The sequence below is a fragment of the Melospiza georgiana genome, chromosome 3 (genome assembly GCF_028018845.1).
Source record: "Melospiza georgiana isolate bMelGeo1 chromosome 3, bMelGeo1.pri, whole genome shotgun sequence".
NCBI classification, from domain to species: domain Eukaryota; kingdom Metazoa; phylum Chordata; class Aves; order Passeriformes; family Passerellidae; genus Melospiza; species Melospiza georgiana.
Genome location: NC_080432.1, coordinates 64922652 through 64983599, shown reverse-complemented (window position 1 = coordinate 64983599; position 60948 = coordinate 64922652). Strand labels below are relative to the sequence as shown.

Below are 60948 nucleotides of genomic sequence, written 5' to 3'. Positions count from 1 at the left end.
ACAGGAAATACAGAAAAAAAAATTGGTGTATCTGATTTGGAAGAAGGGAAATTTTTAATATGTTCCAGAATGTGACCAGAAAGAAAAAGGCCATGGTGGTCAGTAACCCAGCTCCTAAATCACTCTAGGCATCCTCAGACAGTCCCATGCTAGTACTTGTTCTTCAAGGCTCTTGATGCTAACAAGGACTTAAAAAACTCCTGAGGGCTTGGGGGTTTTGGCACTCTTCTGACCCTTCTGAAGTTTTTGGAAATTTACAGAAGAACAACAAGCAATGACATATTGAACACCAGGGGAAATGTTGACAAGGTTGTGATTAAGTTATTTTATTATTATACAAATAACTGATGAAGTGGGATTCCAAGTGTACCGTTGGTAACAACTGTTCCTAGCACATGAAAGTACATTCTTTTTCTTAGTAGTTCTATATACTGTATGTTTTTCTAAATATTTTTTTTTTACCTGAGATTACAATTTTCAATTGGAAAGAATAATTCCAGATGGATATTGACATATACAGTGAAAAATTAGACATGTATCAACCAAAGAACATGGCATATTATGTAAACAAGAAGTTAGCACAGTGATTTTTAATTCACTTGCAATGCTTGCAAATATCAAATAACTAATTTAATATTGCATAAATCTGATAGCTTTGACTGGACATTTCTTAAAGACAACATAAAACTTATTTCCATAGGGAAAAATAATATTAATGCTTTAATATAGCACATGTATTGACATATGTAGTTTTGTTCTTGATCAGCATATTTAAAAAACCACACATCTAGCTGTAGCCCACTTTGTTTCAGACAACTCAGATTCAATCAAATCCAAGACACCTAAAACTTGCTATTCCATTTATTTAGCAGGTTTACTTTTGTGGTTGAGAATTACAAGGCTATGATAATTCAGCTGTGCTGAATCATATTTGGACTAATTAAGTAACAATTGGTGGTAAAGCAGTTGGTAAGATTTTTCCACAATTTTCTAAATATTTCTGAAATTACCCAGATTCTGTTATCAGGATCTCATTTTTTTATGTTTGAAAAACAGATGGAAAATTGTTGATTGTTGTTATAGCTATTTGTAGATATTTTATACAGGAAACTACCTCCTCCTTTCTTTCTGATTCTGAAATCTGTTTTCTTTCCTTTATCTCACTTCAGCACAAGGAAATCACTTCTAAATTTAATATGTTTATTGAACCTTAAGAAGAAGCTGTTGCACACAAAACCATCTGATGCCTATAAAAAGTTTAAGACCTAACCTAACCCAATACACTTACTGCATAGAATAATTTTAATATGCAGAGTTCTTTTTCACTGTTATTCTAGCAGCTTTAGTCAGAGCAAGAAAAAGTTAGATATGACACAAACATCAGAAAATTCTATGGGCCCAATTCTGCAGTCACACACAAGCAAAACACATTGAAATCAAATCATGATTGGGCCTAGGAAAGGCTTTTCTCTAAGATTCTGTTTTGACACTTTGAAGCCGCTTATGCAAAATTGTTAAAAAGCCCTTTTCCTCCTTCAAAATGTGATCATACTATATTGGTAAAAGCCTTCTACACGGTAAGCCAAAACATAATGAGGCATTGCAGTCAGCACAAAGAGTACCATGCTACTCTTTCACTTTTAAAAGGAGATTCTGAGCCAGCAGGTGATAGTAGCTGAGCCTCTGCAAAGTAAGCTGGTATCCATGGATATGTTGTCACCACAGCCTAACCAGGAGCCTCTGCCCCTGGGGGCTGAGTTGCAGGTTGCATCTCAGTGGCACTTCTTGGGAAGATGCTTGAATGCTTTCTGGTACCCAGAGAGTATCCATTATTATTGTTCAATTCTCAAGCCATAAGAACATGTAAAAAATTTGCAATAATTTTTCCTAGAAGGGAAGTGGCCTTATTAACTCAGAGAGCATGTGTTCAGAAAAGCTGTGAATAGAAGTGTGTTTATAAATAACCATCTCCTCACACACACGCACTCCTCTGGAGGCAGAACTACCATAGGTGGCAGGTCATGAAAATATATTGCTCTTGGAGATCTTAGTGCCTTTGACCTTGACTTGGAAACAAATATCATTCTCATAGTGTGCAAGTTTTTAGATGAGGAGTTTATGTCAAGTGGCTATTCTGCCTCAGTAATCATGAGAGTGGTTCTCTTCTGCAGCACTGCATAGAGGACAGGAGATGATTTTCTGCTGTGGTTTGAAACCATTGTTACAAAACTGCAGGTGGACAGAGCAGTAAATGAGTGCAAGTTGACATCACTGAGTTTTTAAGATACCTAGCCTTCTACATGAGATTTCAAAAATTTCAGCAACACACAAGATCACTGTAATCACAGTAAATGTGTACATTGCAATAAGAAAGATTGTCTTTTCAAAGTGCTCTGGCACCATGCACCGGGTAATGTTAAACTTTTTATCAAGTGCTCCCACATCACACATGTAGATTGCGTTCACTTTGAAACCAAAGAGCTGAATCTGAAGCCAAAAAGCCACAACTTCAAGGACAATCCTTAAGAAAACAGAGAAGATATAAAAACCAGTGTATGATGACTTTTGGAGAATATCTTCCTGTTTGATGCTCTTACAAGCAGCATAAAGGTGAAAAAAGGCTCCAGGTACCAGTACAATCACCAGCTGTAATGCCCAGAATACCTAAAATGCAGCAGAAATGTACCTGTCAGATCATTTACAACTGCTTTGGAGCAGCTAAAACACATGCATATTGGAACATTTTGCAAGTCTGTTTTTAATATATATGGAATGTAGAAAAGCTTAGATGACAATAAAGGTAAAAAGCAGTTATGTTTTGGTTTGAAAAGTTTAGTTGGGTTTCTGAAACATTAGTATTATTTTGAAGGACAGGAAACACAGCTCCATATTTAGTTACAGCTAACTGGATAGTAAGAGGAAAATATTAATGAAAAAAGCTAGTGATAATTAGCCTAGTCAGTTAGTACTTATATGGAAAAATCATGCTTTAATTTTTGCAGTTAATTTGCTTTACATTGGATTTTTACCATGAAAAAAAAATAACAGAAAAAGATAATTACCTGAGGAGTTATAGGTCTGAACTGGTTGTAACAGAAAAGATTAACCTCTCTCTTGTCTGGGTCACAGCTGAAATGCAAGGCCTCATTTCCATAAACAGCAAAGCCCAAAACACCAAGGAAAAACATTCGAATTGAGCCAAAAAAAAGAGTGTGGAATTGTCCAATTACTGTTGGCGGCCTGAGCTGCAAATCAGAGGGTTCATTGAACATAAAAAACAAAAATGAACAGTGTTATTGTTGGAGGTCTAGTTGCTCTTTTTCATTATCCAGAATATTTATTTTATTCTACTTGTTTTAAAGGAGACAGTTTGCCTATGAAGGGTGCAGTAGCTCTCTAACAAAATAATGTTCTTACAACACTTTATTGTTCCTTCTAACTTTATATAAACGTTAATTTGTCTAGCACTTGCCAGTTCATTTGTTTCACTGCCTTTATCAGTATTCCGCTGCTGCAGAAGGCGCCAGACGGAGCTGAGCGCTTCGACCCAAAGGCTATTCGTTTTGCTGTTGTACTGATTCATTCACATGATGTCAGGTGATGGCAAAGCACGGACCGCCGTGCCACCATCAAACCTAACCATGCTTAGAACCACCCTTATTCCCGCAAATTAAAGTCCACTTTCCCCAAAGGGGCGACTGTCAGCCCGCTCCGGTCGCCTGCCCCGCCGAGCCCGGGCCGTGCGCGCTTTGGGGCCGGATCCCCGGCTCCGGTGGGGCCAGGGGCGCGCCCCGCGTACTCACACATCCCTCCGAGAAGCTCCGGATGTAGTTGGGGGACATGGCTGGGGAAGGTGCCCTGTGTGGGCGGCGGCGGCCGGAGCCGGAGCCCGCCCTGCCCCTGGCCCCGACCCCGGCCCCGGCTCTCTCCGCCCTTTGTCCCCGGGCGGGCCCCCGCGCTCGGGCCGGCAGCGGGCGCAGCAAAAGCGGGGCCGGCCGGCGCCCGCCGATAATCCCCGGGCAGCACCGTCAGCAGCGCCGGCCGCCGCCGCCGCCCGCCGCGCACCTGCCCCTGCCCCTGTCCCTGCCCCTGCCCCTGTCCCTGCCCGTGCCCGTGCCCCTGCTCCTGCCCCTGCCCCTGTCCCTGTCCCTGTCCCTGTCCCTGCCCCTGCCCCTGTCCCTGTCCCTGTCCCTGCCCGTGCCCCTGCTCCTGCCGCTGCCCCTGCCCCTGTCCCAGTCTCTGCTCCTGCCCCTGCCCCTGTCGCTGCCCCTGCCCCCTGCCCTTATCCCTGCCCCTGTCCCTGTCCCTGCCCCTGCCGCTGCCCCCGCCGCTGCCCCTGTCGCTGCCGCTGCCCCTATCCCTGTCTCTGCTCCTGCCCCTGCCCCTGCCCCCGCCCCTGCCCCTGCCGCTGCTCCTGCCCCTGCCCCTATCCCTGCCCCTGCTCCTGCCCCGCCGGCTTTTCACCGCCGCGCCGGGGTACCCGCTGTAGCGAGTACGGCCCCGGAGCCGCTCCCTGCCCCGGCCTCCATCCTCGTCCCGGCTGCCGCCGGCGGGAAGAGCCGGGACCCTGTTAGCCGGAGCATCTAGAGCTTATCAACTTTATGACTAAATCCAATAGAAAAGGATGCTGCAGGACTTGGAAGCTGCCGATCCAGGATTCTGAATTCAAAGAACCAGAAATTGAATGAAAACAAATAGTATTGCCCACTTCAAAGTTGCTACAAATAACTTAATGGCAATAATTGCTACTAATAGTTTGCCAGCGTACTCAGTATGTGGAGTTGGAGCAGCTCCAGAAGAGCTGTGCATGCGAGTCCGTGCATGAGCCAGGCACTCCTGCTGGTTATCTGCCGCTAGGAAGTACTTCAACTCAGTAGTTTGAACCCAGTGGGAGTTCTGTGGGAAGATGGAGAGTGGAAGGATGGAGATGGGAAACCAGTAAAGGGGAAATGCTAATTTGTCATTCACTCAGTGGTATGCAGTAGTTTATTTGGCGTGTGTGGGAAGGTGAAATCAGGTCACCAAATCCAGTGAGGGGCAGTTATTTTTTTGCCTCTAAACTCAAAAGAGAGCTTCCCTTGTAACTGGCTGCAGCATGACTTCAAGCTGATGGATCAAAAAGCATTGTTCCCTCTGTCATGTATGCTCATAGGCATGGAAACATAGGCAGAAGAGGGGAAGTGATGGAAATTGGTGTTTATTTTATTTATGGATTGAGCTCTTGCATCTCTAAGAGGTATCTCAATGACCCTATTAATGATATGGGGGAAATAACTGTTGTAAGACATCAGAACACCTTTTGTAAAGGGAACCTGCCCTGCATCTACTGAAAGAAAGTGAAAAGTGCTCCAATAAGTGCATGTTATTTACTGCAGCTGCTAGTTCAGGCAGTTAATTAAATGTCTGTCTCACGGAGTACTGTAGAGGTGCTGTATCGGTAGCACCCAGACTGGGTTTCCAAACGTTTTTAATGCAATCTGCTGCTCTGCTGCATAGAGAGAACGCTGAGGTTTGTGTATATCAAATGAACTAAAAGCAATAATGTCTCTCAGTGGTGTGTGATCTGCAGTAAAGTACTGTGGTTCTCAGCGTGGTGATTGATCTTGACCAAAATGCAGTGATTTTGGTTACAGTGAATAGTTTTTCAATACATATGGAACTTAATTATTGTCCAAATGCAATTTTAGTGCTCCCACAATACTATGAAATGACTAAATTAGTTCAGCATGTTTAATGTCAATAATATTTCAGTAATTTAATTATTTTAAAATGTGAAATGCCTATTGAAAATTTGCTGTTGAATGTACCTCAAAAAGTAGTTATGTTTGTATTTAGGAGGATCTCTTAAAATAGAAATGTTTAAAAACACCATTGAAAAACTCAACAACTAGTTTCTAAATGGAGATAGATCTTTCAAAGCTTTTTGTCATGCTTGGTAGAGTAGAGATTATTTGCACATTAATTGATGAATGTGAACCCATAAAGTTTGGTCAGCATTTGATTCCTCTATAAATAGAAACAATATTTCAGAACAACTTTTAGATAAAAATCTGCAGGATACAAATGTTACTTTGTATCTTTTTTATTTTTAGGTGAGAATCATATGATTACTTACCTGACTGGATTGTCTAATACAAGACAATCAACAATCAACCTCAGTAACAATATAGAAACTTGAATCTCTGTCATGTGATAAAGATGCTGAAAGAAGACTTAGCTGGCAATGCTCTGATTTTTTTATAGGAACACATAAGGAATACAGCTGCACTGAAATATAAAAATCAAATTAATTCTGGAGAGGTTGTCAGATAAACCCAATACAAACCCCATGGGTGTCTGCAGTAAAACCCCACTGAGTGTGATGAATGGGCCCACCATAAAATTGTCACTTTCTTTGAAGTGGCTCCAGTGTCATGTGAGCTCAAGCACAGGAATCCCATTATCTTCGCACTAGGAGGAACTAATAGCAATGTTTTTCTTTTGTCATGTGTGTTCAATAATGTGCTTCTGAACACCACATTAGGAAGATAACTTAGGATGGAAGTAGAGTAAGCTGGCATTGTGCAGTCCTTTTGAGTGCAGAGGGAACTCAAGCCATTCCTTGATACTTCCTTGACAGAAAATCATTATTTGTTTTGAATGTGTAGGAGCAGCTGTCTGTTAGTTCTCTATCATGGACAATGGGATGGAAGATGTTGATATCACATTTGTTTCTGAGTGAGTCTGAAGCCTGGATCTTGACTCCAGTTGGGACCTCAGTCGTGTGCTCTTTAACCTTTTAATGAGTTGAAATACTACTGAATGAATACAGTAAAATAAATGGAATGCAAATGCATGCATAAAGCTACAGTTGTGCTCAGAGGGATGACCTGTATGTTTAACATTAAGCACCCAATTCATTAATTTATTAATGTGGTTAAAAGTAATGGCACCTGTTACCCTCATGCCATAAATAAAACCAGCACCATTAAAATGGTAAAAAAAATTGAATTGATATCAATAAGATAAGGTTTTGTTTCCCAAAAGAGAACTTGCATGAATATTGGAGAAAGCCACTCCTGCTTGCTTTCCAGCTTTGTCTAGTACTGGAAGAACATGAACTTCCATTTTGGTTTGCAGAGTTCCCTCCATCAAAATAAGAAATCTTCTATTGAAATAACAAGAAAAAAACCTGTGAGTTACTTTAGGTTATTGTACTTTTGACTGCCTGGAAGAAGTCACTCTCTGCTACAATGCATGCCCACTTTCCAGCTGTATCTACTGGTGTAATGAATGATATTACAAAATTTATTGAAGGTTTGGTTCCTAATGCTAGGTGTTTAAATTCAGGTAGTATTTGTTCCTTGGTTGTTGCTTTGTTTCTTTTTAAAACTTGACTGACCATCAGGCCTTCAAACATGATCACTTCTAGGGCTCCATTTGGATCTGGTTTTTATTTAATGTGCAAGTACACATACTTATTTAAAGGCTACTTACTGCAGGTAGTTTTGGTGGCAGATATGCTTGGCTCTTCATGGGACTACACATGTTGTGATGTGCAAACCTGGAATTAGCCCTGGAATTATCAAGTGCCTTGAGCTGCATAAACGTGTGAAAAGAGTGTTTTTTCCTGTCAGACCCACTTCTCGGTAGAGGGCGTTTGTGAGGTGTGTGGAGCTCCTCATTCCTACATGAACTGATTATGAATTCCTACACTTGGGAATTACTGATGAAGTTTTCCCTCTCACATTTCCAAGTTGTTGTGGTTTCTCCCCCGTGGTGTTGCACTCCATCTGTGGTGATGCGATTCTGATTGTGCCTGTGCAGTTTCTTTCCCACTGGGGTGATTCACCTGTGGCACTGTCTCCCTCACTCTTGTGCCAAGTACTGTGTCAGAGCTCCACAATTAAATTGTCTCTTGGCTGTAATCTGAAAGGACATCTAGGCATGGGTGGACTCTTGTTTGAAAAGAGAATGATGAACAGTTTGTATGTGGAGATCTGAATTCTGACTGGTTTATGTCAGGGTCTGTGGATCTTCCCCACACACGCCTTTTTATCTCTGCAGGAAATTATATTCATACTGGTTGAATATGATAGCTGGTTGAATTATATTCATACTGCAGTAGAAGCATTATCTGACTGTCTTCCCTGAACTGGAGCCACTCACTTTCTTCAAAGCTTATTTCCTTGCTGTTAGAGTTCTAAAAAACATGGAGTAGATAGAATCAAGTACTGATAAAAATCAGGAATATGTCTCCACTGAAAATGTTTCTGATTCTTCAAACTTAGGAATTCTATCCTGTGGACTAAAGGACAGATAAAATTAACTAGGATAGAAGAAATTCTCCCGGAAGGCAGCAGTAGGAGTGGTAGTGTTGTGAAACAAAAGCAAGGAGTCTCACCTCTCTCCATGCAAACTGCACCAAGTTTATAACAATAGAAGTTTCTAAAGGGTTCTTTTGTTGATATTCATGCAAAAAGACTCAACTTCCTCTTGTCCCAAGAAAATCAGTGTTAAAGAAAAGTTGAATTTAAACTATTCTCCCAATGGGAATCATATTGTCTGTTGATATATAAACCCATTTTCAAACAAATTAGCAAAAGGACCATACTCCCAGTGTTAAACTCTCAGAGTTAAAGACTTATGTTGGATCCAGCCAATGGGAACCAAAAAGAGGGATTTGGAGTGTTAACAGAAACATGACTATAGTTGATCTTAGAAAATTTCACATGTGTTCAACAAAATAGAGGGTCACAGTGATTTATATATATATGTAAGCCATCAGTAAGGCTGCCTCAGAGGGAGCACAGCTGAATTTAAAACTGTGTGGAAAGAACTTGATCAGTAACAAGAATCACCTCCAGAGGAGCTCCGTGATGTTTCTGATGAGCTGCTTGGTGGTAAAGGTGAAGCATCTAGCCTGATCCTTTCTGAGGCCTAGCACTGGTTGGGTTCAAACAAATTACTTATTTATATGAATCAGTAATTTACGCAACTTTAACACATTTATATATTCAGGGACGTGAGAAGAGTCACAATGATCAATGAATAGATACAGAGAAGTGTAACTTTAAAGAAACATTCCTTAATTCTTTAATTCTTTTTTTAATATAATCTTAGTAAAACTTTATTTAAGAAGAAATCACTGATTTAATTCCTATACTAGACAGCATGCCATGGACAGGCCATGCACATCTGACATGCTTTGCTTCTGATATATCAGTGCTCAGATTCTCCATAAACCTGTCATAAACTCATAGAGCTTCAAGAGAACTGCTGTAGTAATATGAACAAGCTAGTTCTCTACAAGCTCATGAATCCTCTCTTTTGAGAAAAAGAAATAAAGGAATTGGTCTGCAGAGCATGTTACTGGACAATGCTCGTATTCTTCTACCTAAAAATTTTATCTTGGAAAATTCAGTCCAATGGGTCTGCCTGTCTTCCAGCATATTTACTTGACTACCTACATTCATGGCTTCTGCTGGAAACAGATGGAGCTGTTTGGAAAGCCTATACATGTGCAGACACTCGGAAGTGAAAGACATTACCTCACTGAGAATCAAGAAGCATTAGAGACAAATTCTACTCTTCAAAGAGGGAAACAAAATTCACTCTCCATTTGCAGAGTAAGTAATAGATAAAAATACTTCACCTATCCCCCTTTCCATAGTCAAGACCACTGTGAAATGCAGCTTCACAAATCAAACCTTAAAACTTTAAACACAGCTGATACCTTTGAGTAAGATCTATGCACACCCCACAGCTGGACATCAGGAATAAAATCTCTTCATTCTCACGCCCCTTGCTCCCTGCCACCCTGCGTTTCAAAGCACCGTGGTTTCACCTGAGTAAGACGCTGGAAGACGAGTTTCCGGAGGCCATCCGCCTTCTGTCCGACGTGTCGGGCAGCTCTCCGGTTTGCCGGGCAGAGCCTGGCGGGGGCTGCTTCGCGGTGGGCAGCGGCGGGGAGAGCGGCTTCCCTCTCCGCTCCCGCTCACCGCGTCGTGCCCGTCGCGCTCAGGGGCTGGCACCCGCGGGACGGCGGCGGCTCCGGGATCCGCCCCTGCCTCCCCCGCAAGATCCCCCTCGGCGGCGCGGGGCTGGGGCTGGGGCGAGGGCGGGGCGGGGCGGCCCCTCGCCCTACCAGGTATAAGCCGGGGCTGCCGAGCGAGTGGGGAGCGTGTTCGATCTGCGCCTCGGCCCCGGCAGCACCGGCGGCGCCGGACAGCGCTGGCGGCTCGGCGGGGGCGGCGCGGCGGCCGGAGCGCGCATTGGCAGCGGCGGCGCACCGAGGGCGCGGGCAGGGGGCGGCTGTCCCGACGGCGTCCTCTGCCCCCAGGCTCAGGATCTCCTGCCCACCGGGAGAGGCTCGTCCGAAGAGCCGAGGGACAGCGCACGGGAGTTTTTATTTCCCTCCCCGGCCACTGCTCCGGCGGACATTCCTCTGCATTTCTTTAGGGAGAAAACTCGCCAGAGAAGGGGTAGGAGGAAAGGCAGTAGAGGAGGGGGAGAGAGTTGATTGCCTTGCAGAGAGGTGAAGCTTTGCTGTGGCTCCCGCTGCACTTTGCACTGGAGACCTTCAGTCCGCGCGAAGCTGTAGGATGGAGCCAGAGCCCCCGCCCGAGCTCACAGCAGTGCCCCTCGGGGAGAATGGGAGTGTGCGCCTGGTGCCCGACACAGCCCTGCTGTCCCCGGGGAGAGGCACGGCCGTGTTCATCATCCGCTGCGTGATCCCTTCGCTTTACCTGCTCATCATCACTGTCGGCTTGCTGGGCAACATCACCCTCATGAAGATCTTCATTTCCAACAGCGCCATGCGAAGTGTGCCCAACATCTTCATCTCCAGCCTCGCTGCTGGTGATCTGCTCCTGCTAGTGACCTGTGTGCCCGTGGATGCCTCCCGGTATTTCTCTGAAGAGTGGCTCTTTGGAGAAGTGGGCTGCAAGCTCATCCCCGTCATCCAGCTGACCTCTGTTGGTGTCTCTGTCTTCACCCTCACTGCCCTCAGTGCTGACAGGTAGGAAAGCTGGGCTGCCACTTCAGCTCTGTGCAACTTGGGCTAAGGCCGATGAAAGGTAAAGCACCTCTCTAGATAAGGCATCCCTGGTTTGCAATCCCCTCATTCCAACCTGTGAGGTGCTTCTTCTTCTCTAGGTGGTACTAATTGAAGTTAAAGAATATCTGGAAATGGCTGTGCCTGGCCCCCAGCTGCAAGAATTGAGTTTAGCCCTGTCTTCTGCATCTCTAGGATGGTCCTGTAGCAGTCCATATATTGCAATTTTATTCATTAGAGTAAAGTTTTAGATGCCAGATGTTACCCTTGCCAAGTCAGTGTTGTGTCTATGGGCAGTGAGTGATTTAAACCAAGTTAGGCACAAATGTATTTTTAATCAATTTGTTTCTTTCTGCTGAGAAGCTGTACTCATGTGTGCCTGTATGTGTGTCTGTGCCTTAGTAGAAGAGCAGGTTACCAGAGGTGACTGCCAGAAGTAGCTTAGCTTCTTGGAATTCAGGGATCCCAAATTGCTCTGTTTTAAATGTCAATCTTAAACCTTTGTTGAAACTACTCTTATTGTCATTTGAACTTTTAGAAAAGAAGGAAAATAAATTAAAAAGGAAATACCCATAAACAAATTAGAAAGTGACACTTTTATCTCCAGTACTTGTCAAATTGGGAAAAAACAAACAGCTGGATCCCCAGTTTTTCCTCCCAATTACTGTGAATGGGTACTTAAGGAATTTATAGCAACTGAGTGGCTGTAGAACTATGCTTCAGGCTCTGAAAGACAAAATCTTGCAGTGTAATTGCAAACTTAAATTATATGAAATGATCTTTATTTTTTATCTGAGCAATTTTTTGGGGCCAGAAATGAAAATGTTTAATTCCTTCTCCATAAATATTTATCAATTTTCTTTTGTGGGGTTTTCAACTGAGCCACTGCATTATATTGGTGCATGATGTGAAGAGTTGAGTTTAGAAATACATCTTCACAATTAGAGTAATGTTTAGGATGTTAATGTTTAAAACTTTTAATCCTTTATTTTTTGTTGATTTTTTTTTTTTAGCTAATTTAGTCCATTGTTTGATTTCACTTGAGGATAGTTTTCAGTGAACATTCATTTCAGCTATGTTTGAATCAGGTCCTAACATATTTGTCTATAAAAACTGTAACTTGTGAAAATGGATTATGGTTTTGAAGAAGAGATTGCAAAACATATCTTAAAGTGAACACCTGTAGGTCTGTGATTATCTCAGTTAAATAGTATTTCAAAAATTTGTCCTTACACACCCAAGGCAACCCTGCAGTTCTCTTTTTGCTCTATTTCCACTCCTTAATATCTTGTGGTGTACATCTTGTTTGAAAAGGGAAGAAGTTAGTGGAGATAATTTCTCTAGAGAAATGTAACATGAGGGAATGCTAGTGATTTAATGTTTAAGGATTCATTACTTTGCTTTTTATATAGCTTTGGAACATTCACTGTTTGATTTTTTCCAGATAATTTTATATCCCTTTTTATATCAGGAAAGAGTCAAGAATTTATAATACTGACTCTGTTTATGCTTAATGCATCTAGAATTGCACATACTAAAAAACAGTCACTGTTCGAGTGCTGAGACCAAATAAGCTCATAATAAATACATTTCTCCAGCATTTTGGACCCCACAGTATATGTCAATGTAAGAAATGGTTATACTAGGAATTTACAACATTTCTTTAACTTTTGGAGTTTTATTTTAGGTCACTGAGAACAAAAAACTTTTATTTTCCAGTCAGAAGATCTTCCACTGACTTCAGAGACCAGTGTCCTAGGGCCCAGGAAACTGCTGAGTGAAGCTGGCTGAGCTTTCAGCTGTGTCTGGGTTGGAGTCAAATCTACACTTTGTACAACACTTGGTACAACACTTATGTTGGACTAGAGGGGAGGCACTGGTGTGGAGGGGTTTCTGTGACACCAATCTATAGCCAGATTCTAATGTGTGTAGTCACTAGATCAGTTGTGGGTGATTATGCTGGCAGATCAGAAGTGTTGGCAGCATCCTGCACACAAGAGGTGCTGAGGAGGTGAGGCCTGGCTGTGGGCAGTGTTTTCTCCAGATATGTGAATCTAGGGTAGGATGTTAGCAGTTTGTAAGCAGTGATGCCACCAAGAAGGCTCCATTACAATCCAGTATTTGGTCTGGTGCACAGTGTCTTCTTAGTGGCCTCTTTCACAGATAATGTTCAAAATACATTTTAATTAAAGCCCTTCGTGCTTTTTGCTCCTTGTAACCATGAGACTGTGTAGAATGCCAGAGACTGACTACACTACAGAACAGATTTAGGAATACTTAGGATTCTTTGGAGCATGCTTGTGTAAATTAGGATGAGGGAGGTTGTTTTGGTTTCCACAGTCAAATTAATACTTATTGTTTATGTGGAAATTTGGCATAATGATTTCCTTGTGTGTGATACATTTAACAGAAATAGCTACAGAAGCTACAAACTCTGAATGATTGTTGCCAACAAACTGAAGGAAGAAAAATTACATACGACTACTGTTAGTTTAGTAAAAGTAGTAGTATATAGTTGCATATGTATATATTTTGTAAAGTTGCTTGATTTCATACAAATTGGTTTTGTTACGGAAGTCCTTCTCAGCAGCAGTAATGCTTTCAGTGTGACAAACACGCCCCTTTTATTTGGAAGCTTCATTATCTTGTATTGAGGTTATTTGAGTTTTAATTTGGGGTTTTTTATGTGTGTGTACAAATGTAGTATGTGATTTTTAACACTTTCCAGACTTCCATGCAAGATGGGATTTAGCAGCATATCTGCCTGAGGTTGCCCATCCCCATCACAGGAATAGCAGCTGGTTCTTCCCAGCCCTGAGCTCCTGGAGGTGTGGCTGCCAGCTGTGGGGAGAGGTGCCCTGCTGCAGCCCCACACTGTTGGGGCAGAGAGGGATGCAGGTCAGTGGTGCAGGTGGGGATGGTGGCAGCAGAGATGATGCAGTGGTGGCACTGGTGGTACAGGGTTTTGGTGTCAGAGCAGGATGCAGTCTCCCTCTCCTACGGGATGGAGAAGGCAGCACAGGAGATGTGCTGCTGAGCCAGCTGTCCCTTCTCACTGCCATGCAGGATATGTAGGGACAGCAATGCTGTCCTCATGGCCTCTGAGTTTTCTCTATTGTGCAGAAACCAGACCACCTCCACAGACCTTAATATTTCTCTAGTTCATAAAACCAAAGGAAAAAGAGAGGGTGGGCAACAGAAAGAGGAAACTTAATAGACTGGATGACAAATGAGGAAGAGGGCTAAAAGACAAAAATGTACCAAAAAAAGGAGGGGAGATAAGGGGAGTGTAGGATAGAACACTCCCAATAGCATTCAGCACGCCCTAAAAGTGCTCAGAGCTGGTGCACAGTAATCAGGGATGCGCTTCCTAAAGGTGTGGTGGGACAAGAATTGACAAATGGGGCCTTGATGAACTTGTTTCTCCAGGGCCCATGGACTGCAGTTTTGGCAAGGGCTAATGGGTGTTGATGAGAACGTCTCAGGACTTGGTGTGGTCTTTGAGAAGGAGGATAAAAGTAAAGAAGTGAGAAATGTTTGCCAGAGGGACTGCAGTGTGGCACACATAAAGAAAATATGTGCCAGCATCTCCTCACTGCCAAAAGGACAGAAGCCAGGGATGAGCCTGACTTGAACCATCCAATGAACTTGCTTACTGCTGCACAAAATGTTTTTCAAATTTGTGTCCATGATGGACCCTACATTTAGCTCAGAAGGCAAACCAGGCCCCTAGGGATCCTTATCTTATTCTCAGGGAGAGGGCTCTTGCTGCTTTGTGCATGGGAAGGAATCTAGGTAGGGTAAGAACATAAGCAGGGCAGTATGGAAAGGTGTTTCCAGGATGCTTTTCTGAGTTAGAGGTCTGGATGACATTTTAACCTTGGTGTGGACAGCTCTGGGTGCAGTGAATTAAGACTGGGTGCTACAATGTGCACCTCTGGCATTAGTGCTTTATTGTGTGGTACCCACAAAATGCCAAGGCATCTGCACTGAATAGCCTTTGGAGGAATAAACAGCAGCCCCTGCAACCAGCTTTAATTTGTCCCACACAGTCTTTTCTTTTCTCTTTAGCTGTCATTTATGCCTCATTTTTAAGTGACCTGTAAAAATAGGATTAAATTTAATTCTGTTTCTTTTCCTACAAAGAATTTTATTTCTAATGAAAAATTTAAATATATTAGATCTAATGCAGTTCTGCTGCACTCTAATGGAGACAGCAAAGCTGAACTCACCCTACTACAATTGGAATAGCATTGTATTTTCTTTCTTCCTAAGTAATGCGACATAGACGCCTTTGATGAGACAAATAAGTGATTAACATGTAACAGTTTGAAAATTTAAATTCATACTTAAGTAGCTGAATATAGTGCCTGAGATGCTTAAAATGTATTCTATAGATTTTCATAGCTAAACTATTTGTTCCGTTCCATCTATTTTTTTCTTTATATTTGTTTTGTTTTAGATTTGGGAGACTGCACTCTGTATCTAAAAAAATAAAAAATGTTTTTTGCAAATTTGCACTCTGTGCTGACTTCTGATGACATCTGATAGCAAAATCTGGTTTGGTTCAGTTTGCTAGTCTATAATCTCATTTTCTTTGGGAACTTTGGAAATATTCTGAAGTGTGAAAAGCTGCCCTACTACCTTCTGCCACACACCTTCTTTGGTTTTTTCATTAGTAATATCACTTTAATGAAAACTTCTTTTTACTTTTCTCAGACTTTATTTTTAGTTTTTTCTTTTATTATGGCAGATGCTGATTCAGGCTGAAATACAGTGATTGAAAAATATAAAACCCTCATTTCTTATTACATGTAGTGAAGCAGGTGAAGCAGGACAGTGGACGTGATTTCCTTTTGAGCTCTAATTGCTGATAGTCAGGAACTAAGGACTCCTTATGAATAAAATAGTATTGAATGACATATTGAAAATTACTTATAATTAATCAAATAAAAAAAATAAAGGTAAAATGGAAGATTATACATGGAAAAACTATGCCTTAGCACTATACAGTAGATGGGAAAACAAAAATATATGGACCAAGTAGAACTATGATATTCTATAAATATTTATTTTAGATATGCGTAACACTTGAGGTAAATGTATTGAATGAATGAATGAGCGAAGTACATTAAAATAAATGATGGTCCAGATGTTTCTCTCACTGTAGGCTATAGCAGTATGGTTATAATTATGCAATAACAGGCAATGCAAAAGAAATTTAAGAGAGGTTTGGCAAGCTTTGTCTGTCACCTTTTTTAAACTTTCCTTTTAGTTCATGTATGCAAATTGACTCTCAAAATAAAGCTTCCCAGAAAACCTTTGTGAAATGAGACAATGAGGCCTATCCCCACCCAATAATTTTCCAATTAATTTATATCTATCTTATGCAGATAAAATGGGGTACAATATAAAATATTCCAGAAAAAAAGAGAGATAGCAGAACCTCCGCCTCCCCAACATGTTTAGATCTAACATGTTTAGATTTAGAGATTGCAGAAAGAATTTTATGTCTGGAGTAGATTAAGGAGTTAACTATTATAGGGTAATATTGTCCACACCAGGCAATTCAAATCAGCTGTTGGAGAAGTTCCTCTTGTGACTGTCTTTGCTCAGCTAAAAATGACTTCTCAGCAAATAACATTTTCCTGCCAAGTTAGGCACTACTGTTTCTCAGACTTCATATGGACACATGCATCTGTTAAACTCCTGCCTTTGTGCATATCCTCCTGTGTGTACTCTCCAGCCCATAGAGAAACAGCTCAGGTTGAGGATGGGGAAGTGAGAAATGGCTGTGGTGTTTATCCCGATCAGTGATCAATGCAGTGCCTGTGTTGAGCTGGCAGAAGCCACTTTGTTTTAACTATTGCAAATGCTGGTATTTGGATTGCCTTTTGTAGGCTGCAACCTAAACAGGGAGAAACAGCTCCAAAACCATCCCTCCTGTTTCCTGCTTCTTTGAGCTATTCAGTAAAAGCCTGTGTCTGTGAGACACAAAATAGGTGCTAAGCAGCAGATCCAGCCCAATTCTTAACAAGCATGTATATCACCATCCATTTCTGTTATTTGTTTGCTCTTCAGCATAATGTGGTACACTATTCCCTTATCTATTATGCTGCAATGGGTTAATGCAATTGGAATGCTGTAATTCTCAAGTCAGCATTTAGCAGATCCTCAGAAATGATGTCAAAGATCAAGTATGCTCTACCAAAGCTTTGTCTAGGGAAAAGATTTCACATGATAAGTTTGTTAGAGAATAAATAATACATCTCTGCAGTGTGATGGAACTCTTCAGTATCTTAAATTATCAAGAAATAATTTAATTGAATCTTCATTTTAAATTGTTTAATTACAGAAAAACTTGTGCATTTATGATATGAATTCTGCTGCAGAACCAGACTATATATTTCCAGTGCTAAATTATTTTATGGGTTTTTATCTGTATTAATGAAACAAGGTATATGTAGTCACAATTCTAGGTCTAAACATGCAACTTCTAAACCATGCTGAGATTCAGTGTAATTTGACAGTGTAATTACAAATAGCAAGTAAGTTCTTCGTTAAATTTGTAGAAATAAGAGGAAACCTACTTTGGTGTCCATTGAAGAGAAGCATATTTTGGACCTAAGTTGACACAACTTTTCAGGTGTCAGAGAAGATAACCACAAGATAAACAACCCACAAAATCTTTTCATAATTGCATCTGCTGCATGTAGATTTGTGTATTTCCAAGTTTGCATGAGCATATATCAAAATGAAATTGTGATGTGTGTATGAACATGAGAGAAGGAGTTATTCTGATATGATGTAATTATATCTCATATAACTTTATCTTTTCCTTCACACGATTATTCCAAATGTTGTTTCATTTTTTCCAGCTGCTTTTCATAGTGTTTTTTAAGAATAGTTTCATACTTGTGTTTTGGCTCCAAGTTTGTTTGATTAAATGTATTTTAAGGATTGCTACATTAACTTTTCCCTCTATAATGTTTTTATATTCCTTTCCTTTTTACCATGTTGTGTACTTCTGTATTTTCCATCTACACTGATTACAGGGCAGCCCAAGATCAGAAGTTGCAAATAAACTTGCACTGGAAATGTGTTTAAAAGGGAGAGAGTAGAGCTTTTAGATTATACTACTGGAGCAAGTAGATGAATTTGCTAACTTTTGAATTTAGAAATTAGAGATTTAGGGTCTATATTCTCAAATGGGAAAATCTAAGTCTGTTCTAGGTATATTAATAAAGATTTGGTTATTTAATTCTTCCTGGCTTGTAACATTTCTAAAAATCATCTGACCATGTTATGTTCTCCACAACAGTGTGTTATCTGCTGTGGCCTAGATTATAACCGAATTAATCAATGAAATGGGAGAAATTGTTTTGTAACAACAAAAAATTTATAAAGGTAAAATGGCACTAAGCATATTTTACATGTGGCATTTCTTCTTGCAGACACTCTAGTTTCTGTAGTTGATATTTTTCTTGACCTTCTGATCCAGCAATGATGATTTTATGAGATCTTATTCAAGTATATATAGATATTTTTGCTGAGAGGCATGTAGGAAGCATGTAGTAAATATGCAGACAAGCATGCAACTCTCTCTTATCAGTCTGAAGGTTGGGGTATCGATGGGATTTGGATCAAACTCATTTGGAGAAATGGATTCCTCTTTTCTCCAAGTTCTTTGACCCTTCAGGATTGAGACTAAACACTGAAAGAATTAAACAAGGTTAGTTGTGGTTTTATAAGCTTTTTTAACAGGAGAAAAGAGAACTAGGGGACAAAGCCAAAAAGTACATAAGCTTGTCCAGGCTGCGCATTGCAAGGCCTAATATCTAGCCTGGATACTGACTTTCCCCTCATCCCATCCACCCCTCCTGAGCAGAATCCAAATCCAGAATTCCAAATTAGTGTTGGAATGAGATAAAGAGTCAAGAAAGATGATAGAGGCCAAGAAACTATACATGCTAAACTTCCTTATACTTCCCCCTGGGAAATAGTATATAGAGTTGTTTGTGTGATGCAGCAGGCTAAGAATAAAGTTCTCTCCTCACAGGTGAAATGTTAATTTTGAGTCTAGCAGCCTGGGCAATGGCTCCCAGACACCCTGGTTGCATGAACGGCCCCATTTTGTTCCTGGAGAGGCACATGCCAGAGCTGCCTTTGCAGTGGCAGTTTTGTGAAGGGTGATGACTTTGGTGTGCCCCAGCCATTATTTAAACATAACTTTGAGATCAGGCCCCTCAACTTGGCTGTGCTTAGTTTCAGGATTGTAAATGAAGCTTAGGTGCAAACAGAGTAGGTGCAATCCAGGGAGCTCCTGGCATGAACAGCAGGGGAAATACAACTGCTTGCTTATTTTAAAAGTCAAGAATGGGCACAGTGGGTTGGGATGGGCCAGCCATTGTGTAAGGCTGCTGGATGATGTTTTCAGGCGTCTGAAAGTGTGTGGTTTTTTTTTTTTTTTTTAATGCATATACTTATGTCTGTGTATATCTATCTATATATGCACAAACCCATATTCAGCAGTGCCAGGGCATGGGACTGAGGACTGGTAGTCAGACACTTGTCATACTGGTTTTCTAGAGGTCCATGATGTGGTTTTGACCTGGGTCAATCAGTATTCTCTAAACAATTTCTAGGCACGATTCAGGATTGAACACAAGCCCAGTGGCCATTACCAACAGAAGTGTAAACTTCCTAATTTGTTTGGATGTGGTGGTCTTGTACTGGGCAATTAGAGAGATTAATTAAATAGTCATGGATGTTTGGCCTCCAGACCTAAAAATAGACTGTGGCACTGTTTAGTTTGCTCATATAGATGTAGCATCTTTATTAGATTTGGTTCTCCTCTGTCCTCTCCTCCTTTTCACTGTAGAAACTTAGAGAAACTGCAACTCTAATGAAGACCTATTAGTAAGTCTTAAGATATGTTAAAACGTGTTCATCAGTGACTTGATATTATCAAACTTAAATATAAATTTACTGGAAATGCTGACATATATGAACTTTTCTGAATAATAGCTGGTGAAACAACTTACTAATATTATTTTCAGGAGCAGAATTGAACAAATTAATTATGGTACTTTTAACTCGTGATTTTAACTAGTGTAGGTATCAATGACTGGCTTTAGAGAAGTAGAAGTAAAGTCCAGAATGCTGGCATTGCAAGATTTGCACAAGATTGTAGGAAGCCTAGTTAGCTAATATGAGGCAAATCGCAAGTAGCAGAAGTAGAAAGAAAAGAAAAAATGAAATGGAAAGAGAACACTTATCCTCTGAAACACTGGGTGGACAGGGCAGGTAATACACTTCATGCAGAAAAGAACCCTTCCACCATCCTGGGAAACTTCTGGTTTGACTCTTTTCAGGGTGGAGAAACCATCAACAAGAGTTGAACCATTATTGATAGTTTTTGGCTCAACGGAGTGTATTTTTACAGAGTGGAAAACTTTTTCCACTTAGGAAAATCTTAAGATTTTTCCCCTGAGAAACACAGAACACATGTCATTGACATTGATTTTAAGTGTGTTTGCACATGGTCTTCTAGTCTGCATTTCAAATACTGTTTATTGTATTCACTATCAGACCTCAGAGATGCTCATTCCTGAGTAAATGAAATTCTTTGCTCTCAAGAGATAAGCACAGAATAATATTGACATTACCTGGGAAAAAAAAGAGAAATGTACTTTACATTGCAAGAATTTACAAGAATTAAATAGAGCAATGCACATCTCAATTCCCGTGATAAAATGATACCACAATGTTTTCAGCTAGATAAATTGTTGTGCTCTTAATGATTCAGCTGGAGTTGGGCCAGTAGAACTGCCCATACAAGGAAAAGGGCTTTGGAACATCCAAAATTTCATTTTACTGTAGAGTGGACTGCAACTGGACATGATATGAGTATTTTTAACAAATACTGATTGCACAACCAGGTTTCCTTTTTGGATATATTTATAAGCTGTTATGTTGTTAAAATTTTTGTGTTTGAAAGCACCATGCAGGGACACAATAAAAGACTAACATATGAATGGTTTTGATAAATTACTCTAGTTTGCAGGAAATGCAGTACAATGACACAACAACATCACTTTAAAAAAGCTTATTTATAATGAGGCAAATATACCAACCCCTCCAGCTCCAGGATTAAAATGAAAATTGAAGTAATGTGAAACTTCCCTGCCTGGCCTCTGACACTTCATTATATTTATTTTCATTGTGATGTCATGTAGGAAATTAGGTGATAATTTAGGGTCCTATTTGTGGTAGGTACTATATAAACAGCAAGAAGAAGAAAGTCCTTGACCTGAGGGGCTTTTAAAAAAGTACAAGAGACCATGCAGAATCAAAAGGTCAAGGAGATATTGAGGCTAATCGAGTTAGAATGGTAGGCTATTTTCCAGTGGCTGCCTAGGTATTGACTAGTTATTTTGGGGTTTTCTTTTTAGGTTTTTTTAAGGTCATCACAAAAAAGTACTACAGAAGAAGAGTTAGGAAAGCAAAGGAAGGACAGAATAGGTCTATTAAAGGAGCACCTTCTGTTAAACCAGCTGTGTGGGAGGTAAACAGCATTGTGGATGCAGCAGAAACAGGAGTAGAGCTTTCCATTCCAATTTGGAGCTGAGAAATACCTTTAGAAAGTCTTTGAAAACGAAGGTCAGGAAAAGTAGATAAAATAGATTGGAGTTTAGAAGGTAGCAAAATGTTATATCTCTGGAGAAAGAGGATATTCATTCGTTAATTTATTTTGGGATTGTGTAGAAGGGAGGAGATTGGGGTTTTTTGTATAGTTTTTTTTTGCCATTTTAAAGCAATCTGCTGAAGGAGAGTGGGCAAGTTTGTGCTTGTATCTCTTGGCAGAAACCACTGCTCCAAAGGCAGGAAGAGTTTCCTGAGTTGGGGTCCCTTTGTCAGCAGTAATAATGATAGAGGATATAGGGAGACAGAATTTACTTGATGGCTTTTAATTAAAACCAAATGCATATTTATAATTATTTCCTGGACTTCATGGCAGCCTATAATTTGCTCTTTTTCATCAGTGAAGTAAAAGAAAAGATGAATTTACTTACTAATTTGACTAATTTGCACTGTTAGTCTAATTTACTGACATTGTTTTTATTGATAGACAAGATGGTCTTTGCAATTTGAATGGTTGCTGGTATATTTTTGCTTTACACTGGTTTTATACAAAGGAATAGGTTGGGTTTTCACTTTAGGAACACTTCTCATTCCACTCAGTTTACATTTCATTTATCTGTAACCTGTTTCTTTTCACTCTATAGCTTTTTAGAGATATAAACAAGATGACAAGATGTTTTTGTAAAACACAGTGCATTTTTCTTGACGCTGAGTACTGTGAAGGGCTGAGACCTAGGAAGAGTGCCACCTTGTAGCCACTAAAGTAGCAAGTTGAGTGAAAGGAGGGATTTGTTTAGTGCAAAACTCATCTGTTTTGTGAAAAAGGGCGCTCTGCTTCAATACCTTTCCACTTGAAGTAAGTTATGGCTCGGGGAAAAGCATAGTATTTGCTGAAACAGCAATATATGCCAAGGTACAAATATATGTCACATCTTCTGCTAATGTAAAGACTTCTGAAAAATTCTTCCATTTAGAGATTAACTAGGCCCATTTGCTGCTAAAAGAATTATTTGTGATGTGGTCATTTATTTGGGTCATAGGACTGTGGTCAAAATATTTTGAAGCAATGAAATGGAAAAGGAGAGGAAAAAAAAATCTGTACAACAAAATATTATTTTTATCCAATGTCCTCCCCCTACCCCAAAATCCCCAACTGGCTCTTCCCTAAGAACACAAACTTTTTAAAAAATGAGCAGATGTAAGGACTTGACATCATCTCAGAAACAGAGGATCTGTCTTTATGTAATGAAATAAAGGCAGACAGCAATAGGAAGCAATTATTGAATAATAAGGTCACCGTTTGTGCTGGGGAATATTCATGCTTTGTGCAGAAGATTCTGTCCTTCCTATGGCAATATAAAGGCTTTCTTTACACCTTGGTGTCCAGGGAGTTTCTCACTGCGTGTTAGCAGAAATGGTAACTACAAATTAATGGAGACAGTTTGCTGAATTTTGTTTTCTACTCCATGATAGGGGTGAAAATACAGTAAAAATTCTCTCTGAATTTAGAGAGGATATGAACATTAATAGCCATTATTTTTAATTATTTAATGATCATATGATTTATCACAAACCTGAGAAGGAGAACTCCAAGGCACAATTTGACTGACATATTCTGTGAAGGAAAAGTTTCCTTGGGTACTGTGCAGTCCTTTACTCTAGATATTTTCAGGGCATAGCCAGTTGCAAACAGCAGCTTAAGGTGTTGAAGAGCTATGAACTACCTGTCAGGACCTGCAAATTGGCCCTGAGGGGTGTTTGGGATCACAGCTCCATTTATCAGCATTCCCTTCAGCAACCAAGTCATATTTGGGTATAAACTAATCCTTGGTAAGTATTTAGTCACTTGCTCATCCCCATACGTATTTATACATCTATAGGCATGTGCATCTATCTACATACATGGATATGGAATTTTATCACAAAGTAGAGGCATCTAAGTTACTGTTCTCCTTAATCTAAGCTCATTGTGTAGCTAGCAGAGAAAAAACCCAAGCACCCTAGAGGGTGATTTAATATACCTAAAATCTGAAACACTCTTTAAAAGTGATTCATACTTCTTCACAGACTACAAACACTCGAGGATGAGCAAAGTTATGTACCTGGAGTATGAACCTCTACTGACTCTCCTTATCCTGTTAAACTTTTTCTTGAATATTAAAGAAGAATAATTTTTTCCATTTCTCAAAACTTTTGCTCTTTCAGAAGAAATCACAGCCATCCCAAATCAAATTGATAGTAGAAACAGGAAAATTAATGCAGTTAAGAAAAATCCCCTGAACTTCCATATTGCCACAGCATAGACAAAATGAAATGTTTTGTTTAACCTTTGTTTAAGATTTAGTTTTTAATAAAAACATTGAAGCATAATTTACTTACATTTAAAAAAAATTAAATAAATTTAAAATTTAAGTAGAGCTTTAAGGTATCCTTGAAATATTTTTCTCAAATTCTATTTGTCCTTATAACAATTACATTTTCTTGTGGAAAGTTTGACTTCGTATCACCTCCTGGAATGATTTTTTAAAATAAAAGAATTCCTGACCAAAGTCTACTTCTACTAATTTATTTTATTTTGCTCTAGAGCGATATTTCCATTCTCTGCAATTATTCCTTTTTCCATTGCAGAGGCTATGAAATTATCAGTTCCACAAAGGTTTATATGCAATCATACGTTATGAGACAGTTTTCCAAAATGCAGTGTAGAGCAGCAGCTTCCAGCTATTGATGTGGAAATGTTTACTTTATGTAGGAGTTTATACTTTCTGCACAGGCTATTGGGAGTCATAAATGCCTGACTTTATGGAGATGCATATATTCCTCTGAGGGGGGCTGGGAGTATCCTAGAGTGGGAAAGTTGTGGTGGCAGCCAGAGAGCCCTGGGCTTCAGGAGCCAAGGAAAGAAGGAAGGAAACACAAAGTGTGCATGTGCCGGTACATGTGGAATATTGAAGTAGGATGACTTGTGGATATTTGGATATTTGAAGAAGGAAAGGGTAGAGCCATGGCTGATTCTTCGCTTCCACCACACTGGCACAGAATGGGCACCTACAGACACAGGTTGTATCCAGGCCTCCTTCTGCCTCCTCTGATGAGTGTATACAAAAAAAAAAAGGTGGAGATTTAGAGAATGCGAGTCAAAGAAAGATTAAAAGCCCCTTGACATTTCAAATTAGGAAAAAATATGACATTGTTTTAATCAAAGATATGAAGCAAGCTTGTGGTTTGCATATTGAATTTGAATACCTTTTAATTTGTATCTGCATTTTGGTCAATTTCAGGTACAAAGCAATTGTAAATCCCATGGACATCCAGACCTCCAGTGCAGTGCTGTGGACTTGTCTCAAAGCCACTGCCATCTGGGTAATCTCCATGCTCCTGGCAGTTCCTGAAGCAGTGTTCTCCGAACTGGCTCACATCAATGACACCGATAATGCCACCTTCACAGCATGCATACCATACCCCATGACAGACGACATGCACCCAAAAATCCATTCTGTGCTGCTTTTCCTTGTGTATTTCCTTGTCCCTCTTGTAATTATCAGTATCTACTACTATCATATTGCAAAGAGTTTAATAAAAAGTGCTCACAACATCCCTGGGGAACACAGTGAGCATTCCAAAAGACAGGTAAGCAATTTGCTTTTTACGTCCTGGTAAAAGACTTGTGTGCTGTATACACTTATGAATGAAAATGAAGGAATTATAACATCCAAGCTGTTGGATTTTGCAGAGCATTAGTTCAGTTTCCACATGAAATAAGGCAAGGATCTCAAGATTTTCCTTGTTTTCACGACTACTCAATATTAAGCCCAATATGTAAATGAATATGAACAAGGAAAATTATAAATTCAGTGCCATGAATGCTCATTCCTAACAGCAAATGAGATTGGTATATATGTTTGTATGTGCTGTTACTGTAACCATTACTTGTATTCTTACTGAGGAATGATGTTTTTGTAGTTAATGATGGTGGCTTCACCTGCCTCCATAGGCAGTCATTTTAGGAAAGTAATCTTACATTAATGTTTTGAGAATTGTCCCTTTTTGTGCTTGGAAATGAGAAAACTGACATAGGCAGGGAAAACTTTACTTAGGGGATCTAAGATTCTTTTCAGATTAAGGAGTGCTGGAGACCTGAACAGAGAGCATTAACTGATTTTTTTTTACTTGGATACAATACTGAACTCGCACTTTTCTAATATCTTTTCTGTTAGAGATGCTATAAAACTCCTGGTATAGATTCTGTATATCTTTGAGACAAACCATTTTAAAATGCTAGGCAAAGCCAATCTTCCCCGTGAGGCACAGGGAGCAACAAGATAGTAACATTAGCAGGAATACACATATGTACAAACAGCAGCTTTTGCAGTGAAAGTGCCTCAGCTGCTTTGCAAAAGCATTAGTACTGATAGAGAAAAATAATTATGCCAATTTAAACAGTTTTGAATTGTTTTCTCTGCCAGTAATTTAGAAAACTACTTTCATACTCTCAGAAATTTCTTTGCATGCACACATTCTTTTCAAAAGACTACATTCCTTTACGTCCTTTTTGAGCAACATTTCATTTCTACTCTAGTCTGTTTCTTGTCAAAAGTGCATATATATTAGCACTTCATGTATTATTTTATTTTCCCGTGAAATATAGAGAGCCTTTTGGCTGAACCCTCTGGATGGAAACAATATTTAATTTATACCACATTTCTGAATTCACGTGTATTTTCAAAGTAAGAACACATTTTTTCATTCTACTTAGTTTTTTTTTTTTTTTTTTCTCTTTGTTAATCTATGAGGCTCTGAAGAATAGAAAATTCTGGTGGACTTACATATCTCCCAAAAAGAGGAAATAAATTCAGGCCATTGCTATCAGCTCATGTTTCTTTAAACCAAGTGTGATATTCACACTACACTTCTGCACCTTTTAGTCTGCTCTAGCAATCTGTCTGAGTGCAAATGCTACCAAATTTGAATGTTAGAGTTTTCCCAGCTATTTTGATTTCCTCAGTTTTTTGTTTTGATAGACCCAAGAAAACAATTTAAAGATTAATTTCACAGGTTTTGAAAAAATGTTAGAATAAATTCACTTGTTTGTTTTTTTCCTTTTTTTTTTTTTCCCCCCAGAAAATTGAGCAGAGTAGAAAACTTTCCTTCCTCTGCAAAACTTTCATACCTGATATACACAACAAATCTTTTAGGAGGAATATGGGGAAACTTTCTGCTTCTTTCTGGAGCCTTTTACCTGGCCAGTTTATCTCCCTCTCTCAGTTTGGAACTTCTGTGTAGGCTCTTATTGTGCCATCTTTTCAGCCATTCTCAGTATCTACAATGTAATCTGTTATGCCTTAGCACTGCAATTAAGGTACATTTTGTGATGTTATTGCAATTAATGGAATCTTTCACCTTACCCTGGAATTAAGATGCTTTAGATGGCATAATACAATTTTGGTGGTTTCCCCAGGAGAGAGGTGCAAGCTGAGACCCTCAGTGAAAAACAAAGGGATATAAGTATCACTGTGTAGCTAACACCCTAGTCATGTCGAACTAAGGATACCTCTAGATTTTGAAGCCAGAACCTATTTCTGAATAGCTTCCTAACTAAAACTTAAGTTTCAAGCCAAGCACTGAGATCTCATAAGAAAAGGTTACGTTTCACAACACCCTGTGGTGCATGCTTACAGACTAAAAGCCAGTGCTTCCTGGGATCATGAGTCACCCTTGCTGTGTGTATCATATAGAAAGAGCAACCTTCTGTAACTGCAAAAAGCTAAGTTGACTGAGAGTTAACTGAAAGAGGAAAAGGAAATGAGATAGCAAAAGTAATTCAGCCCCTGAAGGAAGAATTTTTGCAGGCCTTACTCATGACAATTGCTGAAGCTAATATAGCAAAATGCTACATATTTTAATGAAACCTGTTATGTGGGATAGCTCTGTGTGTTGTTGTTCATTTGGGTTCTCTTCATCTTTTTAGATGGAAACTCGGAAGCGTCTGGCAAAAATTGTTTTAGTTTTTGTTGGCTTCTTTGCTATCTGCTGGTTTCCCAACCACGTGCTATACATGTACAGATCCTTTAATTACAATAAGATTGATCCATCGATGGGACATATGGTTGTTACCTTAGTGGCCCGAGTGCTAAGCTTCTGCAACTCTTGTGTCAACCCATTTGCACTGTATTTCCTCAGTGAGAGTTTTAGAAGACATTTCAACAACCAGCTCTGCTGCAGGAAGAAAGCTCAGAAAGAGAGATCTGCCAGCTACTTGTGCAACTCTTCTGCCATTCAAATGACTTCCCTGAAAAGCAATACCAGGAACACAGTGACTACCATGACACAACTGAATGGGCACAACTTGAAACAAGAAATGTCATTATGATCTAATGAGTGTGATTTTTGACTGTGAAACAAATCTGAATTTTTCCTTTGCAGCTTGTAAGTAACTTTTGGCTCTTGTTCTCAGACAGTCCTCAGAAGAGAGGCTCTGTTAAATTCTGGCCAATATGAGGTTATTTCACACCATCTGACTCTTAGAAGTGAAGAGTATGTTTTATTGAGAAAACAAAACTGACTGACATAATATTGTACTTTAAAAGAGATGCTGATATATGTTTTACATAAAAGAAAGCAGTGTATCTGATCAAACATTGCTTTAAAAAGTATTGATTTTCTGATATCAAAATATGTATTTTTATCTGAATATTGATCCAGGCTCATGTATTGCTTTAACAGAGTTTGCATGACTTTAGCTCTGTTGTGTGTGTGCTAGCTTTGCTGATTACGACTGTTAGGCATTTTGGATTCCATTAAACTTTTATTTTTAATTTATTTTTTCTTTAATCAGCTCACATTGCGACACAGGTAGTCAAATTGACACAATGACTGAAGCTTATTGCCACTACTTGTACAAGCCTGTTCATATAAAAGTTTGAAGAAGGGTGTCAAAGCTGAATCCCGCCTTATACAGTGGGATAGAAACTGACAAATAATCATTCCCAAGCCAGGTGAGAGGTTAGCATTCATGTCTGAGCTCCAGAGAGAAGGTGCTCACAGTGTCTTTCTCAGAAGGGGCAGTAATTTGCAGACGAAGGCACCTTGTGGAAGTAATTTTTTTATGGTCAGTTCGTGAGCCAAATGTAATTTTAAGTGTGTTTTTCTTTACAGTTGGGTGGAACTGCTCCAGCACAGATCTGTCTCTGTCACAACACTGTATCCTGTTCTTCTGCAGTGACTTCTCTAAGGTGAATACTAGAGAGCACACTAGAAATTTAGACTGGACTTTGGAATTAGTTGATAGTCTTATAATTTCAAAAGCTGAAGTGCTAATGCAGTGTATCCATTCATTTTTCCCTTTGTCCTTAATAATACACTTGCACTTATTTAGTTCTGTTTGTGACTCTGTGAACCATCTGAAGTTCAAAATTTCTTTTGGAATTCCTCTTTTTTCAAGACTAGCTATATCCCTACCCAAATTTTTAAAGCAATGAGAACTTATATTGATGTAAACTGTAAGTGTTCTAGCTAATTATCTAGGAAAAAAATTTCCCCAGCTGTAACCACTCAACAGGGAAAGTAACACATTGAAGTTCTTAACGTCAACCAGCATGGTCTAGCTGGTGAGACCTATAGGAGGATGTAGTGCACTTAAAGTTGTGTGCTGCATTCAAATGAGAAAACTTACTAAGTTCAGTTTAGACTGGCTCCCTATGGCCTACCCGAGCTGGTTGCAGTTGCCCTGTGGCTTCAGTGGCTCCTTAGAAGTCTTTATACAAAGAAGATTACTAACATGAATTCTAAATCTATGTGGAATGGTTTAGAAAGTTGTTGTTTTGTCATAGTTTAGGAATGGAATTCCCCAATTTAGTGTTCCCACTGAAACACTCCAAACCACAATTCCCTCTCCCCTGCAGTGGGGCCTAGAGGAGAAATTGGAGGCACAAAAGGTACATATCAAGGGTTAAGATGATAACAATTTACTAGAAACAGCAATGAAATAAGCAACCAACAGTAGCAACAATAATATTAATAACAGAGTGTTATTAAAATTAATAACAAGGAGTGAAGGATTCATATGCAATCACTTACCACAGGGAACCTGGCACTTCCTGGACCACTCACTTCACCATTGGCCTGACTGGAAGGAGCCCATCCCTCCCCTGCCCCCTGCTTTGGCATGAGGTGGTATAGAGTAACCCCGAGGTCCTGGTCATGTCCCTCCTGGCAACTGCAGAAATGAAAGCTTTTCTGGCTGGAACCAGGACACATCCATAACTGCCTAATACTGCCTCATCCTTCTTTTTCTACATTTTACCTCTTCTCTTTCTTCTTGCCTTCTGAGAACATGCCCACCTGTTCTCAGAAGTACTTTTTAATTTTATATCACTAGTTCTTCCTGGATGCCAGACAAAGTTTTGGATCCTGCTCTTCTGATCAGTCTCAAGTCCTTTTCACTCACAAATATTTTACACCTGCAAAGCACTAATGCTTAAAGTCTTCCTTTGTCAATTCTTGGTGTTTATCATTGACTGTGATCAAGTTTTCTGTTTATTTCTGCTGGGGATTTTGTGGTTCCCTGCTCCTCATTTTGTTTGATAATCTTTCTACACTGCATAGCCTTTCACAGAACTTCTAAATCCATTGTTGTTTTTATTTCCAAAGTGAATTTTTCTGATGTGAACATTACCAGATGATACAGGTGCTCTACTGGAAAAATAGTAATTAATTTGTAGTAGATTTGATGTTTCTGTTTGATTCATGCTCTCCCCCCCCAATGTCTTAAATTGCTGAGTGTGGTATGGACAGCATGAACCAGCTTTCTGGCACAATGGAAAGCTACAGTCTGTTCCTTTTTGTTGAGAGGGGAAGGTGTTCAGAGGTAGACTATAACTCCTTGTTGTCAGGAAATCAGCATGGTTTTGCTTCATTATATCCCAGACTTAATATGCAAATTCTGTTTCAAGTAAGTAAACTAAATTTTATATAGCTCCTTTCAAACTCTTGTAGCGTGGCATGGGGGGGATGAGTTAATCTGTCTGGAGATTTACTAGGAGTGTTGCTAACCCACTGTGCACATTTTGGAAGTGTCTGTTATTGTTTTTTTGTACATGTTGTATATCAGCTGCATGTATAAATCTGTTTTCAGACAACTCTGCTTGCTAACAATTAAAATGATAGTAGAATGCATTTTATGAAGTATTTTCTTCTAACTGTAGTCAAAGGAACAAAGAAAATCTGCAAATAAGATCATGTCAGCTTTTCATATACCACATTGAGATCTATGCCAAAATAGTTGTTAAAATGCCATCTGATTTTTTTTTCCTGTTATAAAAATATTCTTATTTCGGGAACATCAGTTCTTTTCTATCTTCCTCTCCTGAGTCTTGAGATGGCTTCTTTCAAAAATATTTTTGCAACGATTGAGAAAACTACCATTCTTTCTTAGTCTTTGAAAAATGAGAGAATAGAGGTAATTACCGTTTCATTGGAGTAAGACATTTATTTTTTGTAGACTAGAGCTAGTACAATGTAAGTCTGATAGCATCTTCTCACTTCACCCTGTCAATACTAGAAGTATAACATACACTGCTGAATCCTGAAATGTCAGTATGGTTAAATTCTCAACCAGCCTGAGAGATCTCATTTAGCATTACACTGCGATGTGATAATTATCTTCAACAAAGGCGCTTCACTTTGAATACAGGGACAGATTTTTGCAACATACCTGCCCCATAGATATTTTTCTTAACTCAGTCAAGACAGACTCACAGAAGCTATGGCCCAGGAATTAGCAGGGCTGATTGAGAGGTATTAAACCATGCTCAGAGGTGGAAAAAGATTAGACCAGGCTACTAGAGATTAGTCTGGGGGTAGTAGGCTTGTGACAAGGGCAAAACCATTACCCTAGCTGAGGTGCATCTCCACCAATGCATGCAGTATGAGCAGCAAGCACAATAAGCTGGAGCCATTGTACAACAGGAAAGTATTTGCTGTCATGGAAATATAGTGGGATGACTCTCACGACTGGAGCACTGCGATGGATAACTATAAGCCCTTTAGAAGGGAAAGCAGGAGAGGTGGTGGGATGTGCCTGTGGGTAAGGATCAGGAGGAAGGAAGCAGGGTGGACAGCAGGGTGGTGGAGTCTGGTTTATTCCACCCATCCAGGATGAACAGACAGAGGAGGCATTCTACAAGCAGCTGGCTGAAGTCTCATGATTGCTGACCCTTGTATTCATGGGTGACTTCAACTTGCCAGATGTCTTCTGGAAACACAACACAGCAAGGAGAAAACAATCTAGGAAGTTCCTGGAGTGTATGGAAGACAAGTTCCTAACGCAACTGGGAAATAAACCTACCAGAGAAGGTGTCCTGCTAGACCTGTTTTTTGTGAACACAGAAGGACTGGTGGGTGATTTTGTAGTCAGTAGTAATCTTGGACACAGTGGCCAGGAAATCGTAGAGTTTCAGTAATGGGTCAAATAAGGAGAGGTACCAGCAGGACTTCCACCTTGGAAGAGAGGTTGGAAGAGCAGACTTTGGCCTGCTTAGAACATTGATTGACAGAGTCCCTTTAGTGGTCAGTTCAGTAGTCAGTTCAGAAGAGTAAAGGAGTTTAGAAAGGCTGGATGTGATTTAGAAAGGAATTGTTAAATATTTAGGACTAGGCTGCCCCCAACTGTAGAAAGACAAGTCATCAGGGAAAAATACCAGTCTGATTAAACAGAGAACTTGGGCTGGAATTTTGGGGAAAAAAAGAGAATCTATAATCTCTCAAAGGAGGGTCAGGCAATTTGTGGAGACTATAAGGATATTACAAGGTTATATAGGGAGAAGATTAGAAAAGCCAGACTAGAATTTGTATTTTATGAGACGTGAAAGTCTGGAGGTACACTCAAAGCAAAGGGTAGATGATCTCAATGTAAGCAATATGATCTAAAACCACTGCCAATTCTAAAATTATGAAGTACTTTTACTTTTGAGCATCCCAATGTCTGCAACTAAATGGTGCTGAGGCCCCATCAGCTTTACCTGTCTGAGAGCAGATTTAATTAACCTCTGTAATGGTGCACACATTTCAGAAAAGCACAGCATAGCTTTGGGTGGGCTTGTGAGTCTACAGCAGCTTTTTCAATCTGATTCTGTGGCTGTGAAGAATGGAACTGTTAGCAGCAGAGGAGGTATCTACCTGTAGAAGAGAATGCCAGCAATGGCAAATTTTATAGCTTTCACTGTGCACCAGCCTCTGTTAAATATTTTTCCTATGTCTACACACAGTTTGATTGCTTTTCCTCTGATGGCAAAAGCTGATGTGTTCCACAAATTTCATTATTGCCACTTTCGTACAGATACAGATCAAATAAAACACATGGACTATAGTAGATTTCCATACAGTGAAGGAATGATTGTGTTCTGACAGTGTTCTAAACCATGTTTGTTCCCCTGATATGAGCATCATTATAACCTCTTGATCCAGGTATAGTCCTACCAGAGGGGATGTTACTGAATCTGCTGGTAACCAATGCCAGTGAGATAGCTCGGGATATCGAGATTGGAGGTAGTTTGGGCCACAGTGGTGGAGGTTGCTCTCTTTAGGAACATGGGTGAAATAAGGAGTAAGGTTAGACTCCTGAACTTTACGAAAGAAAAATTTCAGCTTTTCAAGGCAATAGTCAGCAGGATGCCTGGAACACTGCCCTCAGGGACAATGGGCTAGGTGCAACAGAGCTGGTATATTTTTAAGGATGTCTTCTACAGAGTGCAATTAGTTAGCAATCCCCAGGAGTAAGAAATAGGGCAAGGGAGGCAAGGGATAAGCATGGCTGAGTTGGGAAGTGCTTGTCAAACTACAGGGAAAGAAGCACATAGATAGATGGTATAAATAACAACAGGTAACCTTTGAAGAGTGCAGAGATGAAGTTTTCTTGTGTAGGGAGGGGATGAGAAAGGCCAAGGTGAAGCTGTAACTGAACTTGACAAGGAACACAAAAATGACAGGAAGATCTGCTACAGGTATATTAACCAGAAAAAAGAAGTCAAAGAAGGTGTACTGCCCCTGATAAACTGGTAGCAACAGATGAGGAGGCTGAGGTACCCAACAACTTCTTTGCCTGAGTCTTCCATGGCGCCTCTCTTCCTGCACATCTCAAGAGAGCAAGATGAGGACTGGGGGAGTGAAGCAAAGATCACTGTAGGTAAAGATCAGTTCATGACCACCTGAGGAGCTTGAATGTAAGTCAATGGGATCTGAAGAGACACATCCCAGAGTCCTGAGAGAATTGACTGATGTAGTCACTTTCCTACGTTTGTTTGAAAAGATGTTTCCTTTTCAAAGATCTTGATTCCTAAGATGTTTGAAAAAATATGGCAGTTATGTAAAGTCCCAGGAGTAAAAGGGAAAAAGCCTGCAAGAAAGATGGAGAGACACTATTTACCAGGTCATATGGTGACAAAGGAGAATGGGATCAAACTGAAAGAAAGCTGTGAGACACCAGAAAAGGTTTCCCAGAGAGGTTGTGGGTATCCTATCCCTGGAATTGTTCAAGAACAAGTTGAATAGAGCTCTGAACAACCTGGTTTAGTGAAAGGTGTCCCTGTCCATGGCAGGATGATTGGAACTAGATGATCTTTAAGGTCCCTTCCATGATTTTATGATATTTGGTTGCTCTAGTAGTCTGGCTCAGCTGCAGATCAGAGCACAGACAAAGAAGAAAAGGCTAAAATCAGTGGTGTGTCTATTTTGAGTGAGACATTATTGATATCATTACTTCTAGGACCACAAACTCTTCCACTCCACGGGACTTCTCTTTATGCACTGCACAGTGAAGGACATAAACATAGTAGGGATCACTGAAAATCCAGTATTTACTTATTTTGGAGATCTTTGCTTTGCCACTTGAAAATTGACCTTTTACTGTGGTTTTTTTGAATGCTTTGTGTGCTGTTTACAGAGAAGAGCAGTTTTATGGGTTTAGCCTTTATTGAAAAAAAGCATCTGCATCACCCTGGCAGTTCATATCACAAAAAGTCAGGCTGCATTTTCCAGTGTACTGACCAGTACTAGCAACAGGCTCAAAAATACATTTCAATTAAACATCAAAGCTTCAAATCAGCTTATACCTGGAAAGGATTTAGCAGCAGCTGACCAGAAAATCAGCTAATTAAGATGTATTTTGGAATAATATTATTAAAACCTGAGCAGATGCAAACTCCCAGTTTGAGTCTTTTGCCCGCAAGTGCAATAGAGAACAGAGACTACGTGCAGAGAGGAGGAAATGATCCTTTTACACAGAATGCATGAGAAAACCAGCATGATGATGATCACACCCTGTGAGACTCCCAAATAGGCAAGCACGTGCTAGAAATTTAACCAATTTCTGAACTGGTCTTCAAAGATGTTTTATGATTATTTTTATAATGAGAGTAGCAGCCTAAATTGGGCTAAAAAAAAAAATGGACCGCAGTTTTTGGTAGTTTTTAATAGTACATAATCAAGCACTGAATTGAAGACATTTGGATAATGGAACGAGGTCCAGAGAAGAGCAGCAGAGCTGGTGAAGGGCCTGGAGCACAAATCTTATGAGAAGATTTGTGTTCCAGGCCCGAATCTGGAGCTGAAGGAACTGAAGGTCCTTTAGCCTGGAGAAAAGGACTCTCAAGGAGGACCTTATCATTCTCCACAGGTATCTGAAAGGAGGTTGCAGCCAGGTGAGTGTTGGTCTCTTCTCCCTGGTAATGTGTGACAGGATGAGAAGAAATGGCCTCAAGTTAGGTGTCCCAGGGAGGGTTTACATTGGATATTAGGAAAAAAAATTACAGAAGGGTTTGTAAAGGGTTTGAAACAGACTTCTCAGAGAACTGTGGAGTCACCAGACCTGGAAATGTTCTGAAAACACGTGGCTACAGTAGTTCAGGACATGGTTTGGGGGTGAACATGGTGGCGCTGCTGGGTTGACGGATGGACTTGGTGATCTTAGAGGTGTTTTCTAACCTTAACAATTCTATGGGTGTAGGAATGCTGCAGATCAATTATTGTTTACATGGTGGGTTGTAGAGTCTTTCCTTCTCTTTAGGAACACTCATCAGCTTTCTGTGGCAGTGCTTGGATTGTAGATGCAAGTCTGATCTGAGAAGTTATGTGGTGATGTACAGTATCAGCATTCAGTGACATTCAGCTGCCAACAAGCAGAGCTGTTGGCAATTCCCATAACATATTAGATCTGCAATCAGATGTGTAACTGGAGAAAATAGATCCAATAAATATGTTTTTAAGTTTCTTATATCTAAGAGAATGACAGGAACTCAGAGGAGCTTTCCATTATGGAGAAGAAGGCAAGACTTTGAGCTCATAACACAACACTTAGTACTTGTTACCTTACTGCCATTTAGCTAACCTGCCAAACCGTGTCATCATATTGATCATCCAGAGAATTGTTCTTAAAATATAAATTACTATCCCACAGAAACCATTTTGAAAACAAAAAAATTTTTTTGAGAAAAAGGCTTGAGCTTAACAAACTAACCTAAGACAACGTCAAATTATTTTATAGGAAATGCTAATCAGGTAGGTAAATAATTACCATTTAACTCTTAACATTTCCTGATTGTTCACACCATGGGAAACATATGGACAATTTAATATGCTACAGTTTATGCTCTAGCAGTTAAGAGAACTATTCTAGTCATGTAATTAATTAAAAATCTCAGATAAAATCCCTTAAAGGCATCAGAAATTCCCTCAAAGAAAAATGGTGGAGGTCTAGTTCTCTGTATTATTTTGTTATTGTTGGGGATTTTAAAATAAATTTTATTTTAATGGAATCACATATAGCTTAGAGATATTTGTTAAAACCTCATTTTAAGTCTCGAATAACTGGAAATTATGAGTTTAGAAACATTATTTTGGGCTCACATTGGTGTGAGTACAAAATAGGAAACCTTGTTTTGTATTTTCTGGGAAGGTTTTTTGTACAAAGGAATGAAGGTGATACTGGTCTTCCTGGAAGATTTGCTTACTTTCCTCTTTATCTTTTCAACAGAAACTCTCAGGCCCTGAAATATAACATCAATTTATGCATGTTTATTCTTAGCAGTGTAAAGCCATAGTAAATATATAGTAAAATAAACAAATAGTAAAAGTAAAATATTCTTATATAACTTTAATTTTTTTCTCAAATACATGCAAAGCAGCCATGCAATTCTAATGTATGTTAATAGGAAATGCATATAAATATAGAGAAAACAATAAGGTAGTTCTTCAAAGTTCTTGTGGATTATAAATCAGACCATATGGGACTGAGTATCCATTGCACTTCCTCAGCAGTTACCTCAATTTCAGTATAATTTGGTTCTAATTAAATTTTACTTTTGGAGAAAGGCAGCTAAAAATTAAATCTTAAGAGCTTTATGTTTCAAGCTGAGAACATGTTGGCAAGTGTTCATTATAATAAGCCTGTTAAAAATCCATTTATTCATCTCATTTAGCTTCTATAATTCTCAGAGAAACACAAAACCAACAAAGAACAACTAGAAACCAAACTGTCCTGTGTGATGCTTTCCACTAGGATTGTCTTAAAAATGGAAATTGCTCCCAAGAAAAGAAATTATGCAAAAGATATTGACAATTTTTCCTTGAAAATATCACATTTTATGTGAAAAAACAAATTATAAACCATCTAAGAAAAATTACAGTATTTCTTATATCTAAGCAAAAAAACCAGAGAAAAATCAGATATTTTACTTAATGGCAGAGATTTTCTGGTTTTGAGGAGAAGAACATTTCCATTTGGCTCAGTTGGTCAGAGCATGGTGCTAACTATATAATGGTTGTGGGTTTGATCCCCATATTCACCTAAGAGCTGGACTTATGATCTTTGTGAGTCCAACTTAGACTATTCTGTGATTCTCTAAACCCAAACTGCCCAGTTCAAGCTCCCTGGCATAAATCTTAAATCTAGGGAACTCTTTGACAGTCCCCATGCAGAAGTGATATGTGTAAAAGTGATATATGTTAAAGTGTGTATATCCAAAAGTGATATGTGTCAAGTCATGTATACTGTGAATGTTTACTAGAGAATTGCCTTTATCTTTAGCAACATTATGTATGGCTTTTTTTTAATGTGAAAGATATTGATACGAACAAGAACAGCACAGTAATTTGACTAAAAGGCAGAAACCAAACGTGCTTATTCCATCAGTCTGTCAGGTGAAAATAAAGATATTTTCTGACACTGTCTAATAGCAGACACTGAACAAGTGAAGCCATGGCACATCAGAACACTTCAGTGTTTTCCCACAGTTTGCATGGTGGCAGAACTAAGAGAATGTTTCAATGCAAAAGCAGTTTCTCTTCTTACTGAGGCAAGACTATACACAGCAGGTATAGTCCTTGGGTACACACTTCAGGCATGTCAGATAGATTAAAACTTCCCTTTTTTGTAGCTGTCTTACATGTAATCCTGCTGGATCAATGGCTGCATGCAGTACTCATAAAGAATAAGAGAAAATGTCAAGTCTGTGACTTCTACTTTCTCTTGTGTTTTTGAAAATGCAGCAAACAATGTCTGCTAAGTGAGCAGGAAATACCTCGGGGGGTGTAATCAATGGGGAAAAACTCATTTTGCAATGCATGTGTTTTGCACTTTTTTTGCTAAGTGACAAATAGGTTTGAAATGATACAAAATTGTCACAATCCATAATTCCAGGGAACCAGAATAAATCTCATACCTGATACTGCTGAGTAGACACTCCCATAGGGCTGTTGTGGACTTCTGTACCCTTCAGAGAGTGTTGCCTTATGGCATAGGTCAGAAGCAGGAATGGATAACAGCACCAGACTCACCGTGAAAATGCACTTAATAAAACCCCACAAAATCAGATCACTATCAGTCTTCTGGTGAGTCAATTAAGATCTTAAATGCTAAACATGTTAATTTAATGTAACAAAGTTAATGTAAAAATTAAGAATGTGCTTCGTCTGACTAATTATTCATCCAAAAGCAGTCTAGACATGTCTTCCAGGATTGGTGTTCATTTTTCTTGCAACCCACTCCACCTGGCATAGATGTGCAATTCACCTTCTATGGAGTGTGTTGCTCTGATATACAGAGTCTGTGCCCTCATCCAGAGTTATGCACAGCCTGAATGCCTGGATATTTATAAAGTCCTTTAAAAGAAATGTGTTTGCTGGGCAGTCATAAATGAGACCACTTTGTTTTCCATACACAGTCCTTTCTCAGTATAATCAGAAGTTTTGCTGAAAAGAAGGTGTAAAATCCTTATTGCTTTTGAAGGCTCATTAATAGAAGAATCACATAATCTGCAAATCATGGTGCTCTGCCAGGACAGAAAGGCATAACCTCTGTAAGACCAGTGCTGAAAGCAGAAGTGGTTGAGTATCTCAGAAAACACTGTATCACTACCATAGTGCATGCTTCACTGATAACCCCAAAAAAGCTCCCTTCCATGTCTGTGTAAGGCTTTGATCAGTCAGTCCTGCAGCCTTTCCTGTGCAATTCAAGAGCTGCTCAGCGTGCCCAACAAGCTGAGCATTACATGTGCTCTTATGAGGGTGCTACTATGGCGTGCTCACCCAGAAGGAGGAATTCCTCTGTATGGGATGAGGAAATAATGAAAGATGACAACAGGTAGGTACCAGAGAAGAAGCCCCTAAGGTTCCTCAATATAAGAGACATTGCTCAGAAAATCTGACTTGGTTTCATTCTGGACTTAGAGTCCAAGTGGAAGCATACTTCAAGGATCTCATTGTATTTTCTTAGGTTATGGGGAACTAAAACAAGATGATGCTATACATCCATAAGAAGCTGATTGAGTTAAGGGTGTCATGAAGAAACAGGAAGAATAGCGATATGTCATTGGGGATTTTGGACAGAGATGGAGCTTCTTCTGCTTCCCTTCAGCAGGCATTTATAACTGTGTATTGCAATCTAATGCACGCACAGACCTTCCATTCTGTCAGGCATTCTGATTGTTCACACCATGAGAAACATCTGGACAATTTAATATGCTGCAGTTTGTGCTGTAGCAGTTAAGAGAATATTTTTTATCTTCCTATTTAAATTCAGTAAGTTTTTGAAGTCCACAAGAGAAAGAAAAAACCCCAAGCTAGAAGTTAATCTTTTATACGGTAATATTATGATTGAAATGCTTTAAAAGAAAAAAAGAAGGAATATGATAGTCTCAGTCTGTTTTTACACCCCCAGGCTATGGCGATAAATAATATTTGGCTTTTCCTTTCCTTCCCCATTCCATTGGCAAAGTTAGTGTTGTTCTTCCTGGAAAAATTCCATGGTGGAAATAGGAGGACAAAGTTACTGTCACCATGGTGGGAATTGAAGACAGAACATAAATTTGAAAAATCAGTGGTCCTCATAAGATTATAACTTTATGGATGGAGGAAGGAGGCATCTAAGTCTTTAAGTCTTAAGAGGTAATATATGAAACTTCACAGGCTATGTAGAACTAACTATACATCCAAGATGTTTATGGTGTTTAGGAAGGAAAATTTCTGAAGCTGTCTACAGCCTTCTGTCTGTGATGTGCTGGAGGATCTAGCAAGTACCAGAGTCTTGTGCTGATATGAAGCTGAGATATAAGTAGGACTTTCACTCAGATCTGAAAGTTGGAAAATGCCTAAAAAAACAAGACATTCTTACTGCACTGGTATGCCTTCCAGGAAGAAAAAACATACAAAAATGTTAAGGCTGGTCTCAAAAACTTACCACACAGAAGGAGTTTTAGTAAAAAGGGAACTTCTCCTTTTAGCCATTTTTATTAAAAAAAATAAAGAAGGGTAGGTCTTTGTGGTAGGACCCTTACTGTGATCTAGATGAGCGCTTTATTAGAAGTATGGCAGAGAGAGAGAGGAAAGTACTGAGAAGGCAGGAAAAAGGACCTTAAAACACTATTATGTACTTTTAAAAGTAAATCCCAGCACCATCTATTGACTGAAGAGGTCCTATATTTGTTTTAAAAGCCTTACTGAAATAGGACACTGTTCCTTTACTGAGACCAGATAAAGGAAATTTCAAGGGCAGATCATGCTTGGAAAAATTCTCAAACTATTGTAGCCCCAAAGAAGATTGAGAAGCATCAGACTCCCAGTGCATGAATGTGCCTTTTGTGCTGACTGAGCCAGCCTGACCCTGCTGCAAAAAAACAGCCTGAGGAGAACTGGCAACCACAGTGCATGTCCCGTTGTGGACACCAGCTGAGCAGCCTGACATAAGGATAGCTTGTACTCAGGGCTCTCAGGCATGCAAGATATGAGGGCAGCAATGTGCTGGTGCTCTGGTCTCTCCTGGGGCTGTGCGGTTAGGCTGAGCTGATGTTACACTCCCTAAACTTCTTCTATAGCTTGTCTTATGCCCAGACTGGAAACTGCTGATGGATACACTACACCTCCACTAAATCCTTTATATGTACACCTGACAGTCCCAGCCTCTGTCTCTGGGCACAGTTCAGCAGAACAGAATCATAGCCCATGACAAGTCTAAACACTCCTTTAACACACACACAAACACACACACACACACACACACACACAAAGTACTGGTAACAATTAATGCTAAATGGATTACCATTGTAAAAAAGATCATCAGCAGTAAATCTAACCAGAACTGTTAATTTAAAATATCTATGTGTTGGCTCTGAGTGCTTTTATACCTTCACTCTCCTAGTGAACTCATCTAGTCTTGGGTAGTTTTAGATGTGTGACAGTGCAGGTCACTGCTGAGAAGTTCCACTAGTGCAGTGTGAGAACACAGATACAACAATTACACAGAATTGTAGAATGGGTTGGAAGAAACCTTAAAGGCCATCGAGTTATAACCCCTGCTAAGGGCAGGGAACCTTTCAGTAGACCAGGGTGCTCAAAACTCTGTCCAACCTGGTCTTGAACACCTCCGCATAAGGGGAGTATGCAACCTCTCTGAGCAACATTTCCCAGCGCCTCATCACCTTCACAGGAAAGAATTTCTCCTGAATAGCTAATTTAAACATATCTCCTTCCATTTAAGGCTATTCTCCCCTTGTCCTGTCACTACATGCCCTTGTGAAAAGTCCCTTTCCAGCTCTCTTGTAGAACCTCTTCAATACTGGAAAACTGCTATAATTTTTCTCCAGAGTTTTATCTTCTCCAGATTGAATAACTCCAACTCTCTCAATTTTTCTTTGTAGGAGAGCTGCTCCAGCCCGCTGGTCAACTTTGTGGCTCTCCTCTAGACTCAGCACAGGAGGTTTAAATTATTCTTAAGTTGGGCCTCCAGAGCTGGACACAGTACTACTCGTGGTGGGATCCCACAAGAGCAGAGTAGAGGGCAAGATCCCCTCCCTCGACTTGCTGGCCTTGCTGCTTTTGATGCAGCCCAGGATCTGGGTGACCTCCTGGTCTGCAAGTGAACACAGCTCATGTCCAGGATCTTGTCCACCAGCGCCCTCACATCCTTCTCAGCAGGGCTGCTCTGGACCAGTCCATCCCCAACTCTGTACTGATGTCAGGGTTGCTGTGACTCAGGTGCAGGACCTCACACTTGCCCTTGTTTAACTTCAGGAGGTTTACACAGGTCCATCTCACAAGCCTCTCAAGGTCCCACTGGATTGCATCCTTTCCCTCCAACCTGTGGACTACATCATGTAGCTTGCTGTTGCTGAACTTGCTAGGGTTGCACTCAATCCCACTGTCCATGTTCCTTACAAACATGTTAAACAGCGCTGGAAGGGTGCAGCCTTTTCCTGGCATGATGTGTTTTAAGATAAGTGTCATCCATTTTATTTCCTTTTCTTTCACCAGCTTCTCTATTTTTCCTGTAAATATGTGTACATGCAGGACCTTTGAAGGCTCTCACTCTTTCTTGGTGTTTTAAGCATTAGCAGAATGAAAGTAGTGCTAATAAAAATAATGTCAGGTTATCTATTTCTTAAGACAGAGTGTAATGTTAGAAAAATATTTTCGTTACATCCTACTCAAAATACTTGCTAAATAACTCATATTAATTTCTATAAATGCTGGTAAATAAATTGGTTACTTTTTGTGTGCTCTATGACTCTCAGTGATTTACCATTCAGGAAATAACACTGAGGTTTGAGAGCCTGAATTTTACCCGTCTTGTGGTTTATTTCTATATGAACATTTTATAAACTTAGACTTACTGTCTCCTGCACTGAGCAAACAAGTAGATGTACCATTAAACCATAAAAACATTAATTTATGAAATATTTTCCTTCCCCAACTCCCTTTCTTGGCATGATAAATAAAATCCTAGAACAAAAAAATGTTGCTATTAACAATGCCTCAGCTTTCACTTGAAAAATATCTTTGATAAATTGACAACAAATGTGTTACTTGATTTTTCATTCCCTATCTATAAAACTATTCTATTCAGCTGTTAAAAAGGGAAAGAATAATATGCAGAAAGGTGGTTATTATGTAAAAAAGAAGGGGGAAAATCAGAAGCCTCGTCCCTAGTTTGCATATATTGATCTTAGTCCTCTCCAAGTACAATATTCATTACCTAGAACATATAACAATTTTTTTTTCCTCAGATGAACCTTGCATTTCCAAAAACTGCCAAGCAATTTCCTTGTTTCCAGACTTTATGCTCATTCAGCTGTTGCCATATCTGTAATGACTCTCAGAAAGAGGGTTGATTAGTACGTACTGTGGTAGCTTTTCAAATTAAGGCTTTTCCCCCCAGAGTGAGAATTTTACATTTTGGTAGGAATCCACAAAGGATTAAACTTTTAGTTGACACAGCTGAATAGGATTTGAAGTTAATCCCTAAAAACTGGCCTCTCGATCTTTTTGCCAGTTCACTTCCCCAGAATAGTATTTCTTAATCAACCTCAAACTCAATGTTTTTGTTTTCAGAATTTTTGGATGTAGTACTTTTAAGCAGAATTGTTGCTTTTTACCAGTTCTTGGCAGACATTCTGGCTCTGCAGAAAAATATTCTATTTTGATGCAGGATTTCCAAAGTATTCACATACTCAAAACTGACCAAAAAGGTGTCCAAACATATGTTTCTCTCAAGTAATTAATCCTCTAGCAAGTAATTAGTCCTCTAGCTGTTTGCCTAAAGCCAACTCTTTGTTATGCTGATGGTTTTTCATCCATATAAGCAATGAGAAGATTTTTCTTGGGAGGAAGAAATGAAGAGTCAACCCTGTAAAAAGAGTAATATTCTCTGTAGGGTAAAGGGGTGTTCTTTTGGTGTGTCAACAGCAATGTGATGGATCAAAAAGTAGCTGTGGTTTAGTCCATCACTCATGACTGAAGTGACTGCAACTGTCTAAGGTACACACAAATACAATGGTCACCTTTGAGAGGAAGTATTCCCTGAATGCCCTTTTAGGGATTTTCAAAATCAGAAAAGCATAACAATGGGCACTAAGATAGTAAGTAGACTATATAGTAAGTAACCTACACAGTGAGATTCAACACTGAATGTTTTTCAGTAGTGTACTGTTCCAACCTACCAGCTCCTCTGGGGATTCACAATGAAGTTAAGACTGATAATTCTTCAATTAGTTTTCCGATTAACATGCATATGATATGCTCTCATCTTCCACCCTTTGCTTTAGCATGTGTTCCACTAAGCCTGTCAGGGAAGCCAATAATCCTAGCAGAGTATGGACCATGAGCAGTTTCCACACCTTGTACTGAATCGTAGATCCTAAATCTGAAGCAAGGGTTGCCAGCTCGGAAAAAGGCAGCAATCTGCTTGTGACCATCTTAGCTTGAGTAAATGACAAAAGTAAGTGGGAGAGGAAGGAAAGAATGATTAAGTGTCTTAAGTTTCCAGCATTACTTAGAGTGAAGTAGGTGTTAAAAATAGACCAGCTGTGAAGAATAGGGAGATGCCAAGAGGCCGTCACACACTCACGGGGAGGTGAGAAGATACACAGGAAAGGCTGGAATGGGCAGATGAAACCGATCAGTGACTTGGGATGGGTCAGCCTGAAGGTACGGAAGAGGCAGCGGTGATATCTTGGAGACAGGAACCTGGGTTAGGGGAAGCTGGAGGTACCTGCTGAGTGTGTCAGCAGGCTGCTGTCACATAAGCCTTTTGGCCATGAAGAAGCTCTCACAGCTTCAAGGAGGACAGTTGCCCTAAGAGATATTGACTCCGTGATAGAACTGTGCAGCACCTGTGTTACTTCTGGCAGCTGCTGTATCAGCTTGATTTGTTTTCAATTTACTGTATACTGTTTTCTGGGAAAAAGATCTAGCTGGGAAGCAAGGAGGAAGGTTGCTTATTTCTGGGTCATGCTGACACATGCAGCACTCTCTGGAGTCTCCATCCCCTGGAAGAAACTAGGAAGGGAGTTTCTGATATCTTAATTTTCTAAAAGTGATTAAATATGTTGATTCTAGCAGTGGATACTGTCATCTCTCAGTACATGGTCAATGAAAACCAGTCAGCACAAATCCTCCAGGATCCATCCTCCAGGGAACATCCAGGCATTTTCGGCAACAGCTTCCATGACATAGGCAGAGAAAGTACTCCTGAGACTATCTTTTGAAGAGTCAGGCTCAAACAATGAATAGGACAGAAGCCTTGTGTGCCTTTGCTGAAAGCTCCAGATGCTGGTTCATTGGCAGCTGCTCACTGTCACTCTAAGTTTTTTATTATTTGCAGAACAAATCGGTTGTCCCTCAACATATGTCTGCCTAGAGAACACCTGCCAGACAATTAGCAAATTGGTAGCCAATAATTTTTGGGCAGTGTGTTGCAGGGTCTCTAACATTTCAACTCATTTTTTGTGGCAGTACAAAGAAAGAGATGGCTGCTTCAGATGAAAAACTACTTTAAAGCTGTTCTAGGTAATGTCCCTGTCACTGCCAGTTGCAGTGCAGGAAAGGATCTGGCACAGAAGGGCAGTGTAGACTTACCCTAGAGCTGTATTAATGATTTTGCAAGGAGAACTTTCTGCCTTCATGAGTGATGGACTTCATCTCCTGGTGATGGCCACTGAATAGAATGGACCAGCAGAGACGAAATGTCAGTAGTTCTTACCAGGTAGGGTACATGCTTGGTTTCCTACCATTCTTTACCACAGCCTGCTAACTCATATGAGAGCTACAAGAATGCTCTTCCATCACTGGGATTAGTTGTGCTATTTCAGCTGCCACACCATGGAAATGCCTTTTTCAAGGTCCAAGAACCTGAAATTGAAAAGACAGTTAAGGCATTCTTTTCTCGCTGAATTGCTTGCTGATGACAACAGAAACATGAGCAAACTCATCTTCAGTAATGTGATAAGAAAGAGCTAAACTAAGGGATGTGCAGTTGTAGAAAAGAAGGGATGGTTATAAATGAAGTATCTTTCATTTAGATCTGAATATGTAGATCCACTTTGATGAGTTAACAAAATCTATTGCCTTTCAACATAGTATTAGTTCTTAATAATATTAAAGGCATTTGATTTCTTTGACTGGGAAGAAAGCCAAACCTAATCACAGGCACTGTAAATACTGGTCTAATCCCTTTCTCTGATTTATTTTCCAGATATTAATACAACAATATTTTTTTCTATGTACTTCTATTTCTTTCTATGCATTGCCAACCCATGACAGAACAGTCCTCCAGTAGGTAGATTATTTTATGTTCAAAAAAAGGTTGCTGCAACTACTCTCCTAATCTCCTGATTCATTACAGGGACACCATGTGGGTTTTGAGAGCATGAGTTACTATTATTACAATTATTGTAGCCAAGAGTGAACAGAAAAAAAGGAAGCAGGGGGAAGAATAGTAGAAAGAGAACAGAGAAAAAAAAAACAGAATCATTATAGTGAAAGGAAAATAAAATAAATTTAAAACATCTGTTTTGTCTAGTCTTCATAGCTCCTTCACAGATAATAGACTTGTATAATTTTATGGGAATTCAAGCATAAGATTAAATCACAAGGAAGAATGTCTTGCTTAAACGCATTTCAATCACTTTGTTAACTTCCAAAAATTTTATATTGTTAATAAGTGACCTTATTAACAGCTCTGGGAGATAATTTGGAAAAGTTAAAGGAAAAGCAAAAAGAAGGAGTATTGAGCTCAGCTATTTGTTCAGGTCACCAGCATACAAAGTAGAAATCACAGCCCTAATATAGGCATCTTGTGCAAATACATTTTTTAATGCAACACATGCTAAACAAAAAAAGAGAGGGTGGATCCCATCTGTCTCACCCATCCTTCTTGCTCTCACTATTCCCTTCTAGTGTCAGAGTTTCATTTTAAAGCAACCTATTTCCAAATATTTTATGCTTTTGTGGGAATTTGTTACACGTTTTCTTGTTTTGTATGGTATATCAACTGTTAATATTTATCATCTACTAATGCAAAATCATGTTCTAATGCTGTGTAACACAAATCCTTGACACCATCTTCAAAATACTGATTTATTCCTCTATATTAACATTTTTTTTAACATAAATCTTCATAGTTCTTCTTTTAAATAATCTTTTTACTTAATTTAATGTTATGGGTGTTAGAATTCTGCACTAGCATTTGTTACAACTTTGCCCTGGCAAGCCAACAAAACATGAAAAATAAAGTTTTTAATAGAGTTTTTAGAACTATATTGAAAACACCTATATGCTTATGTACATATATAGTTAGCACGATGTCTATAGAATACATTTATTAAAAAAAAAACAGTGCCTGTTTAAGTGATAACTCAATTGGTGGTATAAGCATAACTTCTTTCACTAATTTCAGTTTTGCAGGTGAAATTTGTTCACAGCTCAACAGAGTAACCATTGGGAGTGGTTTTTTTAGGTGACTTCTGTAATTGGGAATGCCAGGTGAAAATAAAAATATCAGAATAATTTCTGACATATATTAAGTATGGCACAGGGTTGAAAGACTGCTACAGGCGATAGGGTGAAGGGTGTATTGTATGAGATAAATTTAATAACTGTCCCAACTGGCTTCAGAATTCTGCAGTAATTATGATAACTGGGCTAAAATAAACCAAAAGACAAAACCCTCATGTGCCTGCTCATGTTTCAGCAGTGCAATATATAAGTACAGTGGGTTATGGCTAATGGTGGTACCAGCCTTTGCTATGGCAGGTGATGTTCCCCCAATGGCCAAGCTGCCACACAGCACTGATTCAACAGGTTCTGCAGATGGGATGGGCTTCTCTTCCACTGACACCTTCTTTCCTAAGAGACAGATAGTAGTAGCTAGATATTTTCTTGGATATAAATATGTGCTTGTGTATCACAGTTATGTGAGTAAATACAGTATTGCCATTTCAGTATGTGCTGAATGTATTTAAAAAATCATAATTTATTTTAGAAAATATTATTTTTTCAGTTGTTTTATATTGTCTGGGAGTACAAACGTTTGATTTTTTCTAATAATGAATGTGAAAAAAAATAGACCTATTTCAGTTGGAATTTCCAAGGAGAACACAGTATTTTTAATATTACACATCTGTGGTCTTATTACATGTTTATAGGAACTTATTTCCCTTTCAGACACAGTTTGATCCAAAATGCTTAAACCCAAGCACTTCCCACTATCACATTTACTGTCCACAGTGCTTACATGAACACTCAGAGGGTGCATCTACTGAAGCTGCAATAAGTGATCTGATTCCCAAAAATCACTGTATTTGGGGACTGTTTTATACTGGCTCCAAACAGTCAAGCACTGAGCCTAAAAATATACTAAAGTCAAGTCACAACTTTAGGATTTTACAATCATTAGGACACCTTTTATTGCAGATGTTGGTAGCATGTTGTACCACGACTTATCAGCATTCATGCTTAAGGACATCTGTCATGATCAGTTACTTTTGTCTTAGATAATTTAAACCTATTTTTCTGTACAGAAGAGGAAGAAATGATGTTAAAAAAATTCACTTTAGGAAGATATAATTCACAAATTTCACAGACTTGCCTGCATTAACAGTATTAGCTTTACATGCAGTGAATATCTATGAAGTTACCTGTAATTCAAGAATGAAGTGACCAGAGTTTAACTTGGGGAAATCAGAAATAATTACTCTACAAAAGCTGAGGTTCAAAGACCTAACTTGAATATTTCAGGCCGGGGAAGAGAGGAGTCATCAATTTTGCATTGCCAAATGGTGCTAAATGAACATGTTTGACTTCATTATCATCCACAGCAACATATCAGCTTAGTGTAAAAGATGTGCCTTCACCTATAATTTCATCTGTACTGCATTTTTCTGTAAGAGTGTCACACAAAGAGAAACACAAGGATCTGAAAATTAACAAAAAAAGATAAAACCAAACTGAATTTATAAGGTTAGTATGGCGTGTAATGAAAGCCTACGTGATCACTAAGACAGAAAAAAAATTATACAAATATATTCTGTCAGATGCCACTCATAAAATATTGTCTAATTAATGGAAAATAAAGTTTTCATAGTTGCTGCCACTGTCTAAGTTTTCATGACACGTTTTTTTTTCAAGTTACAATACTCAATTGTTGAGTGACAGGGATTTATTTCTCATATTAAAAATAGAAAACCAAATGTTTCTTGGGATGTGAGAAGAACAGTACCTCTCCCTGATATTGTCTTAGTAAAATAAATAAAACAGGAAGAAACAGGTCATACTTTCTTATATTTTTAACTCTACAATACATTTCCACTTCTAATGTTGGATGACCAACTCCATCAAGAAGTGATTTTTTTCCCAACTAATTTGCATATTTACTGGAGCTTTTGAACATTTATACAAGTAGTCAGCCTTAAATGAACGAGAAAGAACATTAAAAGTCAATTTCCGGACAAAGAGGTTATTATTCCATGAAATATGCTTCAATCAAATCCACCACTGAACAAATCCATTATGGGTCCCTTCCAACTCAGCATGTTCTATGATTTATATGTTCCAGCAAGCACTGAGCCCTGTGAGAAAGTTGGAAACCAAGCCTTCTGGTAAGCAGAGTTCTCTTTCTTCTTTCGCCATGGTCTGCAATGGGCCTGATCAAGTATCATAATCCAATATATTTGGGTCTCTGTTTATAGTTAATAAACATCAAGGTTGGTTTAGAAAAAGGATTAAGCTGCTACCTGAGGTTTACTATATACCTCCTTCCTAGTTCCATTATTTCATCTGGAATAATCAGTCATCAAACCATGATTTACCAAATGGGAAAACTAGGAAACACTAAGAGCTACAAAGAAGAGGAACATGCCAGCCAGTAAGGAAAGGTGTTACCAGTGCTATTCCCTTCCACTATTGATGGCAAAACACTTGGAGATGGGAAACAGTATAAGACGGAATGAAGTATTTCAATTCCACAGTCACTCTCTCATCAAAGAACATACTAGAAATATTTTTTTTAACAAGCAGCTTACTATTTAATATTGGCAATTCCCATATTGACACTAATCGAGGTTTCATAGGACTACTGTCAACAATATTTTGTTGAGTGGGAATAGATAAAATTGGTCTGATTCTCGGCCCTTCCAGTGAGGCCCGATTTCTCGTGTTAAAATCAGATTACGGAGAGATGTCCCTGCCTGAATTAAGGTGCAAAGGCAACCATATTATGACAAGATACAGATTTTATTTAAGGTAGATTTTATTTAACAAGAAATGTGAGGGAGACAGATAGAAATAAGATAATAATAATAATAATAATAATAATAATAATAATAATAATAATAATAATAATAATAATAATAATAATAATAATAATAATAATAATAATAATATTTTATTTACTACTAATTCTTCTTCATCTTAGTATTCTTATTATTTTTATTCTTTTACTTCTTCCAATTATTTCCTGCTATTACTACTATTTTTCTTATCTTATTCTTCCTATTTATGTTTTTTTTATTATACTTATTCACATTTTTGTTCTTATCCTTTTTCTTATTTTTCTCCTTATTTGCTACTACCTTTTTTTACATCAAGTGATTCTGATTCAGATTCTGATTATTTTTATTTTTTTCTTCTTATTATTCTCATTTCTATTCTTTGTCCTTTTCTTTTTCTGTGTTTTTTTTTTGGGGGGGGGGTTGTTTTGTTTGTTTGGGCGTCTTTTCTTTTTTTTTTTTCTTTTTTTTTATTACTACTATTTCTTAAAACCAGCTTCTATTTGGTTTGGATGAATTGTGTGTGTTGCAGTCCTGCAGTGTGCAGTGGGGTCCTGGCAGCAGTATCTCCTGTCTGTGCCCATTCCTCATGGATAAAATCCCAAAGGATCACAAATAATCTTTTCAGGATGGGAGGAAATGGCTTTAGATTCCACTGGGAAAGGTTCTGATTAAATATCAGAAACAATTTACCCATGTCAGTGGTCAGATGTTGGAAGAAGTCACTCAGGGAGGTGGTGGAGTCGCTGTCTCTGGAAGTGTTCAAGATGTGGATGTGGCACTTGGGGACATGGGTTAGGGGTGATGCTGGTGGTGCTGGGGTCATGTTGGGACTGAATGACTTTCAGGGTCTCTTCCCTCCCTGGTGACCCTCTGTGATTCATTGCTGAGCCACCTGGCACCAACCCATGGGTGCTGGTTTGGGGCTGGCCACATGGATAACACTTGGTCAGGGGGAGGCCCGCTTGGGGTGATCCAAAGAGCAGGGGATTGCTCAGCCTGCAGGGATGTGTCCAGGCAGAGGCAGCCTGTGTGGCTCCCTCGGGATGCTGGGCAGGCTGCATGCCAGCCACCATCTGTGGGGCCCAGCCTGGCTCTGGCACTGGGCACTGATTTTCTGGCTGTGCCGCCAGGCAGGGGCAGCAGAGGAGGCTGTGTGCTGCCTGCAGCGCTAGCCAGAGGTGGGAGGGACATTTCTGAGGGGAAGCAGGCTGCTGGCTGAGGGCCTGGGCTCCCAGGTGGGGAGCTCAGGGGCTGGGGCAGCTGTGCGGGCTTTGCCTTTGGATACCTCCAGGTAGATACCAGCATCTCCAGGGGCCAGCTCTGGCACACTGCAGGCTTCCCTGTGGAACACTTTCTCGTAGCTTCCAGACCAGCATTTCCCTGGGACGGCTCTGGCTCACTGCAGGCCTCCAGTTGGGAATCTTCCCAGTATATATCAGCATCTCCTGGGGTTAGCTCTGCCTCACCGCAGATTTCCCCTTGGGACGCTTGGTGGTAGCTACAAGACTCTCCTGGGGACAACACTCGCTCACTGCAGGCTTCCCCTTGGGATTCGTCCTGGTAGCTACTGGCATCTCCAGGGTCCCGCTTTGCCTCACTGCATGCTTTCCCTTTACAGGACTTCCTGATGGACACTGTCATCCCCAGAGGCCAACTCTGCAGGCTTCCCCTTGTGTGAGAGTCTGTCTGAATTTTCCCTCATCTGCCCATGATCATCATTTGGGGACCATTGAAGAGAAGACCCCACTGTCTAGAATCTCTGGCTCTGCAGGAGAAAGTCACAGGCCAACAAGACCCTGAGATCTGAGAGCATTGCTAAGTTATTGTTTTCACAGGTGTTGTTTGCTGTATGCTAAGAAGGGGGCACTGTGCCCTTTTTGCAACAATAGCCTTAGAAGCTGTCCCACCTCTCGGCCTGACTGGAGTTCTCCTGAGTTTTGGGTGATCTGCCACAGAAGACCCTCACCTGTTTTACAACCACCGTGACAGACAGACTGAGATGTAAGAGGCCTCTCCATCAAGGACTGAGACATGAAACCTCCATGTGAAAAGGCCCCTGTCCTCCTTCCAAGGACTGGGACTAAAAGCCCCAGCCCAGGGGAGGTGTGTGGGGAAGGCAAGCTGACCAAAGAGAGATGTTTGCCTGCAGGATGTGACCACTGGACCATGAAAACAATGGCTCTCGTTTACTGCTGAGAATATGGACTACCTATTACATCTATTCCTTATTGCCTTATTATATCTGTCGTCCCCCCCCCCCCCCCAATTTTCAATAGAGTTATCATAATAAAAACCTCTGAGTTAGCTAGAGATTTTGAGATCTCCCCAACGTAACAGGTGTATCCTTGACTGGACTGGACCAAAGGACTTCGCCTCTACGTTTGGTAGCTATATCCCCCCCGCTCCCCCTTTCTCTCTCTCTCTTTTCTCTCTCTTTCTCTATCTTTTGCTCTCCCTTAATCCCTCTATTGCATTTTGCTGTGGTTATTCATTAAAGGTGCATTTGTTTTGATTATTACTGCAAATCCCCTGTGCTGTGTCTGTTTTTTGCACCCTGAGATCAAATCCACGAACCATCACAAAACCCTTTCATAAGGACGGATCGTGACACCTTGGTATACTTACAGGCAGCTACCAGCATGTCCTTCAAGTCAGCTGTGGTTCACTGCAGGCTTTCCTCTGGGATATGTTCTAGTAACTACCAGAATCTTCTGGGGACAGCACTCGCTCACTGCAGGCTTCCCATTAGGAAACCTCCCAGCAGATACCAGCATTTCCCTGAGACAGCTCTGGCTCACTACAGGCTTCCCATTGGGACACTACTGCTATCTACCATCATCTCCCCGGGTAGCTCTGGCTCATTACAGGCTTCCCCTTACAACACATCCAGCTATCTACTGCCATTCCCTGGGGACAGCTCTGGCTGACTGCAGGCTTTTACATAGGATACATTCTGGTATCTACGAGATTCCCCTGGGGTCAGCTCCCATTGAATGCAGACTTCCCCCTGGGAAGCTTCCTAATAGCTACCAGCAGCTCCCTGGGACCGCTCTGGCTCACTGCAGGCTTCTCCTTGGGACGTTTCCTGGTAGTGACCAGCATTTCCCTGGGACATTTCTGGCTCATTGCAAGATTCCCCTTTGGATTCTTCCAGGTAGCTAGCAGCATCTCTCTGGGGAGTGCTCTTGCACACTGAAGACTTCCCCTTGGAAAACTTCTGAATAGACACTGTACTCCCTTGGGGACAGCTCTGTCTCACAGCAAGTTTCCCCTTGGGATACATTCTGGTACTTCAGAACGTATACCTTCTGATACCAAGTGATGTGCTCAACATTTCCCTGGGGTCAGCTTCTGCTCCATGCAGGCTCCCCATTGGAAATTTCCTTCTAACAGCCAGCATCTCCTGGGGTCAGCTCTGTCTCTGTGCAGGCCTTCCCTTGGGTCATTTCCTGGTATTTGTTCCTTTCTCCTTTAGATAGCTCTTGGTCTTCTGCCTCATCCAACTGGGAAAGCTCAAGCTCGCCAGCCAAGGCAGCTCCTTGCTGTCTTCTTCTGGCAGTACTGAGGGGTCCCGTTCCTGCCTCCTCCTGCTGCTCACTGAGGGTGTGGGCTCCCAGGGGGCTGGGGGGGCAGCAAGGTTGTGTGGGATGGAAATCTGGGTCTCTTCCTTTCATCCTTGTGCTGCTGTTTCTAGCTGTGCAGCCATGCTCTGCTCCAGGTCCTGTGTTCTGCTGCTGATGGCCAGATGCCTGAATCTCCAGCACAGCCTTGCTCATGCTAATGTTCCACGCTAAGTCCAGCAGAGCCTGGCTGCAGCCTGGGGTGCTGTGTGGGGCAGGGACTGGCCCCCTGTCCCTGCTGATGGCACCTCCTCACTGAGGGCAGGAGAATTTCTAATATTTACTTCTACTATACCTTCTTCTGCATAATTTTATTTTGCAAGAATAGTTCACTTGTTTCGTTTAAAGGGGAATGGAGAGGTAGAGACTGTTTTTTGAAGGGAATTAGATGTGTTCAAAGGAGAAAAGGTCTTAGACACAAACTTGCCTTTTGGGAAGCCTGTTGGTGAGTGAACAAACAGCTAAATGCAATCCTACTTACAACATGCCTAAGGGAACATCTGAAAGGGAAAGCATGCATAACCCACATGGGAGCACAGAGATACAAAATCACATGTTTATCTGATTGTTCTAAGAGTATTCATTTTGTTCTTGTTCTTTTCTCTTACATCCAAGCACTCTCTGTGCTATTCTTTTCTCCTGAATCCTATTTCATGTTCTTGTATTAATTGTGCAAATAGCCAGCAGCACATTTGTAGAAGGGGCCACAATGTTTAAATATTTTTATTGCTAAGGAATCTCCAATGAAGACTTTTCCAAGGCTTAAATAATACTTTGTGTCTCTTGGGGTGAAAAAAGAGATGTAGCAGAGAAGCCTGAAATCACATTAATTGAGAAGAGCTTTAAAAGCTGACTTTTAGTTTTTGAAGTCAGTTTTCTACAACAGAAAATTTAACCACTCATATTTTGTCTCTGATAAAGAGATATAAATTCTTACTTTAAATAATGGATAATTACAGTCATTGTGGCTCCACAGTCTGCCTTACCAATGAATACTATTGACCAGACGTTTGTTACACTGGCATTACTGAGCCTTCCTTCTGCTGTTTAAAATTATGCTGGATTATACTTAATTACATTAATCAGTGTAGTTCTGCTAACATCTCCCTTAATGACAAAATCTTGACTTCTCTGCTTGAAAAATTACTGGCTGTGATCTGGCACCTGACAGCTTTTGAAGAAGAATGACCTTTAACATGAAGCCAAAGAGGATGTTTGCTCTTATTTATGCTTGGCTGAAGTTCAGCTCATGTGCTCTCAGATTTCTTTCTGAGAAGGAAATTTGTGTTAGACAGAAACACTCTAGCAATGTTTTCTGAAACTGTAGGGGTTGCAGGTGTTATGAGTCTGAGTCTAGCATTAGGAAATAAATTCTGATACCGCACGTGGCTGTTTTAGTCATCAGCTTTTCTCATTTTGAGTTGAAGATGTCACCATCTTCTGATGACTACACCTAGAATTCTAAGTAGCTTCAAGCTACTTAACACATACTACAAAGAATAACTTAAAACATTTTGAATATTTTGGAATGTAATATTAGATCTCAAATTATGTTTGGATTAGGTTCCTTTCTCCCTATTGTTAAAATAGGGAGAAATAGTGTATTATCACTTATAAATACAGCCTTTCCTTTCCCAGAGATCCTTGGAGCATGCTATCTACTTTCTTCTGCATGATGACCTGTAACAAATAACTTTTGTCTCCCCTTCTGACAAAAATTGCAGCTCCACATGCTAGCATTATCACCTGTTAACACCAGAAAGAGTGCTTTACCACTTTACCTTGTGAATACCCAGTTCTTGCTTCCCTAGCCCTAGGGGAGGAAGGATGAGGGAAAGGGAGTCTCATGAATGTGGGCTCCTGTCACTTCAAAGTCCATGTTTCATTAAGGCAGGGAATTTAAACTCTTCCTTTCTTCTTTGAAAAGCAATTAATTTGCCGTAAGTTACACTAGCGACAGCACTCCAGTGTTTGTGGCTATAAAAGCAGAAAACCTACTGTCCTGAGGGCTCCTGGTCCAGATTTTGTCAGCTGTTTTCCTGCTAAGAAGAGGAGCAAGCCGTATGTCCTCAAGACATGCAGCTGCCTTTGCATGCTCACATAGTTCCTGGCAGTAAGCATCATTTAGACTTTTGGGGTGTGGCCTTTTCATTCTAGACTGATGCAGTAACAAAATCACACTCCTCCATTTTCAATAACCTGGCAAAGCACCACATCATTTTGCAGTTACGGTATCTTTTTTTTTTTTTTTCCAAAATTAAATCAGCTCAGGACATGTAGATATTTTGTGACTTTTATTCCCTAATCCAAGATTTCAGCACTTTAGTTAGATTATATCAGTATTAAGTATATCAGACAGTAGCACAAAATGTTGGCTTACAAAATGTATATGGAAGCAATAGCCTATTTCTATTTTTGCCTGAATTTTGGGGTTAAAACTTAAAATATTAGGAGGTTTTCTTTGATATATGACTGATTTTTTTCTAGTAGTTCTATTCTCTAGAAAATAAAAACAATTTCAATTTTTTCTTTATATTCTTGCACCTTTTTCAACACCATAGTTATTTTCTTTCTGTTTCTAATTGTAACGAAAAAAAAGAAGAAAACAAAGTTTGAAGTGTCCTTTTTATTGAATTATAAGAAAATATTAAGTACAGTGTCCTCTTGTTTTATCTTGATGAAATAATCTTTGTTACATTTCAACACAGCATTTTGATAAAAAATGGTATTTGCTTTAAGAATAACCACATATAGTTTTTGTTATTACCACCTCATAAAAAGCCTAATTCTCTGCAATTTTAAGACAATGTTCTCAGCAAGAGTCTGAAATATCACAAAGAATGATCTCCTGGGGAGAAGAAGCAAAAAGACAGATTTCTCTCAGCAAAATGTAAATTAATTTCACAGGGTTTTGCTCAGCACAGTAAAGGGAACCATAGCAACATAGGCAAGCATATACATTCAAAAGCTGTTGTTGACTGATACAACTGAGACAAAAATTAAAGGGCAAAATCAATAGTGTTCAAAGTTTGCAAGCAAAGATGTGATCATCATTCAAATTTTGCATTTGGATTCGGAACTCACACAAAAGCAGGTGTAAAGGTCACAGATAAGTAAATTTGAAACCTGTGGGTTGCATTTCTACTGATATAACAAATTTTAGTAACTGGAAGGGTGCCTTGTGCAATGCAAGTCTTTGTGCAGTGTGTAGGGTGTTTGGCAGTAATTTCCCCAGTTCCTGGAGATTCAGTGAATTAGAAAGACAATGTACTGTGCTGGTTGCTACTGCATTTATTACACTGATTAAAAGTCCTGATCTTTTTCTGTAGATGGCCTGTCATGACACCAGCACTAAATGCTGTTTTACTTCTCCTGCAGACCCGACATTGATTTGCTTGGAGAGTTGTGACAGTGGTCACAGGGGTCTTTGGATGAGGGAAGAGACGAGGATTTGACTCCATATTTCAGAAGGCTTGATTTATTATTTTATGATATATATATTGCATTATAACTATACTAAAAAGAATAGAAGGAAAGGTTTCATCTCAGAAGGCTAGCTAAGCTGAGAATAGAATAGAAAAGAATGGTAACAAAAGCAGCAGGCTCAGACAGAGAGAGAGAGCCAGCTCTGCCGTGACTGGTCGTTAAATCCAAACATCCACACGAGGCCAATCATGGATCCACCTGTTGCATTCCACAGCAGCAGATAAAAATTGTTTACATTTTGTTCTTGGAGCCTCTCAGCTTCTCAGGAAGAAAAAATATTAAGAAAAGATTTTCATAAAAAGATGTCTGTGACAGACAGTCACAGTCTTCTTGGGAATAATAGAAAAATTTAGACTGGATTCAATTCATAAAGAAGTGATGGGAGACAAGATTATTAATGGCAACCACTGTAGCTTCCTTTGCGGGAAAAGAGAAAAAACTCTCCAGAAGCTAAAAAATCACCCCCAGAGTATATCTGTTTTACAATACATAACATCAATTTGAATTGAGATAATGACTTTGGCTGATAAAGGCTCTGTAAACACAAAGCCTTTGAGTAAGCAGTTTTATTTGTGCTTTATGACCTTCAGATTGAAATCTGGCATTTATGCTCAAGATAATTAGATGAGAGCTCACCTGAAGCTCTCAAACCTTGTCATTAATAAGAAATAAGGGATGAATGGAGTACCTAGTGCAGGAACTTCCATTGAAGATTTTCAAGGAGTAGTTTTTAGTGCAGTTTGACTCAATATACTCATCAGTAACCAAGAACCAGATTAAAAAAAAAATACCACTTTACACATTAGAAAAAGCGTCTAGTGTTATCCTTATTTATAGAGGGAGGGAACTAGAAAATACATGGCTTTACCTCTGTAAATGACTTTTTTTTTCCTGTGGAAGGAACACACTGAATCCCATGGCATTCCACATTTTTACAAGGATTGTGAAAATTTCCACATAGGGAGGATATAAGACTAGAAGTGGTGAATGATCTGTAAAACAGGGCTTTCTTCCAAAGAATTGAGGGCTTCACTTTTTTTTAGTATGTTTAAGGGAAGTAAGAGAGGCAGTGTGATTCAGTTGTAAAAGTATCTTCAGGAAGAGAAAATAGTAGGTATTTTAGGATTTTTCCAGCTCACTTAAAAAAAAAAAAAAGTAATGAAAGTAAATGTTCTGGACTTAAAGCTGTATAATTTAGATGAGGGAAAATAAGCACATTTTTAAAAAAGCCATAATTACTCAATTAGCCAAACCACCAAGATAAGCTCTAAATATTAATAAGAAGAGTAATTTTATTATCACACTTATTCTTGAGATCTTCAAATGAAGTTTGAGTTATTTCTGGGAATACATGTTGGCTGAATTCAAATTACCGAGGTTAATATGAAAATAATGGAGAAAAATTCAAGACACACTAGAAGTCAAAGACCTGGCTAGTTCTTCCTAGCTTTCAGGTTTTTCATCAGCATTTCCAAATCCACGTTTTTAAGCCAGTATACTGTGTATTCAGTAGCAATACTTGGAACAGACATAATGGGAGTGTGTGTGTGTGTGCATGTGAGTGGAAATTAGTAGTGGTGAAAAGGGGAAATAGGTTTCTGTACATCTCCTGCAATACTTTTCTCTTGCCTTTCTTCTCTGCCTCCAAAAAAGCTTACACTGAGAAGGATTTATCTTAGAAAGATAAGGAAGGTTGATGGAGGTAATACTTAGCAATATGGTTTTATGTTTGAATTATCAATAGCACTTGCCAGTTCAACTGATCAGTTCATAAAGCTTATTGAAGGAGATAGGCAAAGGCTGCTTCCATATACAAATATGTATGTAAATATCCTCCAGCTATATAATCTGGAGAGTGGTAACACACCCCACTAATTTCTGCTGCAAAGTGCAAAGCCTGAGCAGATGGACAGTCAGAACAGCACTGTAGCTGACATCAGGACTTTGCTTATAGCACTGGAATTGTGACTGTGTCTTGCCGAGTAAAATATTTGTAATGCAGATTGAGCTTGTATTCCCTCATGCTTTTAAATCAGCCATGGGCAGTCTTTTAAATCTTTAAAAGCACAGTTGCAGCATTTTAAGGCTCTGATTTTCAAAAAACCAGCCTAGGATTAGAAAACCATCATAGTCAAGCAAATACTTCTTCATACAGAAGGTTACCTCATTTTTTTAGTAACTGAAGGCTTTGTACAAATAGAAGGGAACTCATTTTGCAATGGACAAATCTGAGCAGACTGGGAGCAGCCAGGGATACCTGGAACATTTGTGCAGTTGTGATGAAACCTTCTGATTAATTTAATATCTTCAGCAGCAGCAGATACCATGGATTATTCATGCTCCTGAAAGCATGCTTGTGGTACAAATGGAGACCAAGGCAGGGAGTCCCTAATTCGTGGTTGGACACAAGCTCACAGTGTGCAGGAGCAGTGCCTGGCAGGTGTGGGAGGTCACATCCAGCAGGAGGTGATGTCTGGAGGCAGGGTGTGTTGGTTCAGAGGCAGTCTTGGGCACACAGAGCTTCCAGGCTGTCAGCCTCGATGGGTCAAGCAATGGTAGCAATAGTCTGACGGGTCTGCTGGCACAGAACTCATCGGGGAAATGTTACCTCATCAGTGAGCTATACTGAAGCATTGACTTAAGCACTGCACCACCTGCAATCTGGATAATTTTGCTGAAATTTCCCTCCTAAATGCCTGTGCGTGTAAAATTGATTGTTTATGATGCAGCTTTCACATGAGAATGCTTTGTTATCACATGCTGTGTCATGTATATGTTTTCTTTCTAGATCAGTACCAACAGTATTTTTTTCAAGCTAATTTTCCTTGCTTACCTTATTTTTCTTCCCTGTTTACCTACAACAGCTATTTCCAAGCTGTTTGAAGTCAGCAGAAACATTACTAGAGACTTCAAAGGAACTTGAATGTGTTTTCAAGAACAGATCAGAATGTGCCTCCCGTGCTGGAGGATCAATTAACCCAGGGAATGTGAAGTGCAAGCAGAGACAGAACCAGGCTCGGTCATTTCCCACAGAAAAGCATAATTCTTCTGAGCAGAGAAGATCATTTGTGCAAATTACCTGTCATGTTTGGGGAGGGGTGTTTAGGGTGGCATTGATCAGTGTAAGAAGGCAGAAACCATTTTATTTTGTGACTGGTGACGGATTTATAGAATTAAAAGTTTGCTGGTGGAAATAGCTATACATCTTGTTTCTAACACATCTTTGCACTGAAAACGTATCCTGAATTAAATCTGATTTGGTCTGATTTCAGTGAATCTGCTAGTTAATGTTTCTATTCCACAGTCGCATGCTTCCCCCCAGAGAGCCTGATTGATTTTAAAGCAGACACAGTGCATTTCTCTTTACCACTGACCCACTTCCTAAGCCAGCTTGACTTAGCTGCGATGTCTTAAACAATAACACATTTTTACTAAGCTGAGGTTCTAATTGCCTCATCTGGAATGGCTGTAATTATTACCAAACCAGGTTTCTTTTTGTTTTTTTGTTTTTTTTTTTAAATTACTGTTCCAAGAATGATGGCCACTTATTTCCATGTGCTTTATGATTTCTTAG

General features: G+C 39.7%; 2 protein-coding genes across 2 annotated transcripts; one reads left to right on the top strand and one right to left on the bottom strand.

The window, feature by feature from the left end:
- Positions 1-358: 358 nt before the first annotated feature.
- On the bottom strand, positions 359-9957 carry GJE1 (gap junction protein epsilon 1). The gene is made up of 3 exons (XM_058020714.1): positions 9827-9957; positions 3063-3245; positions 359-2664 (listed from the first exon to the last, which is right to left on the bottom strand). Exons 2-3 carry the CDS (start codon positions 3186-3188, stop codon positions 2269-2271), a joined length of 522 nt encoding a protein of 173 aa, XP_057876697.1. The 5' UTR covers positions 3189-3245; positions 9827-9957; the 3' UTR covers positions 359-2268.
- A 436-nt stretch (positions 9958-10393) lies between these two features.
- On the top strand, positions 10394-29481 carry NMBR (neuromedin B receptor). The gene is made up of 3 exons (XM_058020771.1): positions 10394-10999; positions 24961-25309; positions 27648-29481. The coding sequence occupies exons 1-3, from the start codon at positions 10584-10586 to the stop codon at positions 28047-28049; spliced, it is 1167 nt and encodes a 388-aa protein (XP_057876754.1). The 5' UTR covers positions 10394-10583; the 3' UTR covers positions 28050-29481.
- Positions 29482-60948: the final 31467 nt, after the last annotated feature.

Coding starts and splice junctions, on each gene's coding strand:
- NMBR (XM_058020771.1), top strand. CDS start 10,584: ATGGAGCCAGAGCCCCCGCCCGAGCTCACAGCAGTGCCCCTCGGGGAG. Junction 11,000..24,960: donor ACTGCCCTCAGTGCTGACAG/GTAGGAAAGCTG, acceptor GGTCAATTTCAG/GTACAAAGCAATTGTAAATC. Junction 25,310..27,647: donor GTGAGCATTCCAAAAGACAG/GTAAGCAATTTG, acceptor TCATCTTTTTAG/ATGGAAACTCGGAAGCGTCT.
- GJE1 (XM_058020714.1), bottom strand. CDS start 3,188: ATGTTTTTCCTTGGTGTTTTGGGCTTTGCTGTTTATGGAAATGAGGCC. Junction 2,665..3,062: donor TCAGACCTATAACTCCTCAG/GTAATTATCTTT, acceptor GCTGCATTTTAG/GTATTCTGGGCATTACAGCT.